At 39.9% G+C, this 63,978-nt stretch overlaps 1 protein-coding gene and 1 pseudogene across 1 annotated transcript; one reads left to right on the top strand and one right to left on the bottom strand.

The window, feature by feature from the left end:
- Positions 1–5,740: 5,740 nt before the first annotated feature.
- Positions 5,741–31,398, bottom strand: PPM1K (protein phosphatase, Mg2+/Mn2+ dependent 1K). The gene is made up of 7 exons (XM_029943280.1): positions 31,198–31,398; positions 24,040–24,558; positions 23,113–23,213; positions 15,289–15,454; positions 14,996–15,140; positions 12,854–12,988; positions 5,741–9,461 (listed from the first exon to the last, which is right to left on the bottom strand). The coding sequence occupies exons 2-7, from the start codon at positions 24,477–24,479 to the stop codon at positions 9,330–9,332; spliced, it is 1,119 nt and encodes a 372-aa protein (XP_029799140.1). The 5' UTR covers positions 24,480–24,558; positions 31,198–31,398; the 3' UTR covers positions 5,741–9,329.
- Positions 31,399–57,647: 26,249 nt separating this feature from the next.
- On the top strand, positions 57,648–58,527 carry LOC115301610 (annotated as a pseudogene).
- Positions 58,528–63,978: the final 5,451 nt, after the last annotated feature.

Genomic DNA, 63,978 nt, shown 5'->3' with positions numbered 1-63,978 from the left:
GGGGGGGGTGGGAGGTGCCGCGAACCCCCGAAGCCGCACCGCCTCCGCGGCCCTCGGAGCCCGGCGCCCGACGGCGTGCGTCTTCGCGCTGCAAAAACTCGTGGAAACCCGGCCTCTGTGCTGCGGAGGCGAAATAGAACACGAAGACAGCGTTTGGGATACAGAGAGACAATTGTTTCTATTTCCTTGGCAGGCAAAGGAGGCTGCAGCAGGCTAATGCCTTCAAAACTGCAGACCTGTCGAGGATAAAAGGTGCGGGGTTTAATAGGAAAATACGGGGGGCGGGGCACCTGAGTGGCCCAGTTGGTTAAGCGTCCAGCTTCAGCCTAGGTCATGATCTCACGGTTCGTGGGTTCGAGCCCCGCGTCGGGCTCTGTGCTCTGGCAGCTAGCCCAGAGCCCAGAGCCTGCTTCGGATTCTGTATCTCCCCCTCCCTCTGAACTCTCGCCTGCTCGCGCTGTCTCTCTCTGTCTCTCAAAAATAAATTTACAAAAACATTTAAAAAAAAGAAAAAAGAAAAAGAAAATGCGGGATCTGGGCAATTTCAATAGGAATCGGGTCCCGGCTGCCAACCATTGTGTCTTCAACGTGGTCTAACGACTAGTGGCCGGCACGGGCCGTCTAAGTCTTATCGCTAAGTGTACATTGAGGTCAGGGAGATGTCAACATTGATACAAAGTTCTTGGAACAAAGGAATCAACAGAAAAACAAGGGAGGGGGCTTCAAAATGTGGAAGAGGTCAAAAAGAGAGTTCAAAGTCAAGCCTTACTGAAGCATTAGTGTGTACATCTTAGTTTCCATCCATTTTTACATTTTTATAGTGGTTTCAAAAGGTTTTAGGAGATTAGTGTGTACATCTTAATTTCCATCCATTCTTACATTTTTATAGTGGTTTCAAAAGGTTTTAGGAGTGCAGTGAATGTGGGAAAGCCTTCCCTGGAAGACTGAACCTCTTTGAGCTTCAGAAAGCCCACACCGGGGGGGGGGGGGGGGGGGGGGGGGGGGGGGGGATGCCTTACAAATGCAACCAGTGTGGAAAATTCTTCACCCACATCTTCATTTTCCTTCCACACCAGAGAATTCACACTAAGGCAAAGCCTTGTAAGTGCAGTAAATATGAGAAATTCTTTGGCCAAACAAAGCTCCAGCCTTGGAGCAAAACATTATGAGAGCATGAGTATATGGGAAACTCTGCGCCGGGAATTGTGACTTCATTCAACACAGAAGACTTCACATGTGAGAAAGGCCTCATGAGTGCAGGGAATGTAGGAAATCCTTTACAGCCCCATTTGCTAAGCACCAAAAACTTCCCATCAGATGGCTTACCAAGTGCAGCAAATCAGGGAGCTTTCAGCTGAAGGTCTGACCTCATGCAGCACCAGAAAGTTCCCCACCACACAGAAAGGCCTCATGTGCACTGCAAATGCAGGAAAGTCTTCAGCCCCTGCTCCGCTCTGATTCGGCACTAGAGAGCTCACAAAGCAGGTAGGCTTTATGAGGGCAGTGAATTTGAGAAAGCCTTCAGCTGAAGGGCTCACTTCGCTGGGGACAGGAAAGTTCACATGAAGCAAAGCCATGGACATGCAAGGAACATGCTATCTTCTGGTTCAGTATAATGACGCTGAAGGAGAACCTTTATGAGGGAGACATGTTCCTGAGGTTGAAACTCATACATCTGAGTATACATAATGGGGAGATCTCTCTGTAAGTTCTAGATACGTGGGAAACTTCCAGCAGTTGTGTTGTACTTCCTAAATTGCCTAGGGCCCTTGCCAAATTGGTCACTGCCAGTTTCTATGACACAGTCAGCTCTACCTGTCAGGTCTTGGTGGTCACTGCCAACCTGTTTAGGAGAGTAGACATCTGTGCTCTCTCTAGAGAATGTAATGAGCAGCCTGAGGCTTTATGGGGACCTGTTCCTTTCTCTCTAATTAGGGCACATGCCTGACCCAGTTGTGTCTTAAAGGACCTTCTCTCAGTTCTGCTGGCCACTTGCAGAGGAGAGTCACTTTCATAGACTATGTTGTTCTCCAATGATGCTCATGATGGATTTTTCCAGCCTCTGTACCGCCAACCTGTCACCTACCTCATGTGGGGGGCCGTCAGAGGAGCTGCCTGAAGACAAGATATATGCCTTGACCAAACATCCGTCACCCACAAGGCAGAACCGCAGTATCGCTCCCAAATTAGGGCCGGAGACAGCCAGTCTGGGATTTCTTATCCGGCCCCTGGGTGCTGGGCTGAAACTGCAGTTTCAGTTCCTCCCCTACCCTAAACCATTTATTATAATAACTTGACCCTGTTTCTTTAGCAACTGACCTACGTCAACCACCTTGTTTTCCGCCTTGAACCCTTTATAAGATGTTCGTGTTCTCTCAATAAAAGAGGCTTGATCAGAGACTTTGTCTTGCCTCCATTCTCTGTGCTCCCTCCCCTACCCCATTCTCACTCCCTCCCTCAGGACCTGCTTCAACTGACCTGTGGGCCAGGTCAACCTCACACCTTGCTTTGGTTTGTGAAATAATAAAGGCCTCATTATTTAAGCCCCAAATCAAACAAAATAAAGCAACTCTAAAGGGGCATCCCAATTTCGGAGCTTCCTTGTGGAGGACCATGGGTCTCTGCATCACAGCCCACCTTCTCCCCGGAGTATTTCCCATCCCTGCCACACATGCTGTTGTCAAGAGAATTCCCTAATAAACTTCTAAACTGATCTATGTCTCACAGCCTGCTTCCCAGGAAACCCAATCTGTAGCAATAATTTAGTCTCACCTTGCAGTATTTTAGAAGGGAATAAGTAAGACAACATAAGTAAAGGTGCCTAGGACAACTCCTGGGCACCTTTATTGAAAGTTAGTCCTTTGGGCTCTCATCAGGAAGAGTTTTCTATCAAGACTTTGTGCTGTCCTAGCTTGTATACATTTTTGTGTGATAGGGTATTCTTCTTGCCTTGCTGATATGCTCCATTCTTTTTTCTGTGCTCTGCAATAACTTGCAAATTTTGCTTTTAGAGTATTTTCACTCGGGTCAGAGCCAGCTTCACGGTGCACATCCTGTGTAGGGGCACAGGACACTGTTCTTAGAAGGGCCCCACACTCGGTTTAGTGTTCTGTAGTTGTTGTCTATGAAATTCTTAATACATTTTGAACAAGGCCTGGCATTTTCATTTTGTACGAAACATATAACTGGTCTGCTTTTGGCCACTTGCCTTCTAAGACATGACATAGATCACCTGGTTCTTGAAAGAACCTACCCTTGACATGTGGCCAGAGGCTTAATGACTTCATTGGTTAGATCTCTTTTGGCTTCAAACATCTTTGCTTTACCTGTGCAGGTGAACACTAGCTTTCTGGTATAACTCACTTCCCTCACTTCTCTGCCTTCTGACAAAGTTCTTCTAGGAAGATAGGCAAGCAACTACGTTCTCCAAGCCCTGCTAGGCTTACCCTGGTGTCATTTACAGATATGTGAAGTAGGTTCTCAGTAAATGCTTGTCATTGGTCAGCTGACTTATTAGATATTCATTAAGTAGTCATCTAAATCCTGTATTGTTAAAGCAGTAATTCTGTTTGTTCCCTCACAGCTACTCCCCAGTTATGCTTACTTGGCTTCAACATAATTTAGCTCTCTACCCTAACTTATCTTTGTGGAATATGCTCAATTACTAACTCTAATATATTCATCCATCCACTAAGTTAGAATTTCTGGATCATTTCTTATAATTCTTTTCATGTCTGCCAGGGAGCCTTCTGTAAATGGATGTTTGATAGAAGTGATGGTTTTGCTTTTGGTAATGTGTAAAAGGAGGTTAGGGTAGAAAAGAAGGAACACAGACATTGAAGTCAAAGAGGTCTGATTTGGACTTTGCCATTACTACCTGTTTAAAGGCTCCATGTCCTCATCTATAAAAAGGAAAATTAGAAAGGCTTCCCTGTGTGATTGTCGTGGAGAATAAGTGACATAATATATTCAAAAGAGACAATTAATATTCTTTTCCCCTTCTCAGTTTTCTAAAAAAAAAAAAGCAAGGTTAGAGTCATTCATGCAGCACTGTTCTTTTAGGATTTTGTTCAGAACAAGACTCTGAACCATATATATACAAATGCATAACTGATCGTTGTCTAAGGAAACACCCAAAGAGGTGAGATATCATTTCTTCACCATTGAATACTGTGTGTCGCTTAATACTTAAGATATCTAAAGACTGTTTCCTCACTAACATAAAATTAATGGAACTATAATCCAGTGCATTACATTAAATTACTCATTCAACAAACATTAATGATCAATGATTCAACAAACATTTTCTTCTCATTGCTAGACCGTTATAGCTAGAGCAGTGCTTGCTGGGAGTCATCTCTGAAGTGAGGCAGGTTTGCTAGGCCTGGCCTCCCACCGTCAGATGGTGACTTGCGTCTACACCCACTCAACCCCCACTCAATTTCTGCTTGAGCACCGAGTTGCCTGGCTGACTGATATCAGGAGTGACTTGCCTTCTTATGCTAAGAATATGTGAATTGTACCTTGTGAAAAAACTTGTTACAGGAGTTTCTTCTTTTGTGATTATAGGAGCAAAGGATACATTTCCTGAGAAAACCTGTTTGGAAAACAGGCTATTGACCCCTGCTCACAAAGACCTAACTCTTGCCTTTGCTCTGCTAAAAGCTTTGCCTTGTATTTGAATGCTAAAGATCCCTTCCTATCCCATATGATAAACATCTAGTCACCTACTTCAGTCTCTATTGGTAAAGGTTATGCATGAGTCTTCCACCAGTCTATGTTCTGGGAAATTTTTACATACCAAAGAATTTGTTATCAGAAATTATTGTCTAAGGCAATTGCCACTTCTGTTTTGTACCCCATACATTTTTTCAATAAATAAAGCTGACTCTCAGGTCAGGGCAGAGATGCCTGCCGGGTGAGCAGAAAGAAGCCAAGGCTCTCTCACTTTCTTTCGCCAACACTGTCCATCCTCAGGGAGCCCTGGACCTCCTGGAGCTGGACTCCAGCAAGTGCCAGGTAAGGAGTTTGAATAAAACAGGACAGACAGATCTCTAATGCCATGGAGTTTACCAAGTTACCTTCAGGGAATACAATCTGGGAGAGATCTTTGTGTCAATGTAGTGCAACTATTCAGTCAACAATAAGACGTTAAAAATTGCTTATGTCGGGGCACCTGGGTGGCTCAGTCGGGTAACTGTCTGACTTCAACTCAGGTCATGATCTCACCGTTCATGAGTTCGTGCCCTACATCAGGCTCTCTGTTGTCAGCACAGAGCCGGCTTCAGATCCTCTGTCCCCCTCTGTTTCTGCCCCTCCCACCCCCCTCTCTCTCAAAATAAATAAATAAACATTTAAAAAAAAAAAGAAAACTGCTTACGTTAAATGCATAATGCTAAGGTCTGCAGTGCCACTGCCAAACACCTATTTCTATTTTTTTAATACATAGAAATGCTACAGTGCAATATACTGCATGCAAAATATTAGAAAATCATCATGACAATTTTCCTCCGATATACCAACAACTATTTGGAAGAAGGAAATAAAAAAGACAAATTTTGTTTCAGATCAAATAACAGATTTGAATAGAAAAATGTGTATACTTTTTTTCAAAGATTCTTCAAGTTAATTTTGCCAGCATCCTCATTTTGTCCAAACCTTCACTGACTCTTGTATATCAGTGTCACAGGAGCACATAGTAAATACTGGAAAGTCTCGATTCCAAATAAACACGCTTGGATTTGAAAAAGGGTTTAATGGATATACTTTATTAATATGGTGTTTTGAACACTGAGATATATGATTTAAGTCTCACAATTACTCTAATATACACATTTACAACAACAGTCAAAGCAGCAATTACGTCAACTCACTGGGAAAAGAACAAAGTCTACCCAAGCAGCACTTTGGTTAAATTATAAAACAAGGTCCTCAAGAGCACTTCAGCAGAAATTAAATTAATTCAGAACACATTCAGCTGCTAAACTTTGTACTGGCATCCAAAGGCAGACGAGTCATTCTTGGAGGGGGAGGCACCCCGTGGTCTCACAGCCTGGAACACCCAGTTGGCCGTCACCGGACCATTTCAACCATCTCACGACCAGTGGGAGCTGCCGGAGTCAGTCAGTCTCATTACAGATGCCAAAAGCAACAGGCAGGTCATCACTATTTGGCTTATAAAGACATAACATTTTATTTCTGCTGAAGTCATCCAGATAAGTGAATCTTGTAAATACAAGAAAATGTAACCCAACCAAAATTCTATGTGCTTTCCACTGACAAGGGTAAGTGAACAACCGAAGTGCCAAATACAAACAAACCCATGTTTGTATTTAACTGTTTGATGTTAAACTGTAACCATTCCTTCTCCTCGCCCTGCTTTGGCTTGTTTTCTTGCTGTCATATTACCATGAAATAAATCCTTGTCCTTTCTTAGAAAGGAAACTAAATGTCCCTTCTGATATTGAGGAGTTCGCAAAGGCCTAATCATTCTCTGCCAGGATTCTTAAAAAAAAAATCAAATTCTATTTAGATTATGTGCTAATAATTCTTTAAAGAAAGTAGTTTTTCTTTTTTGAACTTGAGAAAAGTTCACATCATAGAGTATAGAGATTCTAAACTGATCCCTTCAAAAATTAATTTTTTTCAGAAAAAAATGAGTAAGATTTTGAAGCACTTCAGAAATACAAAAATCTACAACAAACAAACAGTTGATAGAGAGCAGGACTGCATTTACTTTTGAATATACCAGGTACTTAGGAACTTATACTTGTGAAAAATCACAATGATTTTAAGAATATCTTGCCAAATAAATGTTGCCAAATAGTTTGGCAACCCATTGTTACAGATGACTTATACACTACATACAAATGAAAAGGCAAACATAAATTACAATGGATTTAAGTTTAATTACATTAATATAATCTACACTATACCTATAGCCTCATGTTAATAACCACATGGCAAATTCACAGTTATAACTAAAAAACCACATTTAGAACAGTCCTTTTTTTTCACTACTATTTGCATAATTCCTTGTAATAGGCCTAGAAGCCCAATACATGTAAGTTTATTATCTCTTGTGGATTACAATAATCTACAAATGATATTTTAACATTGTGGCTTGAAAAACAAACACCAATATGTTTTTACGCTCAAGCAAAGTTGACTGATTTCTGCTTTTTGAATAAAGCAGAGCAAAGTCCACCCATCCCAGACCACGGCTGACACAACCCTACAAATCCCTCTTGGTTAAACCTGGCAATCCACCTCGGTGAATTAGTGACTTCTGAGCTTGATGACATCACTACTACCCTCAGTTTTTAAAGTAAAAGAGAGGAATACTAATGTGAAGAATTCAAATCAGAAGTGAAACCTACATTTTCAGAACGTCATTTTGTGCTTTAGAGTTTTCGTCTGCTTGTTACTTCATAATTTCTCCATTCTCCTAAATGAAGCTTCAATATTTAGGTTCTGGGACCTAACTCAGCAAGAGCAAGAAAGTTTCCCAGTTGTCTTAGCCTACTTTTGGATCCTCACTTCCCAGACAATGAACAGAAGACAGTTTTCCTTCCTACAATGTTCTTTACTTTCACCAACCTTCCTTGAAAATAATTTAAAAAATTCAAATATTTCTTTGTCACCTTTTTTATCAAATGAAAATTCCTGATTAATGTATGCAGCAAACCTTAAGATTTATTTTCTTCCATTCCCAAAAAGGTGAGAAGGTGTGAACATTTATACTGGGCCCTCTTCCTTCTAACAAACCTTTAAATAAAACATAAAGACAGAAAAAAACTCAACCATAAAAACCCAAAGTGGAAGGAATAGACTAGACCAACTTGACCTTCTCAGTTTCTTTTTTTTGTTGTTGTTGGTTTCTACAATAAAACTTCATGTCATTCCTAACACTCAGCATTTTTCTCACATCCTATTATTTTATTTGCAAATTACCACAGAGCAATGTAGCTTCAACATGCTGGTCTGCTTCAGCGTTTTCTCCATAACTGACCTGCCATAAAATAGTTCCTCTGGCTATTTTCAATCTATTTCTTCACCTGCCAATAACCATTGGTTCTCCACTATAAAGCTGTCCTCTGTCTGTCAAGAGCCCTTGGGATAAACATATTAATAATTTAAAGCTCACTGGTGAAGGAGCTACACAAGATTGTTCCCTTTAATTCTCTATTACTCCATATGTACATACGCACATACCCCCACAAATATAACTTACATTGTCTGCAAAATAAACTGCAGATATAATTTCAAACACTCATGTAGAGATTCACATTTTAACAGCAAACTTACATGCAGATATAGAGAAGTATAGTTTTACATTCCTAAACTACATTAGCAAGCTGAAAATATAGAATGCTTTAATGATTTAGATTCATTCTTTGCTTTAGATCTTAGAAATAAGCAAAAAGAAGACATAAACTTCACGCTGTATCTGTCATATTATCAGACAATGTGATTATTTCTACTGACAAATTATCCAACTTGCTTATTCTATACAAAAGGTGATATAAACACATTACATATAAAACACAAAACACCGAGTTACAGATAACAAGTAGAAACTTTATACAAAATACTTGATACCATCAGTATTGAAGTTTGTATAGCTTTGACCAAAAGATTCGGCCTGTGCGTACTCTTCTGATATAAAGGAGTAGTCTTTATATCTATATAACATTCTTAGCTACAGAAAAAGAGGCTGGGGTCGGGGGATGACCAAGTACACAGTTGACATTCATAACTGCACTGTTGTAAATATGCATACAACTTAGCAGTGCCATATTCTCTGAATTAATGTCTTTTGCCTTGTGAATTTTACCAGTAAGTGGTTCAGAATACACACAGAACTCTGTTTTCACACTTACTCCTTGGTAGAATTATTAAAAATAGATGCACCTAACACATTGCAGAACAGTCAAAATATCTGCTAGTTTTGAAGAATTTGAAGCAAGAATCCGTTCAAATGAATAAAGAACAGAAATGATCAGAAGAAACTCATAGCTGCCTAAGAGTTTTAAAAATTAGAAATTTAACATTCAGCAAGTGTGTCAAAACCACTCTTCATTGGCTCACTCAACTTAAAGATTCACCACAGCTGAATCACACATATATTTACACTATGTACAGCTGAACATAAATATGAGTTATTTATGAAAAACTACTATATAAATGGTTACTTGGTTTACACTAACTTGTGTACTGGTCTAGTGAGTCACAGAATGACCCTGACAGGTGACATGTTTGATCTAGTAAGTTTCTTGACATACTCAGTGGAAAACAGTTTCACAGAAATTCAAAGTCCCAGCAAGCAGTCAGGCCCATCGTCCACTGGAGGCAAAGCTTCTGCTGAATGAGAAATTGATCTCAGAGTTCTTGTATTTCCCCCAGGCACCAAAAGGCACTACTACTGCAGTACTGTTGTCTTCAGTACCAAACTGTATTGCCTGCAAGGTTTGGCAGGAAGGAAGACAAAAACACAGGAAATCAGAGTCTGTGCAAAAGGATATCATTGCTCCTCTACAAGGCTATAAACTCACTCAAAACACAGTTACTGGGGTGCATGGGTGGCTCAGTCAGTTAAGTGTCCAACTTCAGCTCAGGTCATTATCTCACGGTTCGTGAGTTCAAGCCCCACATCAGGCTCTATGCTGTCTGTTTCAGATCCTCTGTGCCCCTCTCTCTCTGCCCCTCCCCTGATGTTTCTCTCTCTCTGTGTTAAATTTTAAAAAATATAGTTTTGAACCCAGATACTTCACCATGGTTTGTCATTCATTCAACATGTATCAAGGTCCACACATTTTATTAGATTGCACATGGAATAAGAGATGACTCTCCCCCCACACCAAACAACCATATTAACTATATCCCACTGAAGCAATTTTGGCAACAGAAATACCAAAGACCAGGACACAAGATATACAGCTCTTGAAGAAGAATATAAAGCATTTAGCACAGGGACTAATACAAGGTAAGAATTCAGTGCTAGTTCTTACCTAGCAATTCTGCATCTAGGAATTTAGCCTAAAAAGTAATACCCTAAGGAAATGGACGTATATAAGACATAATAACAATAAAGTTTATATGATTCCTACGAAATGGAAAAGTGGCATAAACTAAATTTCCTACAGTAGGAGAATTATAAATCGATTTTAGGGACTAATTCAAACAGGAAATGACATAGCATTATAAGAAGTGCTCAGGATTGTATTCAACAGCAACTGTATTTGTTTTTAATTAATTAATTAATTTTTTAAGTCTTTTTTTTAATGTTTATTTATTTTTGAGAGACAGAGCATGAGCAGGGAAGGGCAGAGTGAGAAGAGACACAGACTCCAAAGCAGGATCCAGGCTCCAAGCTGTCAGCAAAGAGCCTGATGCAGGGCTCAAACTCATGAACCACAAGATCATGACCTAAGCCGAAGTTGGCCGCCCAACCGACTGAGCCACCCAGGCGCCCCAGCAAATATATTTTAAAGAAATTTACAGCTTGAAGCCAAAACTGTGAAGGGTTGATAAAAAATATCTGATATAAAAAGCATCAAAATACTAAAAAGTTTTACAAACAAATTGAAAGACAAAAAATATATACTTAACATACAGGAAGTTCTTTGAACAAATGTGAAAAAAGACAAACATACCTATAAAAGAATGGAAAAAAGCTATCCACAGACAAGAAATACAATGGCTAACAAACCTGTGCAAATGTTTAGTTTCACTAACAAAGATGCAAACTGCAAACACTAAAATTTGATTTTTTTTCCTATCAAATTGGCAAAAACCTATGATAAGAATTTGGAGAAACAAACTTTATAAACATACTAGAGAAAAGTGTAAATTGGAGTATCATTTCTAGAGGGCAATTTGGCAAGCTTATTAAAAGCTTTAGATGGGGCACTGCGGTGGCTCAGTCAGTTAAGCATCCAATTCTTTCTTTCTTTCTTTTTTTTTTTTTACTGTTTATCTATTATTGAGACAGAAACAAAGCATGAGCGAGGGAGGGACAGAGATAGAGAGGGAGACACAGAATTCGAAGCAGGCTCCAGGCTCTGAGCCGTCAGTACAGAGTCCAATGCAGGGCTGGGACCCACAAACCGTGAGATCATGAACTAAGCCAAAGTCGGACATTTAACCGACTGAGCCACTCAGGTGCCTCAAGCATCCAATTCTTGATTTCAACTCAGGTCCTGATCTCACAGTTTGTGGGTTCAAGCCGCATGTCAGGCTCTCCACTGATGGCGTGGAGCCTGCTTGGGATTCTTTCTCTCTCATCTCCAGCTCTTTCTGCCCCTACCCCTCTCAAAATAAACAGTATATTCTTTTCACCTAGCAATTTTAAGAACTTTACCTAAGAAAATAATACATGAAGGAAGCATGTATGTACAAAGAGATACAATAAGGTTTACTCAGTGCTCCCCTCCATAAGATAGAAAAGTGAACATAAACTAAATTTGCTGATTAGGGGAACTAGTAAATGAATTATGGTATACAAATATAGTGGAATACCACACAGTCACTAAAATATCAGTGCCTGTGTTAATGAGAACACACGTATCTCAAAACAGGTAGGTGAAATCAGGAAAGAAGTGATCATTCGCGGAAGTGGGTTCATTTCTTAAATCTCATGAACATACATAGTAACCAAGAGAATAATTCATGCTCATCCATCTATTTTCAAGCAAATAAAAGTAAGGTCTTTTAAAGTAAGGTCTCATGTCTTATAAATATTAGCACATAAAGTTTGGGCTAAATATGCCTTCCCGGTTGCAAACGTAAAAATTAGGAAATGTAAAAATAGCTATTAAATTAAAGCATGTCTCTAATGATTAAGCAATGGTTATAACTTAAAAGAGCTATTGACCCAAACAGAATATTAAACAGCACATGGAAATTTTGCATTTTATTCATTGGGTATTACTGGGTATCCCCAGTTTTAGCTCTAATTGACATACTAACACATAACCTATCCATATACCTTTTTAAAGTTGTTTGGGTTTTTTTTACACACCCATTTTTAAAAACCAGAAGTCGCCTATGCTATAGTGTTCCTCTACTGGATACTTATTTGAAACAGTCTAGTTTGGTCCAGTGGTTAAATTCAGAAGCTTAGCTGTCTGGGTTTAAAGCCCAGTTCCACAACTTGATAGTTTTATGATCTTGAACAAGTTACTTAACATCTCAGCCTCTGTGCCTCAGTTTTCCTCATCTGTGATAAGGGATAGTACTAGCTGTAGCCTCAGAAGGTTACTGTGATGATTCCATGAGTTACATACATATGAACAGAAGAATGTCTGACACATACTGATACTATTACTATTAACTATTATCATATTACTGTCTTTTCAAGATGTGTATAAATCCAAAAAATAAACATAGCACATTCCTTGGCACACTAGTTTCACTTAACTACTTGGGAGAATTGTAAAAAAATTTTAAATTGGAAATATTATGAGGCGCCTGGGTGACTCAGTCAGTTGAGCGTCTGACTTCTGCTCAGGTCATGATCTCACAACTTGTGAGTTCAAGCCCCACGTTGGGCTCTGTGCTGACAGCTCAGACCCTGAAGCCTGCTTCGGATTCTGTGTCTTCTTCTCTCTCTGCCCCTCCCCTACTCGCTCTGTCTCTCCCTCTCTCTCAAAAAATAAATAAAATCATTTTAAAAATAAAATAAATTGGAAATATTATGGAGTCAAGTGTAAGTCATTGTAATAGTAAAGCTAAAACACAACATTTCACAGAAATCTCAAGCCTGTGGCAGCCCCTCTAGGCTGGACCCGTTCTCTCCTCCTCTCCCCCACCCGCAGTCGGGACTTTTCTAGCAGAGGCTCTGCTGTGTCACCTGTTCAATCACTGCGTGGGCTGCTTCATTGGGATCATGGCACTGATTGACAAAGTCGCAAATCTCTTGGCTGTTCACCATGAAGTTAATTCCATCCGTAGTGAGGACCAGGAAGCTGTCATCGGCATGATGGAGCTGCAGTCAGAACCAAATGCATAGACTCAGTCTGTGAATAATCTTCAAAGTTCACAAATTTTTTTGTTTGCTGAGTGGTCATCTCTGTTTAAAAGCTTCACAGTACAGGGGCGCCTGGGTGACTCAGTTGGTTAAGCTTCCAACTCTTGGTTGGGGCTCAGGTCATGATCTCACTCATGGGAAGTTTGAACCCCGCATTGGGCTCTGCACCAACAGTGTGGAGCCTGCTTGGGATTCTCTCTCTCCCTCTCTCTGGGTCCCTCCCTTGCTCATGCGCTTTCTCTCTGTCTCAAAAACAAATAGAAAAAAATTTTTTAAATGCTTCATAGTGAAAATGGAAGGCTTATGTTTTGGAAAAAATTAGCAACATTTAGCATCAACCACCAAGGACAAACCTGACATTTACTCGGTATCACCACAAAGGAAGAAGCTAGATAACCAAATGATGAGAGCATGTTCTAACGGTGGACAGCACTTTCTCTGGAGCCAGGCTCCCTGGCTTTGAAATCTGCCTCTACTTTTTGGCTAGGCAAACATAGGTAAGTTCACCTATGCTCTAGATTTGTTTTCTCTATAAAATGGGGGAGTAGTAGCTATTCTGAATAGAGCTTGGCACAGAGTAAACCCTATGTTAAGTATCTGTTCGACAAAATGAATATAAGTGAACTAACTAGAAGACATCATTCAATTAACAATCATTTGCTGCCATTGTTGGAAGCCTACACTATACTGTGGTAGGTACTAGCACATGCAGAGAGGGAAGTGTCAGCTCACAAGTGGGTGTGTGCTGGAGGAAGTACAGTGTAATGAAGGCACTGATTAGTAGCATACAAAAGATGTCAGAGAAACTGGGGCAATTAGTTTGGTGGAAAAGGGAAGTGAGGGTCAAATTCCAAGTGGTAGGGACTGGGTGATCATGTATAGGGATGAAGGGCAGTAGAACCATTCAACCAGGTGAATTCCAGCACCAGGTGAAGTAAAACCAAACCTCATTTCATTGTACAGTAGGCCAGTATCTTATTTTATTTGAAAAGTTCACATCCTTCCATAAACAACTCCTTTCTTTTTTTTAATTTTTATTTATTATTGAGAGACAGAGAGAGAAAGCCTGAACATGGGAGAAATGGAGAGAGGGGGAGACACAGAATCCAAAGCAGGCCCCAGGCTCTGAGCTAGTAGCACAGAGCCCAATGCAGGGCTCAAATCCACAAACCGTGAGATCAAGACCTGAGCCCAAGTCAGACACTTAACCAACTGAGCCACCCAGGTGCCCCACAACATGACTTTTGAAAAGAGTAGTTTAGGGGCACCTGGGTGACTCAGTTGGTTAAGCAGCCGACTTCAGCTCAGGTCATGATCTCACAGTTGACCAGTTCAAGCCTGCGTCGGGCTCTGAGCTGACAGCTTAAAGCCTGGAGCCTGCTTCAGATTCTGTGTCTCCCTCTCTCTCTGTCCCTCCCCCACTTGTGCAAACTCTCTTTCTCTCAAAAATAAATAAATAAACATTAAAAGCACGGTAGCAGAACTTTGAAATGCCAAGTCTGCTTTAGGTCCCCATTGGGCTTTGTGCTGACAGCTTGGAGCCTAGAGCCTACTTCAGATTCTGTGTCTCTGTCTCTGCCCCTCCCCTGCTCGTGCTTTCTTTCTCTCTCTCAAAAATATATAAACATTGAAACAATTTTTTAAAATAATAAAATAATTAAAAAATTAAATATAAAATAAAATAAAAGTCATGTTGGCCAGGGGACATCTGAGTGGCTCAGTCAAGTGTCTGACTCTTGATTTCAGCTCAGGTCATGATCTCATGATTCGTGAATGGAGCCCAAGTCGGGACTCTGTGCCGACAGGACTGGGCCTGCTTAGGATTCTCTTTGCTTCTCTCTCTGCCCCTCCTCCCCACACACACTCGCTCTCTCTCTCTCTAAGTAAATAAATAAATAAACTTAAAAAAAACAAGTCATGTTGGCTGTAATAAGGATTCTAAGACGTCTGCAGGTTCTTCGTTACCTTAATCCTCTTTGTTTCTGGTTCTGCTATCACACCGCTGGTTTTAAGATCCAAATCTCCAAGACTCCTTGTCATTGCAAGTCTGCCATTCACGTGAGGCTGTCCCAAACTATTCCAAGCCACAAAGCCACCACATTTCTTGATCCTGGTCCAAGAAAAAAGAAGATCATGATATGATACCCCAGAAACAAAGTCATAGTTAAACTTAAGATGAAACCAGTTTAAAATTCAAGGTTACATTTCTATCTTGAACTATAAACATGATCTTCATAGAATGATCAGTGGAGTGGTACCTTTCTTTTTCATCTTTTCTTTCTGGAGTATGGTCAATGGTCAGCTTCATGGATTTTCCTTTTCTACACAAAATAGCCCGGCTGTCCCCAACACTGGCTACAACCAGCTCAATACCATCTCTCAACAGGGCTACTGTTGCAGTAGTCCCAGAGGTCAGAAGCGTTGCTGCAAACGTTATGAAAAAGAAGGTAAGTCAGTGACAGTCAAATGACTGGATATGGAATTTTTATTACAAAATAAAACACAGGCATGTTAAACTAACACTGAAATGTATCATTCTAACTTAACTACAGCTATGCAAGTAAAATGAAGATGAACTAGGTAAGTGAGAGCATGCAGAGAAAGAAGTATTTAATTCAGTAACAAGGCTCCATGCACACAGAAAAAGTTGCTAACCTAATTTGGTAAAAAGTGCATCACTGCCTCCAAAATGGCTTCTCTTTATATAAAGTAGAACTGACTTGAACTTATAATAATTATGACAGCCTGTGTCTACATTAGGTGTCAGGATTAAAAGTATTACATTTTAATGAGATTGGCTAATACAGCAGGATGACCTTTAGGTCTATGAGCCCATTCAGGCAAGCTGACTTTTCTGTAATCTATGCACTCAGAAGATTTTCTCTTCCCGTTCTTACTCCTATCCTGTGAAAGTATTATCAGTTAATAAGCTAAGCAAGAATGCCAAGGGCATACCAGCTGCTCTTAAAGTGCTATATTTTATATTCTTTCCTTCTACAATTGTTCTAATTTTATAAATGTTCACCAAAAAACCCCCAAAGGGTTAAAGGTTTGCATTCTTTTCTATTTATCTTTGTCCTCCCTGCACATGAAACAAAGTTACAGCCATCATTATATTAGGAAAGTATGGGAGGGTAGAGAGCCAAGTTCATTCTAGTTTCCCACATGCTTCCTGCAATTCTCATTTAATCTTCCCTGACCAAAATCAAAATGAAATGTCACTTGGCTTGAGGTCGCCATTGTTTCCTTCATCTAATCCAAACTGCATTTTGCATCTTTCTTTGATTCATTCTAAGTGTCTGCCCTAATTTCTTTATCACTTGTTAGCATTTTTGAAGGTGCATTGAGCCTTGCCAAAAGTGAGAATAAGTGAAAAGTGAAATTAAGGGCTAAAAAGTAAAGCAAACTGGAAGAAACTGAAAAAGATAACTTATTTAAAGCAGGTATTATCTTCAATAGCATGGGTAAATCTTTAAAGCACTAACTAAAGTATTCAGGTGGTCACCCAAAGAGTCTTCTACAGAGGTAGGCTTAGGACAAATCACATGCTACTGATTTGACTGAATGAGGTTCAATCTTTCCAATCTTTTTTCCAAAAAGACAATTTTAAAAATTTCATCAGTAATGCATTTTGGAAGGACATATATATTTATATAGATATTTATTCCAATTGGTATATTAAAATGCCTGCTTTAATCAGAAAAGTAAAATGGACAATACATTAATAAACCCTACTTAATCTTTTATATCCATGCTGAATCTAATTTATTGAGAAATAGCATTTATAGTTGCACTATCTTCCCATTTATCTTTTGATTTTGGAACTGTTGTGCAAGGTAATATCTCAGGAATGTTAAAACATATCATATATTTGTCACTGTAAAACATAAATATCTTAGCATAAGTATCAGTGATGTTTATATTATAAAAGTCAACTTTTGAGTTTTCCCAAAACATTATGTGATGGAATCTTCACAGTTTCACTACTGTGGTTTTTTCCAATGATGAGAAGAGCCAGGCAAGAGAACACAGGCATTTACTCAGATGCTACCCGTCCAGGTAACTTAGTACTCCTCTCCTTTGTTGAAATGGTCAGCAGCAGCTTTTTTAAAAAGCGGTTTTTAATTAGTTACACCAGAAGAGTTAAAATTTCAGAAACAAAAACTTCCAAGTTTAGCTGTTTAGGATTCTATTGTAATTCAGGGCTCTGCCCGCTAGGAATTTAAAAGAGCTTGATTTTGGGGGCGCCTGGGTGGCTCAGTTGGTTGAGCATGCTCAGGTCATGATCTCACAGTTCCTGAGTTCGAACTCAGCATCAGGCTGTCTGCACTCAGCGCAGAGCCACCTTCAGATCCTCTGTCCCTATCTCTTTCCATCCCTCCCCCACTCTCTCCCTCTCTCTCACAAATAAAAGAGCTTGAGTTTTAACAACCCATCTTTATACAGTTCCAAAATCCCAGATTTATGGGAAAGTTTTCAAAACTAACTGTTGATTCTGGCTTGCTAAGCATCTAAGAAATAAGTATTAAATAAGCATTTATTTCATTTAACATTTAATACGGAAGTAAAAATTCTCACTTTTTGCCCTAATAACAAAACTATAAAACTAAGACATCTTTCAATAAGGTCTTAACACTCACTGGACATTTCCTACTGCAAGTCATCTCAACTAATGGGACAAAGAGGATGTGGGAACCTTCCAGTAGTCCAGGCTAGGAACCGCTGGACTCCTTCACCTGGGACAAAATTAAGCAGATTTCTCTTTCCACTGAAGCCCCGCATATAGTGTCCACGGGCTCCAGGTCTAGAGCTGCTGACCGGGCACAGTTCTCTGCCACAAATAACACGCACAGAGGCAAATAGGAAATTCACCCAGGAATTGTGCTCAAACATTACAAACCTGCAACACAGGGGAGGGCAGAGAAAGAGCTGCAAAATAAGGGCAAGGGTTTTTATTTTGGTAAAAAGTTCACTAGCAAATTATATAATATCCCAGGAGATGCCAAACCAGCAATTCCGAGACTCGGTTTGCCTAAGTTGATGGTATTTTGTAGTTGAGTGTATTTTTTCATCAGAGTAAACCCTCTTAGTTTTACAGCCTCCCAAGGCAGGAAAAACTATATACAAACACATGTATACAAAACACATATGTGGTACAACTCAGTCACACATCTATATACTCATTCTCTCTGTCTCTCTCTCTCTCTCTCTCTCTCTCTCTTACACACAGTCCTGAAAAGTAAATCAGTAACTTTACTGAGTTGAAAAAAAAAAAAGACCCTGTCAATTTGTTTGGTGCCAATATCAGAACTATCCCAGTAACTAATAGGAAAATTCATGGGAAGAGCAGTGAATAATTTGTATCTGACAAGTCACAGAGGATGTGAACTACAGGATACCACCAAATTGCTGGGATTTAAATGTGTATCAGGAAGGAATCAAAGCACCTCCTATGCCAGATAAAAGAAGTGACATATTTGTTAATGACGCTTGATGCATTTTTTGGAGTAGAATGATTAATTTAAATTAATTATTTATATATAAGCTAGTAAGGCTCTTGAGCGCTAATACATGTTTCTAAGTTTATGTAATTCATAAAATGGGCATTTCTGCAGCTCTCTCTTTTCCCCAGTGTTGCAGGTCGACATATCAAAAGAAAAATGATCAAGATTTTGAATGGCAACATAAGAGTAAAAGCTATACTTTTCAAAGTGTAACCCCTGGCAATTATTAGTTACTGTGCAAACAATAATCTGTATAAACCAATAGGGTTTCAATATTTATTAAACATGGGTGTTCTGGACATGTAGGACTCATGAACACCAAAATCAAAGGAATGAGCTGAAGCAGTAACAGGACAATAAGCATCTTTCCCATGTTGTCCCTATTGTTTTTCCTTCCGGCTGTCCCCGGTGTAAGAAGTGTACTCAAGAACACTGCCTTTCTAACCCTGGTTATTTTGTAGACACCGGATAATGTGAGGAGCATGGAAGTTTCCAGTGGGACTCACGATGCTGGCACCAACATCTCACGCTCTGGTCATCAGAGCAAGTCTTCTCGTTCTGATCCATTTGTCTCTTGGGGAGCTTTGCAACTTTCAAACCTTATGCGATCTAGAAACACTTGGAAGAGTTTCTAGGATATGAAGGATATGATCTCAGTTTTCTACCATCCCATTTAAGTGATAGTTTGTTCATCAACAGTAGAGTAATGGGATATCATTTGAATTTACTGGCTGGTTTCATTGATTGTAATAATATATATAACTGGCATAAATCAAATACAAAAACATTTAATGACGATGATGAAATCAGCTTCATTCATGAATTCCTTATGAGCTTCATTCATAAATAAGGGAAATTTCAAAATGTGTCAATAACAAATCAATAAATATAGCCAGCAATTTTGTAAGGGCGAGATTCTTGCTGTTTCTTGTAGGTGGCACTCTGATTCTATTCTCAAAGCACCCATTTTAAACTGAAATAGTAACTATTTTAAATGCTAATGGGATAATTTGAAGCACTGTATGCAGATGTGACAGCTTTAGACTAAAGTCTTGAAGAGAGGAAAACGTTTTATGTTCATTTTATTTCTTTCACTTCCCCTCAAGAACGCTAATATAGTATAATTGAGGGTTACTCCTCCCATTTATACCCCCAAATTCCACCATTAGTGATTCATTCTTAGGTTTTCACCAGTTTCTTTTAAGGCTTCCTCTACTTAAAATTTAAATCCACTTAGCAGTGATAATTCATTAAAACATATATATTACGCTAATAATCTGGTTAAATTAGCTCCAGGATAATCAAAAAATAAATCATAATAACTTTGGTGAGTGGGACACCTGAGTAGCTCAGTTGGTTAAGCATCCAACTTCTGCTCGTTAAGCATCCAACTTCTGCTCAGGTCATGATCTCATCGTTGGTGAGTTCAAGACCCGCATTGGGTCTGTGCTGACAGCTCAGAGCCTGGAGCCTGTTTCTGATTCCTTGTCTCCCTCTCTCTCTGCCTCTCCCCATCATGTTCTGTCTCTCTCAAAAATATTTTTAAAAAATAACTCTGCTGAGAAAGAGTAGGCATGGAGATCAGTTCAGTCCAAATAATTACTGAGTGCCTTCCAGATTCTATACAGGGTGCTGTATAGAGAGCATTGGAGCATTGGAGATTCAAAATGAATAAGCCACGGTCCCTACCTTTAAGCCACTCACCAGAAGCGTTCAAGGACAGGAAATGGGACTAATACTGATAGAAAAGGAAAGAGAAACTGGAGCAGGCAATCTGCGCTTACTTCCCCATTTTGTTTAACTAGCACTGGGTCCTACCTACAGCTATGCTAAAAGGAATCTTATCCACTCTTATAATACTGGTACGGCTTCAGTTCTTACTAAACACCAAAAAAAAGTGCTTTTACTTTAAAGAATAACTTTGAAGTCTGAAACAGCATATGTTCTTTTAATCCACAAATTGAAAAGTTAAACAGTTTGCAGTTTTCTATCTTCAGTGGTTTTAACATATTTGATAAAACAGGCCCCAAATACCAAAAGGAAATTTTTAACAAGATTGAAAGCCTTGGCAACTTACTAAGAATAAATCTTACAGTTATTTTCAAAATACTTATTTAAAAACACACACACACAGACCAAGTGATCTATAGGAATACATACAAAATGAGATTTGAGAACAACAAGGTCACAGCAGACCCCTTTCTTTTAGCAGCGCACTAGGTATCATTCTGTCGTGCTCCACTATACTTGCAAACAAATAAACGGCCATTAAACAAAATATAAATTTTAGAATATCTTATGAAAGGTCCGAGATCACTAATTCAAAGCATTGAATGGATGAGCTCAATTAAATAAGTACAATTTAAATTTCAAAATTAATTATATTTTTATGATTAATTTGCACAACTATCTGATCATGAGTAAGCCACCTTTAGAAAGTTTCTTTTAAAGTAGGCAAGTTAAACAAATTCTTTTCCTAAGTTCAAAATTCTCTTTAATTATACTAATTATTTAATAAATGAAAGGGCTCCTCTCATATTTTGCACCAAATCTATCAGTTTAAGCATCTTAGTCAATTAGATCCTTTACAGAAGGGCTGAGTGCACCCATAAAGGGTTAATGTTTTGATTGTCAGCCACATGCCCAGGGTAAACTTGTCTTCTTCTGAAACCTTGCCCAGTAAGGGCTACCTGTTTATAGAACGGCCAGGGTGCACACCTGCATCACAGCCAGCAAACACTGTGGTGTGAGATACAGCCACCCTGGTCATGGACGAAACAAGGGCACACCAACATTCAGAGTTACAAAGATAAAACTCTGTTTTATTCTTCTCTTACACACTTTTATCCAGCAGGGACAAGAGCTAATCTTATACCTAAAATTTACCTTCTCTCAACCTCTCTTTTCAAAGGTAAGGAGCCAGCTGGAAGGGAGAAGGTCCAAAGGCATTAAGAAGAGAAAATGGGCCGAATCAATCTATCGACAAGAAAATAAATCCCTGAAGAAAGAGAATGGATTCTCATGCTTCTCCAAGTACAGTGATGGTAAGGCTCTCAAAAAACGGTAGGGAAAATCTCAAAAGATGGCAGATGGAGCCATCCTAGTCACCTTCTGTAATCTTTATCATTAACTATGCCCATGAGAGAGACCACTGTGGGTGCCAGGAAAATCCCAGCCGTCACTCTACAACTGGCCTCATCTGCAAAACGAGGCAAATTTCCATCCCTCTGCTCTCCTACTGAAAACCATGAAATGTTATTTCTGTGATGCTTTAACTTCCTTTAAATAAAAAGATGAACCAAACACAGATTAATATTACATGATTCATGGGGCCTCTGGGTGGCTCAGTCGATTAAGCGTCATACTTTGGCTCAGGTCTGGCTCGGGTCATGAACTTGCTTCTGTGAGTTGGAGCCCAGTGTTGGGCTCTGTGCTGACAGCTCAGAGCCTGGAGCCTGCTTCGGATTCTGTGTCTCCCTCTGTCCCTCTGTCTCTCACCTGCTTGCACTCTGTCTCTATTTTTCTCAAAAATAAATAAAAATTTTTTAAAAACTTTAAAAACATATTGCATGATTCACTTTCAAATCAGTTATGAGGTCTGTATTGTGTACATTTACATGGTTGCTGCAGAAGTTTTCAAGATTACCTTTATGAGCAAAAGATTTTGGGCCAGCTAACTAGAAAACACTAGGTACATTTTTCTGAAAGCTTTTGATAAATTTAGTCAAAATAAGAAATCTTTTACTTTCCAAATTTAAGGAATTTGGAAATTTTTAAATTGAGCTGACATGTCCTTGTGTTTAACAAATAAAAACAAAAATATCACCAGTACCACAAAGCTGCAAAAGCGGGCTTTTTTAGAAGTGAGAGAAGGGCACCTGGGTGGCTCAGTCAGCTAAGCGTCCGACTTCGGCTTGGTCAGTTCATGAGTTCGAGCCCCACATCAGGCTCTGTGCTGACAGCTCAGAGCCTGGAGCCTGCTTTGGATTCTGTGTCTCCTTCTCTTTCTGCCCCACCCGAATCACGCTCGCTCTCTCTCCCTCTCTCAAAAAATGAATAAGCATTAAAAAAAAAAAGTGGGAGAAAACAGATCTTCCTTCTAATTAAAGCAATGCATATTAGTCATTGTCTTTTCTTATTTAGGACCAGTTAGCAATTTTTTTCTTGTCTTCTATCTGGCTAAACAAGATTACCCAATAGTATATTTCAGTACTTGCTCACCAGATTCAACTAAAAAACCAAAACAGTAAACCCTCTCGTAGTATGGTCCTTTTGTCCATGAAAATAGCAATCAAATTTTTTAAATTTCAAATCTTTTTAAAATTTAAATTCAATATCAGAACCATTTTAGAGCTTCAATTTTTGAAAATGTCTCCAATATACTTCATTTAAACGTGAGGTACTAATATTACCCTGGATTCCAAACAGCATTTAAATTTATTCCTTATATAAAATCACTTTCAACATAAGCATCCTTACAAATAAATTAACATTAAAATGCCCACCCCTAAAGGGCTGAAATGGTTTCCTCTGTACCAGACATTCCCCAGCCCCCAGGAACGGGACTGTTTTACTTACCATCAGCAGACAGGTGGGCATGCTTTGCAAAGGCTTTATCTATTTCTAGAAAAGCCAAGGTCAAAACAGTTTCCAAGTTCTTCTCCTTAGGAAGCAAATCCCTTTGAGGGGAGAAAAAAAAGAGTCCCAAAGAATCATTTTATAATAGGTTTCTCTGCTTCCTCTAGCTAGCTGGCTAGCTGTTACTCCATATAATGGACTTTCACGGTTTGCCTTTCAGATGGATGCTTAAAATCCACAGATTAACAAATCAAATTAGGAAATAGCTAAACACAGAGATAAGCCTTTAAGAACAATAAAACTAAAGTCCAAGTCTCTATCCTTAAAAGATTAATCTAATCCTCTCTATCCACAACCCTGAGAGGTCAAGAGTTCCTTCATATTAAATTAAGCCCAGGGGGGCGCCTGGGTGCCTCAGAGTTAAACAGCTGAACTCGCTTGGGTCATGATCTCACGGTTTGTGGGTTGGAGCCCCACATCGGGCTCTGTGCTGACGCTAACTCAGAGCCTGCAGCCTGCTTCAGATTCTGTGTCTCCCTCTCTTTCTGTCCCTTTCCCACTCTCACTCTGTGCCTCTATGTCTCAAAAATAAACAAATATTGGGGAGACTAGATGGCTCAGTCGTTTAAGCGTCTGACTTCAGCCCAGGTCATGGTCTCACTGTTCAAGCCCCGCAACGGGCTCTCTGCTGTCAGTGGAGAGGCTGCCCCTGTTCCTCCTCTACCCTCCCCCACAAAAAAATAAATAAAAAAAGAAACATACATTGTGTAATAACCATCAACTATCAGTAATAAATGACATGCTTAAGCTACTGCTTGTTCCTAAAACAACAGTATGGAGTCACTCAAATAACTAGGCTAACCTAATGTCTCAGCAAAAAGCTTAACGTTAAACATGAACAGTGAAGAAGTGAGTCATTGTACGTACATGATGCATTTCTCCATGTGGGTGTGACAGAAATCGGCGGCTGCAGGTCCTCCGTGTCCATCATACACAGCAAAGTACAGGACCTCATCTGTCAGCTGAGCGCTGTCATACCTGTCCTCATTCTCTTTTCGTTTGCCAATATGCGAGGCGCAGCCTACGTTTTCCAAGCTGATTTTGGGAATCGGCTTGCCATACTTAATGCTGGGCGGTAGCAGAATCGGCTCGTCAATGCGGTTATCCCAGATCCCAAAATTGTCCCAGGTGGCTGGCCGCCCACTCCCATCTGGGTCGAACCGCGAACACCTAGGCTCCGAAGTGGAGCTGTGGCACGTGGGCGTCACGCGCCGGTCGTCCTGCAGAAGGCGGGAGCTCAGCAGCACCCTCCTTCTCACCTGGTTCCCGCCGCTTCTGACCAAAGTAATTAAGGCAGCTGTTGACATAACTCAACTCCAAAGGCCTCGGGAACGAGGGAAAGGTCAGTAGAACAATAATGGCACGTCTTCAAGAAAAATGATGCAACTGAGGACAGAGAGAGATGCAACAGAGAAAGAGAGAGAGACTGTCAGTAATTTTATATGTAACTGATGTATCATTGGACATTACCAACATGTAAGGCCATAAAGAATATGGCACCTAACACCCTGCTCCTACCAATAGCAGATCAGAAATGAATTGATTTGCCTACCCCTTTCACATTGTTTAAATTCTATTAAAATGTCACAATGTATATATATCATATAGAGCAAGTGTTTCTCAAACTTTAACCTATAGTCACCTGGGGGAATTGTTCAAATGCAGATTCTGGGGGCGGCTGGGTGGCTCAGTTAGTTGAGTCAGACTGTTGACTTTAGCTATGGTCATGATCTCACTGTTGGGGTGTTTGAGCCGAACATCAGGTTCTGCACTGACCAACCGTGTGGAGTCTGCTCAGGATTCTCTCTTTCTCCCTCTAGTTCTCTGCCCCTCCCCCACTTGTGCACAGACACACAGACACTCTCTCTCAAAATAAATAAGTAAACAAACAAAAAACAAATAAAATGCAGATTCTGATTTAATCTGTCCAGCGTGGAGCCTGAATTCTGCATTTCAAGACAGCAAACTGCTGACCCAGCAGGCCTATACTTTGAGTAGCAAGAATATAGAACATGGGTGTAAGTAAATAGTCTTCCTTCATGAACTCCATGGCTCTGAAAAAAAGGCAGGGGCAAATGTTAACAATAACAAAGTGTGTAAAGAAGGAAAGAAGTAAGAAAAGTAACTGGTTAATAGAATAGTTATGACTGTTCTGTACTAAAAGTGCCCAAGTTTTAGCAAAGACACAATCTAGGCTCTAAGTTCTATTTTCTTTGAAGATTTGTCAACTTAAATTTGAAGATTTGTAAACTTCACATACTTCATTATTATGGTTAACGTAGATTGGTTCATGCAAACATTCCCATAGGCTCCGGGATAAGCCATTTCTGATGTGTGGGATTGAAGGGCACTCGTTTGTGACTTAAAAACAATGGATCTATGGGAGCCTGGGTGGCTCAGTCGGTTAAGCATTGGATTTCTGCTCAGGTCGTGATCTCACAGTTTGTGAGTTCGAGGCCCGCGTTGGGCTCTGTTCTGACAGCTCAGAGCCTGGAGCCTCCTTCCAATTCAGTGTCTCCCTCTCCTCTGCCCTTCTCCCACACGTGGTCTCTCTCTCAAAAATAAATAAACATTAAAACATTTTTTTAAAAAAAGAAGCAACTGATCTATGCATTTATCCTAACAGCTGCAGGTCTCCTCTGGACAAGCCCAGCAGCCCAGCCCTTCTACGTCCTACCTGCCGACCACTGCAGCAGGAACAGCGCCTGATACTAGACTAGCTGTCTTTGAAACTATTACTCTCTACCCCATGTCTGGACTCTGTCCCGAAGCCGAATCCAAAGGCCTCCCTTGGGTATTGTCAGGGGGAATTCCTACATCCCTGCAGGAAGAGCTGTGTTTTTGGCAGTTTTCCACACAAATACGGTCCTAAGCAAGAATTCAACTCCACAGTACTTTCTTCTGTTCCTTTATGTATTAGAAACCAACTTGAAAATATTTGCTGGTGCAGGGTATGCAGGTATTATATTAGGCTCAATCATATGTTTGAATTATTTCCTAATAAAAGGTGAACTTGAAAAACTATGTCTCAGCAAAAAGCACAAACATACACACATACAAAAAGCCCAACTTGAGTGAGCCCAGAAGTAAATGCATTAGAGATTTCAAACAATCACTGTCAAATATATTTTTGGAAAACAGTCTAGCTCTGTATCAGCCATTACTCCTTTCAGTAAACAAAACAGTAGAAGGAAAGGATGAGGTTCCAAAGAGCACCCTTAGATATCTAGGGCATAAGGACAACATATGAGCCCTGTCTTCACAGAATTTACAATAAATATGGCCTCCCAAAGAACGAATGTATCATGGAAGAGTTAGGAGGCCATTCCTTCTTGGCCTTTTAGTTAATATCATGTATAAAATGCCAGAACTCACCATTTTATGACAATATTAGGGGTGAAGGAGACATACTATCTCTGGTTATTAAGTATCAAAGAGAAGCAACACATTAAATTACAAAAAAAAAAAAGGTGTTTATAAAGGTAATGACTTGTGAAGAAATTTCAGGCCATAATACAATCTATGCTAGAGAACTAAGTCCTAATTATTGATAGAGATAATTCACAAAGCAGCTTTATGCCATAGAGAAAAAAACAAAAGTTTTAAGATACATTTCTTAGAAACCATTTATATTTGAAGAATACACCAGCAATTAGTGAAGCACTATACTTTTTTTTAAACTAAGGATAACTGACAATACATTATATTAGTTTCAGGTGCACAAACAATATAATGAGTATTTTTCTACAAGCAAAGCACTATTCTTTTGGCTTCAGTCTGAAATCATGTGTGCCATATTTGGCCTTGGGCTATTTTGCAGTTGCTTACCTACTATAAACAAGAGTTCTAGATTTAAAAACAAATATTGAATAAAAAAATTTTTACAGCTTTTCTAGGTTACTCTTGTCTTTCTTCTCCCTTTCTCTCTCTCTCTCTCTCTCTCTCCTCCAAAACTCAAAAAATAAAACAGAGCTGCATTTTAGCAGGAAACAAATATCAACTGAAAACAAGAGTGAAATAAAATGCAAGTTGGGCAGTTTCTTTAACCCTGCATGGACTAAAATTAATCATCAACCTGGCCTTCTTTGTCATTTATTATTTGCACAATCATCTCAAAAGTAAGCAGAATAGTCATAGGAAAACATTTATTTTATAACGGATTCTACTGGCATGGATGAAATGTGAGCTAGATATATAGCTAGCTTACAAAACTAGATCAGCACCGTTCATGCAAGCAGGTGACACTGTGTATTTCCAATACCATAAAACTAAATCATATTAATCGCTATATTCCTGGGGAAACAATTCAAAGAGGACCTCTGTTCTCAAGCTAAATAACAACTTTGAGTTAAACCAGCACATCAAGAAAACTTTCCTCCAGAAATTCAAAAACGTATCAGCCATTCGCTGCCCCCAGTTCTCCAGATGCCCATGGAAATGACTACACACTGACCAGTAGACAAGAAAGTATAATTTATGATGTGAAAAAACCCCAAAACCTGCAAAAAAAAGTACCAGTGTTCTTCATAACAAAAAGAATGGAGACCTGACAAACAACTAAGAGTTATGTTTATTATTTGTCAGCTCAGCAATTCTAAATTGGCATGCATTTATCGTTCTGCAAACTAAAAAAGTTATTCAGGAATCTTTTATGTCAATCTCTCAATCAGAAATCAATACTTGCTTATATTTTTATTAACCATTTTAAAATTTATATTTAAGCTTTTTTATATTTTTTATTGTTTATTTTGAGAGAGAGAGAGAGAGACAGCATGAGCTGGGGAGGGGGCAGAGAGAGAGAGAAACACAGAATCTGAAGCAGGCTCCAGGCTCTGAGCTGTCAGCACAGAGCCCGATGTGAGGCTTGAACTCACGAACTGCACAGTCATGACCTGAGCTGAAGTTGGATGTTAAACTGACTGAGGCACCCAGGTGCCCTTATATTTAAGCTTTGAAAGTACAAGTCATCCAAAAGAGTCAAAGGGCAGAAGTAATTCTGCTTGAAATCCATCTAAAGAGGAAAATGCCAAGGCAAAAGTTAAAGAGCACAAGAACACATTACCCACACATCATATTCTACTAGCAAAAATAAAATATAAAAACTATGCTAAGCAAGAAAATAGAGAATTTGATTGGAATCCTAGTGACAGAACAGGTTATACATATCAGCAACCTGAACTATATTGATAGTCATATATCAAAAGGAAAAAGAAAATGGATCATCTTCCTTCTAGACCAAACTTTTCCATAATTCCTTTTTATTTCCAAACAAAACAAATATGCATGAACCATAAACTTACTTTAATCACATAATTTTTTTAAATGTGAGTACACATACATATATATATATACACAGAAACCCAATATAGTCTACATATTGTCAATAAAGAAATGCCAAAACCATGTTCTGTTTTCATCATTTTCACATTGATTTTTGTGACCAAGACTTCTCCATCTTCCTCTTTAATGCTTTAACAGTTTAATCTGATACTTTAAAGTCCTGACATAGGGGACACCTGGGTGGCTCAATCAGTTAAGCATCCGACTTCAGCTCAGGTCATGATCTCACAGTTCGTGGGTTTGAGCCCCGCGTCAGGCTCTGTGCTGACCGCTAGCTCAGAGCCTGGAGCCTGCTTCAGATTCTGTGTCTCCCTGTCTCTCTGCCCATCCCCCACTCATGCTGTCTTTCTGCCTCTCAAAAACAAATAAACATTAAAAAAAAAAAACTTTTTTAGGTGCTAGCATAGAATTCTTGCCCAGTGAAAAATGCTGGTGCTTGGTTTAACAACTCTCACTGGCAGGAGGGATTCTCAGCAAAGAGAGTAAAATTGGAAATGCAGTGTGAGACCATGAGAGTAGACGGAGATTCTGCATGAGGGCGCTGCTGAAAACCCACATCCTGAGAGCAGGAAATCTCAGGTGAAATGCATCAGGAATGAAAAAAATGCATTTGGTTTGTAGTAAACTTTTGAAGTACATATTTGATTTAAAAATAAAAGGTGGTGAAGAAAAGCCACATATACGGCTATGAGATTGCTATGCCAATTTTACATTTTCATCTCACTACCATTTTGTAATCCCTCAATAGTTTAAACACCTCAGGGCTGTCCAAATTTATTTTTGGAAAAGAGAGGCACTCACTGTCTCTGGCAGGAGGGTGCACTTGGGAGTTGAGTTAAACTGTTGACTGTTGAAAGCAAGTCAAAAGGGAGATTTATGGTTGTAACTTTGAACACATGCCAAAATTATTCAGGTGTTGTAAGGTTCAGTTTACAGAAAGCTGATAGGTCTATCCCTCCAGCAAAAATATTCAAGAAAGTATTCATATTTATCCAATATAAAGCAGCACTCAGGTATCTTTACATCAGTAACTTACGCAAATGAAACCCAAGGTCATTTTAATATTCTCAAAGCCAATATTTCTTTTATCTACTTTTTTAAAGACAACCACTGCAACTCAATACATTCAAATGGTATGGAAACCTCCAGAAAGTATTTCAGGAATGTGGACTCCAATCTCTTCTTTATCAGTACTCTGCTAGGAGAAAGCAAAAGAAATTGTAATCTACATAAGGGAAACAACGACCAAAAAACCCCAAAGGATTCCCCTTAGGTTTGATGTGAACATGTTTGGATGTGTGAATAGAGGAAAGAATGTGGAAGCAGTGAAAAGTACTCAATGTTCTAATTCCATAGATATCTTTTAAAACATCTTAGTTAATGTAGGCACAGAAGGCACAGACCACATTCCAAACCTGTACCTTGATACTTTAAGAATTTTCCTTTATATTCTATACTACATCAACAGGCCTTTTCTTTCCTCTTCTCTAAGATTCCAGTCAAGAGAGGTGACTGTGCTGATTGTCAATAGAAAGTGACTAAGGTTGAAAAAAAAAATCAATACAACTCAAAAATTATAACTATTTTATTACCTAGTGGTGTATCCGTTCTTCTCTAATACCACAAAACCACTACTCTTTTTTCACGGCCATTATAATCTGTCCCTTTAGTCACTCCTACTGAAACCGACAATCTATCTCATTCCTTGCTCCGCACTGGAGGAGAGGGGTGCAAAAAGCTGAAGAGGCCTTGCTGTTCATTTTCAGCCTGAAGCTCAGAAAGGCCGGTGAAGCTTTAGAGACTCCAAATTCCCCGGCTATTTTCATCGGAGTCTCGTCTTTGTCGCCTCCTATGAAATCTACAATAAAGCGGCTGCTAAGAAAAAAAAAAAAAAAAGGCATCACCAGCCACAAGGACTCTCCTGGCAAAGCAAAACCCACATCCTCAGATCGACAGCAATCAGGTCTCTGCATCCTGCTCTGTTTTGATCCCCTGACATGCTCACCCTTGGACAGTTCAGAAGCCTGGGCTCACCAGTAGCCCGTGTGACACACCGTAGGAAGCACACCTCCCGCCCGCGCAGCGCTGCAGATGGTTGGGCTCCCCCCAGCACCTTCCGCCACCGGGTCTCGGCCTCCCAATCACCATCTCTCCGAACAGATCCTGGGTGTCGCCACGTCTCCCTCACTCCGGCCGCGTGTGCGGCGACGACGCGGCGCTGACCCTTGTAGCATCCTAGAATCAGGGTTTCCAGCAGGGCGACCCGGAGCTTCGCTACCGCGAAACGCAAACGCGCAGCCTCCGCCCTTTCCACCACCCAGTCCACGGTCTCTCCTTCCTTCCAACCTTGTCCTACTTCACTCGCTTGGGTGGCGCCTGCAGCTTACAGTTAAGTTCAAGGCCGAGCATGGGTTTCTCAGCAGGAATCGCCTGCTGCCCGCCGCGCAGCCCGGGTGGGCCCAGCCGGGACATGCTATTCATAACCTCCAAAGGGAAGAACCTGGTGCACAGAGAACCCAGACACTGTCGGACTGGGGAATTTAAACCTACATTTCCGCTCCCCTCCCTGACGAACCCTCCGTTTACTCTCCATTCCACGGACCCGGTGCGGTGGGATGTGACCCTGCCTATAAATAACATCATAACCTGTTAGAAATAAATGAAGTGCATTCTCTAGGCTCTTACCTCCCGATGGCTATGTCTCTGGAAATTTTCTAATTAGTTAATGGAGGGCAGGGAAGGGGCTTTCCTGGTGGGAAAATAAGATTGCCTTCCCCGATGTTTCTGATTTCTGGAGCAAGCAGCTAGAACAGCCAGCCACTGGCTCTCCTGCTGGAAAATCTCGAGAATTTTTCTCCTGCAGTGAGCCACAGGGAGAGGGGGAAGCCTGTTCGCGCTGACTGACTGAAGCTCTGGCCAATCCGGGCTCGGAAAAGGCGGTGCGCCGGCCACGGGTCCTTGATCTCAACCAATCATAGATTCCAACGGGACCAAGCCTCTCCGCAACTACAATTTGGCTTGGCTGACTTTTAGCAGCGCTCGGTAGAGCGACGTCGACTTGGGCCAGTAGCGGCTCGCAGTGAGATCCCGCCCTCCCGAAGACCTTGGCATTCCGGCCAATGAGGGGGGCGCCTGGGCATTGGGTGGGAACCGGAGGTCGGGTAGGTCAGTCCTCTGGTCTAGGAGTTGTGTGTGTCCCTTGTGGCAAAGGGGAGGTAGCTGTGACAACTAGGAAAGCGAGAACGAATGCCAACAGTTTGCCTGGGCAAAGAGGCCTGAAAGACATCTGGTTATATTGCTATTCTCTGGAAAACTCACAGAGCAATGTTCTTCGTGACTGAACAAGCGTCTTGTGATCCCTTGGGAATGTCGATTCATTCATTTGACAAAGGTTTATGGAGGACCTTTGTTTGCCAAGCACTGTGCTAAGCATTGGCACTACAATCCTGACACAAATAGACAAGATTTCTGCCTTCACAGAACTTACAGTCTAATGAGGAAAAGGAAACACACACACACACACACACACACACACACACACACAAGTAAATAAAGCAAATAAAACAATAATTACGTCAAGGACGGAAATAGACAAAATGTGGATATAGAGAATAATAGGAGGTTGACATTAGATAGGGTTGTTATAGGAGAACTTTATAAGAAGCCATCTAAACTGACACTTGAAGGGTGAGAAGGAAATCAATCAACCAAGGAACCTAAAAAGTGATGATTGTTCTGGGCAGAGAGGATGGTGGCACAAAGGTGGGAAGTCCTACAGTTTGACATTTTGGAAGAACAGAAAGAAGGCCAGTGTGGCTCTAGCACAGAGGGAGGGGGAGATCAACATGACATGAGTTGGGTGATACAGACAGAGGCCAGACCATACACCCACCTCTTGGAGTTGTCATTACATTTTCAATTTATTGGGACTCTATTGAGGCATGTTAAGCAAGAAGTAAAAGGATCTAGTTTAGACTTTACATCACTTTACACCTTAATGTGTAGAGAACACGTAGAATAGACTACTGGCAAACTGGTTAGGAGACCATCTCAGATGAGATTCATCTGGCTTAAACTACGGTGATGTCACTAAAGGTAGAGAAAAGCAGAGAGATTGCAGATTTTAAAGGGTAAACTATTAGCTTGTCTTGACATATCAGGTATCCTGCTCCTGGGTAATTGTTCTGAATCCAGTTCATTGAATACTTTGTTTAGAGGGTGATTCATTGATGGCCCACAAATTCTAGTAATGACATTGAGGATTATTACATTGGGCTGAAATTCTATTTTCAAGGGCTTCCTGGAATTTTCTTTCTTTTGTTAACTTTTGAACAGAAAAGTACATGCATTCCAAGCTGTGTATACAATTCTATGAATTTTCACAATCTGACCACAACTTGGTTTGCTATTCAACAAAGATAAAAGAAGAGAACATTATTAACATGCAGGGACCCTATTATACTGCCTTCCAGTCATTGTCTATCCTGACTGTCAACAACACAGACTTAGTTTAGCCTGTCTTTGTACTTGACATATAAAATCATAAAGTTTGCATTTTCTTGTGTTTGGCTTCTTTATTCAACTTTATATTTATTAGATTCTTCCATATTATTGCATGTAGTTGTAGATTATTCATTTTATTCCATTCTGTGAATATACATGAATTCATCCTTTTGACAGATGTTAGGGTAGTTCCCAGTTTGGCTATTACAGATAGTGCTACTATGTACATTCTAGTGCATGTCTTTTGATGATGGACTTTTATGGAGCATTTTGCTGGCTAAGATTTAATTTTTTAATGTTTATTTTTGAGAGAGAGAGCATGGGCAAGCGCGGGGTGGGGGGCAAAGAGAGAGGGGGACAGAGGATTCAAAGCAGGCTCTACTCTGACAACAGTGAGCCCAATGCAAGGCTCAAACTCACGAATGGTGAGATCATGACCTGAGCCAAAGTCTGCCACTTGACTGATTGAGCCTCCCAGGTGCCCCAGTAGTGGCTGAGGTTTAAATACAATGAAGTTATTTTTGACTGTTCAGCAATAAATGTGGTATTGTGTATTGCAATATCTCAAATGTTTGGACCAGATAATGAAAGACTTCACGTTCAAAAATGTGAACACTTTTGGCAACAACAAGAACTGTTGACTCGGGAAATTTTAAGTTTGGAAGTCTAAAACGTTTTGAATTATGCTTGGCTTCTTGACCTCCTTTTTAAGCTCTTTGCAAACTGCATGCCCAACATTTGAGAATATCATGACTTTGCTATATCGTTTTTCCTCCAATCCACAGTCATGTGATAAACAAGATCAGTTAGGCTGCCCTGAAGAATATGCATGTGTTTGATGTTATTGCAGTCCTTGGAGTTACCTTTGAAAACCATACCATTTCATATCTTACCACAGTTGGTAACAAATAAAGCCAATAATTTACTACTTTGAATTATATACGTCTGCTGTTTGAATCTCCAAAACACGGCTAAATGTAGCATAAATGCACATGTACTCAGCTTGAGGGATCATTTCATAATGTCCAAAAGAATCAAGTTGAGCTCCTTTGTAATTCACTTTATATTTTAAAGAAGTGAACTGGTTGATAGTAGCGACTATCAAGAAATTAGACCCAAGATGGGTCCATGAGGCTTGGGTAAGTGGGTGGCATGGGAGTTTATAAAATATTAAGTGAGGATCTATGAGTCTTGAGTAAGCCTTTTGAGATTTGGGCTAATGAACTACCGACATGGAACTGTTAAAAGGTAAATTGATACATATTAGGCATTTTAAGAGTTTATTTGGGCAAAAATCCATTGGAATTGGGCAGCTCCAAACCAGAAGTGGTTAGGCATGCTCCAGCAACAGGAGCAAGAGGCAAGACTTTATAGATAAGAGAGGAAAGCAAAGCAAGAAAATTATTTGGCTCTAGCTTAAGCAACTACTTGGGGGAGTTTAATTTGCTGTTTGTGATTGATTGTCCTTAGGTTTTTATTTCTTAGCCTTCAGGCAGTACAGACTTAGGTTTTGATTTGCTAGAGTTATAAGGAATTAAAACCACCTCAATCAGAAAAAAAATAAAAATTAAAAAAAGGGGTTTTTTTCTTGTAATTTGTCTTTTGTCAGTTTAATTTTTAGGTCCCCAGCCAGAGAACCTAGGACGGTGGAGGGAAAACATTTTCTTCTCCTACTTTAAAATCAGCAACTTTCCAGGTAAGTATCTGTATGCTACTTTTGGCCTCATGCCTAAACAGAAGGACTGGGATGTATTTTTCCACAGTTCAGCCTGTTCGATCCAGAATTGCTAGCCCAGATACCCCTTCTGTGTGTCACCGGAATAATATCCAAAACACTGACACAAAGCATTTTTAAGTTTTGTCTTTGGACCCAGTTAAAACTTGCAGCAATGATATTATTTTGGAATAAAATACGTTGCTTTTTTTCCCCCTTGTGTAATCTACCTCCACAAATGTGGAATAAATAAGCTTCATCTAGTACCACTTATATAGAGGGGTGCCTGGGTGGTTCAGTCAGGTAAGCATCCAACTTTGGCCCAGGTCATGATCTTGTGTTTCGTGACTGATCTTGTATTTCATGAGTTCCAGCACCGCGTCCGGCTCTGTGCTAATAGCTCAGGGCCTGGAGCCTGCTTCAGATTCTGTGTCTCCCTCCTTCTCTGCCCCTCTCATGCTCACACTTTGTCTCTCTCTCTCTCTCTCTCTCTCTCTCTCTCTCTCTCTCAAAAATAGGTAAACATTTTAAAAAATAAAAATAAACAACACCAGCGGTATAGAGATTTGAATTATGCTTCTATTTCCACCTCTGACTTTTCTATTTGACCTTATTTAAGTATTTAATTTCACCATGCCTCATTCTCATAGAGGGCTGTTATGAGGAAAAGAATATTTTATAAATGTAGGAAAGCTTATAAGCAAAATTGTACCTTATTACTTCAATCACAAAAGCTCAGATTCAAGGAAATGAAATCTGGTATCATTAGCACCATTTGCCAAGTTTTTCTTGCTCTCCACCACCCAGGCAGCTTCTGGCCCCTATGTGGATGAGGCTGCGGGAAGCCGGGGTAACGGTTACTAGTCCAGGTCAGTGAATATGTAAGTGGAGGTAGTGGTGATTCTTAGCTGGAACATTCAGTGTTCCTCTGCAAAACCATCCAGGGCCACTTCTGTCTGTCTTTGCCACCAACACTGTTCTAGATCATGTCTGCTCTTTCAACCTGGATCCCTGAGTGACATGAAGAGCATAGTTCTGCTCCACGATGGCCAAATAGCATAGGCACAAAGCAAACCTTCATCATTTTAAGCCGCATTATTGTTTGTTACTGCATCTTGAGCTAAGGTAACCTATTAGCCTATCCCAACTGATACAAAGAGTAGCTCCAACTTAAAATCATTTGGTTCAGTTTTTCTTGGGGCAATTTTTCGTGTTAATTTTTTCAATAACTTGTTGTGAAATTCATGCTGTACATCAGGTACCATGTATGTTATGTTTATACCAATAACTGAACAATATAAACGTGATCTCTGCTCTTATGAAAATTGGGAGGTGGGACAGTAGACAGTACACATGTACCTAAGTATAATGAATGCTGTAATTAGAAAGTATGGTGCTCTCTAAATATTATCTTAGGACTCTTGCGGCTCACATTCTCCTTTCTGCCTCTGTCTCTCTTTTAGGTTAGGGATTATTCAGTTGCTGAATGTTATACAAGGCTACCTAGAAAGAATAAGAAAGAAAAAACAAATTTCTGACTCTTGAGAAGTGTCTTGGAATCAAAGAAACTGTACCTTGTTCGGGTCTGGAGCCTAGACTCCAATACAACATTGCTTTTGACCAATGTGTGACCTCAGATAAGTCGCTGACTTCACTGTGCCTCTGTTTCATCAGATATAAAATAGCACCAAATATATCCTTTCCTGGCCAACCTACATAATTGCTACAAGAATTAAACTAGGTAGAGAATGTAAGTGTCCCATAATAATAAACACTATTATTACTCTGAAGATTTTACAGTGCATTGGAGGAGTCTATAAACAGCCAGTCTAAAATAATAATGATAATAATGAAAACCTTTGGTCCACCTATTAAGCAACATATAAACAAAGTAATATGACACCCTTCTTGCTCTGGGAAAAGGTACAGAATAACTCAGTGAAAATTATAACTTCAAGAATCTAAAATTCAGTGTTTATTGCTAAGAAATATCTTCTAATGTACTGTTATTCAGATATATCTGAAACAGGTCAAAAATTCCCTTGTAATCTTCATAAAGAATATTCAATACATTTCTTGTCAGTGGCATGAAGTGAATGTGCAAATAACTAGCTTCATACAAGTGGATAAAAAGAAAAATGCACAGTATTAAGAAAAACTGCCATTGTCTTCAAAATCTGTAATCAGAAGTGTGTATGCTTATAACCTATAGAAATGATATCTAATTTTCTAAGCTCATTCCTCTTTTCTGAGTCTCATTTAGATTAAAGTTCAGAATCTCAAAGTAACATTGTAAGAGATGACGAAAGACACACTTATTACTGGTTGTCAGGCAACCAAAAGCAGGAGTTATTGGCACGAACAAATACACCTCCTTACTTGGTACAGAGTGGGCGTAGATGCTGACTTCCTCTTCTATTGGTCAATTTCTCTACCAATAGCAGAAAAGAAAGTATTCTTTTTTCAGCTCATTAGCATACCCTGGGAAAGTACCCAACTGTGTTTCTTTCCCCAGCAGTGTTAAATATAGACGTTAAAATCAGGGTTAGCATTTAGGACTTAAAAAGTTACTTTGGCTTTGGGTGATCTAGATTTTATATAAAAAGAGCCTCCAAAAAAGGTTTTTAAAACTTAAACTAATAGCATATAATGGTTCTGCTATAGAAAGAAAGCAAAAGACATTTGTTTCTTGAAGATGCTTTAATATAAAGAAAACAGGAGTTGACATTCCAGCTCCCAGGTTGAAACCAGGAAAGATCTCTCCAGGTCACAAATGCCAACAAAAATGAGGTTCCCTTTCCCTACCTTTACACAGACCAGGGACAGTCAGGAAGATCAGACCTGAGAGGAGAGCAGAGTTACAGCAAAGGATAAAAAGGAAGGGAATCAGGAGAGGGACATCAGCCTGCTCACATGAGGGACTACCATAAGGCTGAAAACGTGACCCAATGAAAACAGTAAGGAAACGGATGCTTCATGTTCTTTGGTGATAAGCTGTACACAACTGCATAATGCAAGGTTACATAATATTTTCTATTTTTGAGAAAGAAAGAGACAGCGTGTGAGCAGGGGAGGGACACAGGGAGAGGGAGACACAGAATCTGGAGCAGACTCCAGGCCCTGAGCTATCAGCAAAGAGCCCGATGTGGGGCTCGAACCTACAAAATGCAAGTTCATGACCTGAGCCAAAGTCAGCCACCTAGCCCACTGAGCCTCCCAGGAACCCCAGCCAAAGTTTGTTCTTAACTGCTGTGGGATTTACCTCTCAAGAAAAAGAAAGTGAAAGCTGAACACATTGGTGCCTATCTGTTCTTCCCACTGCCCCCATAAACATCTTTGTTTTCCTACCATTAACACCTGTTTAATGTCAGCTTTCTCCGGGACTCTTAGGTATGTCTACACAACAGCCCTTTGATGTAGGTAATATTGTCCCTGCTTTACAGATGAGTAAAATTCAAGGCACCATGAGTCAAATGATTGCCCAAGTCACACAATATTGAGTGGAACAGCTGGAATTTGAACCCTCAGTCTTCAAATCGTATCCCTTCCCACATTGTCTGTATGTAGTTCATCCATATGTTGAAAATGTTCCTACTCAGCTCTGTTTTGAAAATTTTAAATTGTTTTACCAAAAATTGGCTTTGCAATTTACATAACAAAAATTCGTTTTCTGTTTTGGTGTTCTCCACAAGTGAAATACACTGTACCTATGAACATAAATTTCTGACTACTTCATGCACCAGGAAAGAATGTAGATTACAGCTAAAGCAAATGGAAAGAAAAGGGGGGAAAAAAGACATTTTTGATTCACCAGGTAGAGATTATTTAGTATCATCTCTTGGGGTCCTTCTGTGTATAGAGAAAGTACAAAGGAGAGAACACATGACTTTGCGGCACTGAAGTGGAGGAAAATGAGCAGAGTAGAATATAAATTGAATCGGAAGGGTGAGTTTACCTGACTAGCCAGCTGGCAAGGACTTTGACTGGGAAGGAAAATGTAAAACAGAAATCACCATTTTGCATTGCTGGCTTGCCTCCCTGGAATTAGGTAAATTTATTTTCCATCTGCTCTTAAGTTACTGATGTAGAAGGTTCTGTTCCAAAAGGAGGTTGCTTGCCTAACAGGACACATGAGAAGGCAGAGCACCCTGCAGATTTACTCGAGATAAGGATCGTCACAGAGTGGTGTTGCCACCAGGGACCTTTCACCTTTGGATTTGGTTTTTGTCTTTTTTTTTTTTTTAAAGTAGGCTTCATTGGGAGCATGAGTGGCTCAGTCGGGAAAGCATTTGACTTTGGCTTAAGTCATGATCTCGCAGTTTCTGAGTTCAAGCCCTGCATTGGGCTCCAGAGCCTGGAGCCTGCTTCGGATTCTGTGTCTCCCTCTCTTTCTGTCCCTCTCCCACTCATGCTCTGTCTGTCTCTCTCTCTCTCTCGAAAATAAAAAACATTAAAAGAAATTATAAAGGAGGCTTCACACCCAGCGTGGAGCCCAATGCAGGGCTCAAGAGATCAAGACCTGGGGTGCCTGGGTGGCTCAGTTAGTTAAGCGTCTGTCTTTTGATTTCAGCTCAGGTCATGATCTCATGGTTCATGGGAACAAGCCCTGTGTCAGAGACCCGTCTGGGGGTTTTCTCTCTCCCTGTCACTCCGCCCCCCACCCCCTGGCTCACTCTCTCCCCCACCTCTTTCTCCAAATAAATAAATGAACTTTAAGAAAAAGAGAGTGAAAGATTGCGACAGGAATGCTTAACCAACTGAGCTACCAAGGCACTCCTCACCTCTTTCTTAACTCACTGACTAAAGAGATAAAAAGGCCCAGAAATCTTTTTACCAGAAGTCACTGTGATCAAAGGATTTTACAGCTGAGAGGTGTCATTGAATTTATTTCCTCCTCTTCCTCTCTCCTTCATTTTTCGGAGAATTAAATGCAAGCACTGAGAGGTGATGGGATTTTCTCAAGCCCACAGAGCTGGTACAACTACAGACTGAGAGTAATTATAGGCCAAATTTTCAGCATCCCTGTCAAGTGCTAATTGCATCTCTTCATATCATATGCAATCATCACTCTTAAGAACAGGCAACAAAGCCAGAGATTCTAGAAAGGACGTGCCAATTGGTAGAAAAGGTTTGCAAAGTTAGATGTATTTCTTCTGCAATACCTGTAGGAAAGACACCAAGACTGTAGGTAGGATTAACTCTGGACAAGAAAATGTAAATTCAGTGACCTCCTACTTGCCTCATCTGAGAGGCTGTGTAATATAGTGGTAGAGAATATGATTGTGGAGATACCCAGCCTGTTTGAATTCTGGCCCTACCATTTATGAACTGTGACCTTATGCTACTTTCTTAACCTTCCCATGCTTAGTTTCCTCACGTGTAAATGGAGATGGTAGTATTCCTCAAATCATTCTTTTGGGGGGGATTAAACAAACTAACATGTGCAAAATATCTAGACTCATTCTTGACTTTTAATTTTTTTTAATGTTTATTAAATGTTTCAAGTGAGAGAGAGAACAAGAGCAGGAAAGGGGCAGAGCGAGAGGAAGACAGAATCTGAACCACACTCCAGGCTCTGAGCTGCCCCAAACAGAGCCTGACATGAGGCTCAAACTCATGAACCACAAGATCATGACCTGAGCCAATTTAACCAACTGAGCCACCCAGGCACCCCTATTCTTGGCTTTAGATAACCTAGTAAATGTTAGGAATTTTTATTATTCTCTGTCATTTCCCAAAACACCCTATCTTGTTCTGGGCTTGCTTGTCTCTGGCCTTGTCCCCTGCTCCCAGAATGTCCCTGTTCTTCCTCCTCTTCTCTGTTAAAACTCTCCATATTTGTTCAATAAATGGCTGTTCACTCATTCAAATAATACTTGTGTAGTGCATCCCTCTACATACCAGAAACTGTTCTGATAGCAGAAGATAGCACAGTGAACCAAACAGAGAATTTCTGTCTTCATAGAACATACACTCTAGAAAAAGGAACATAAGAGAAAAATAGATAATAGATATGTCAAAGCCCAAAGTCGAGACAGAAGTACACTCTGCATCACACAAGTGTGTGCATGACTATAGTGTATATTACCTGAATTTAAATGTAGGTTTACTTTAAATTATTAAATGTAGGTTGCTCTTTAGTTGTTCATGGCTTCTGATATTTTACATCTGTTTTCTAGTTCGCAACCAATTCTCTATCATAGCTTATCTCCAGTTCTTCTCTTCCGGTACTCACATGCTCTACCAAGAGTAGAGTATATTTCTGCACACCCTTGAATCTGGGCCGGCCTGTGACTGCTTTGACCAATAAAATCAAGGAAGCAACCCTGTCTCAGTGCCCAGCCCTTTAGAGGACAGGCAGCTTGTATGTCCTGCCTCTTAGAAACCTGCCATTTGATAAAGAAATACATCCACCAGAGACTACTCCGCTGCCAGAAAACAGGATTTTGGTATATCTTGCAGACTACTGATCACTTCCATATGTTTTGTAAAGTTCATATGTATTTTCATTTTTTTAAAATAGTAGATACAAGATTTTGTTTGTCCTTTCATCAGCTGATGGACATTTCGGTTGTTTCCACTTTGGGGCTATTATAAAGAATGCTGCTATATAAAAAAATTTTTTAAAAGGGGTGTGGGGTGCCTGTGTAGCTCAGTCGGTTAAGCGTCCGACTTCAGCTCAGGTCACAATCTCACGTGGGTTCGAGCCCCATGTCGGGCTCTCTGCTGACAGCTCGGAGCCTGGAGCCTGCTTCAGATTCTGTGTCTCCTCTGCCCCTCCCCCACTCATGCTCTGTTTTTGTCTCAATAATAAACGTAAAAATTAAAAAAAATGCTGCTATGAGCATTTACATACAAGTTTTTATGTGGATTCGTGTTTTCATTATTTTGAGTATAAACCTACAAGTCAATGTGCCAGGCTATATTATATGGTAGCTACTGCACATCTTTGAATCTCTTTTCCCAAGAGAATAATTTTTTTTTTGAAACCCGAATCTGGAGCACAAAATTTAGAGGACTAGGTTTCCTTGGAAAATGAAAGTCATCTTTTCAAAATACAGCACGTTGAAGGATTTCCAAACACAGCATTTCATGACTGAAAAGCTCAAACCTATCATATAAAGTATTTTTTTTAAAAAAACAGAAAGGAAACTAGGAATAGAAACTGTAGGTCCACCTCTCTGTCGTGGAAGCAGAAAAGAAAACAGCACTAAAAATTACCTAAACGCTTAGGTTCTCGCTTTGCGGCGCGGTTTCTGTTGCCTGCATCCGCAGCTCTCCGGCCTGTTACACCCTCAGCGTTCGCTGTTCTAGATTCCACTTCACACATTGTGCGGCACACGTGGTGGGGCTGACGTAAAAATCTCAGACCTACTGAAGCCTTTTAAGTGTTGGTGCAGAAAGAGCTCAGCCTGATTAGCCCTAGGGAAGGACTTTTAAAAACTCCAAACTCCTAGGGCCGGTAACCACAGGCTTTCCTCTCCAGGATTTCTTTATTTTACCATGGGTCTCCTTGATCGGTTCTTAAAGTCTTTCTTCTTATCTCCCTTCCTTTCCTTCACATTTATCTTTTCTTGTTACATCTTCTGTCCCAGTAGAAACCCAAGGACTAATGCAGACAGCCGTAGCAGGAGATGTCTGGACTTTTGTGTCACTTTCTATCTTCTGCCATACGTTTTAGTTATGATCTTATCTCAGTTCAGTTACACTGAGCAAATGTTTGTGGAGCAACTCCTGTGCCGGACGCTTGCTGGAGCCTGGAGTCACTGAAATGAATACTTTCTGCGTCTAGTCTTTCGCAGGTTTGGCAGTCTTCGTTCCATTCCTTTGTAGGGACTCGAAGCTGCTTGAAGTTTCTCTACACACTTAGAATAGTTTGCACACAGATAGTGGTTATTAGTGTGGGAAATGAACTGAATTGATAATCAACCTGGAATCTGTTTTCTTCCTTCCACTCCTCTTCAATCCAATCTATGTCTGCGATACAATAAGAAATATATATTTGGTCTTTGTCCCTGGGTCCTGACACAGAGCGCCTAAATCCCTTGGAGTTTGCTGAGTGATAGGAGTCACTTTGTCTAGTGAAATGACTTTTGGTGGGCCCCTTAGATAGATAGCATCAGGCCAAGACTTGATTCGAGGATTGGAACTTTCAGTGAAACATCTAACCTCCAAGGAGGGGGCTGGGATTGAGATAATCACCAATAACCAATGATCTAATCAACCATGCCTAGATAATGAACCCTCTATAAAACCCCAAAATGTTGGAGTTTGGAGAGTTTCCAGGTTTTTGAACACATGGAGATTCAAGAAGAGTGGTATGCTCCATTAGGAATTGGAAGCTTCATGCTTTCTTCATACTCTGCCCTGTGGATCCCTTCCATCTTGCTGTTCCTGAGTTATTTCCTATTATAATAAACCAGTGATCTAGTAAGTAAAATGTTTCTTTGGGTTCTGTGAGCTGCCCTAGCAAATTCACTGAGCTTGAGGAAGGGGTCATTGGAACCTCCCATCTATAGCTGATTAGTCAGAAGTACAAGTGACGAGCTAAAGTAGGGGCAGACTTGTTGGACTGAGTCCTTAACCTGTGGGGTCAGTGCTAACTCTGGGTGGTTTGTGTCAGAATTGAACTGAATAGTAGACACCTACTTAGTGTCTAGAGAGTTGGAGAATTGGATATGGGGAAGAAAACTACACATTTGGTGTCAGAGTGTTGTGAACAAAGACTCCAGATTACTCCAGAAATGTGTGATTAGTGATAGCAGCTATTACATTTGTAATATTGAGACTAAGCTAATAGGAAATTAGCCCCCCCAAAGTATTTTAAATCACCTATCTCGTAAGAGACTTGTAGTCAATGTCTATAAAGAATTCTTGTAACTCAATTATTTTATTATTAAAATTAATTAATAATTATTAATCATTAAATAATTATTGTTATTAAAATTATAAACATTATAGACATCCCCCCAAAGAAAATATACAAATCACCCATGAAAATCTATCCCGAAAAGATACCCAACAGCATTAGTCATGAGGAAAACTCAAATCAAAATCACCAGAAGATACCACTGCACACCCACTAATGGCTATAACAAACAAAATGGACAATAAGAAGTGTTGACAAGAATGGGAAGAGATCGGAACCTTAGTACATTGCTGGTGAGAACACAAATTGTGCAGCCCCTCTGGAACACAGTTTGACAGTTGCTCAAAATATTAAACATAGAGTTACCTTTCTTAGCAGTTCTTAGGTATACACCCAAGGGAAATTGAAACATGTCCATATAAAAGCATGTACATGAATGTGGAGTGCCTGCATGGCTCAACTGGTTAAGTGGCTGACTTCAGCTCAGGTCACGAGCTCTCGGTTTGTGGGATTGAGCCCTGCGTCAGGCTCTGTGCTGACAGCTCGGAGTCTGGAGCCTGCTTCACATGCTGTGTCTCCCTCTCTCTCTGACTCTCCCCTACTCGTGCTCTGTCTTTCTCTCTCAAAAATAAATAAACATTAAAAAAATTTTAGATAAATAAATAAAGCATGTACATGAATGTACATTGTAGCATTCTTTACAACAGTCAAAAAGTGGGAACAACCCCAAATCCAACAATAAGAAACTGGGACACCCATACAATGAAGTATTATTCAGCAATAAGAAAGAATGAAGTACTGATATGCTGCTACATGGATGAACCTTGAAAACAATTTCAAGTGAAAGAATCTAGTCTCTAACGACCACATATTGTGTGATTCCATTTATATGAAATGTCTAGAATAGGCAAATCTGCAGAGACAGAAAGTAGATTCATGGTTTCCTAGGGCTGTGGGGGAATTTGGGGATAATTGGGGAATAAATGCAAGTGGGTGCAGTGTTTCTTTCTTTGGGGATAAAAATGTTCTAAAATTGTGGTGATGGTTGCTCAACTATGTGAATATGCTAAAACCATTGGAGTGTGCACCTTATGTGGGTGAATTATATGGTATGCAAATTATATCTCCATAAAGCTGTTTAAAAATTTATACTGGGCATGCCTGGGTGGCTCAGTTGGTTGAGATCAGTTGGTTGACTATTGATTTTGGCTTGGGTCATGATCTCAGGGTCATGGGATTGAGCCTGAAGTCAGGTTCTGCGCTGACAACACTGACCATGCTTGGGATTCTCTCCCTCTCTTTCTAATCAAACAAACAAGATACTGGCCTAACCCAGGGATCAGAACAAGGTGTGCAAGAGAAAGCTGAAACAAGGTCAGCCTGACCCTTCTCAGCAGATCAATTTCACTATTGGCTAGTCAGTTATATAAGCATGAATCACTAAAAATCAGAGCAATGCAAACTAACACATTCACAAAGATATCACCTTACACCTCCCAGGCTCACAAAAACCCAGAAATTTGGATCTTGCCACGGGTTGGAAGAGATGTGGGAGAAAGGGAACATACTGTTCTCCACTGCTGTTGGGCATTTACCTGGTGCAGCCATTCTGGAGGGTGATCTGGCATAATTTAGTTTAATGAAAACATGTATTCTGTGACACAGCAATTCCGCTCCTAGTAAATGTCCCAAAGAAATTTTCACATGGATCTGTTTGGGAACATGGACAAAGTAGTTTTGTCTGTCATAGCCAAAGGTGGAAGGGAATTAACTCCACATGGGTGTTCATTCCTGTGAGAGGAGACAGGGACTCCACACACTGGAGTCTAAAACCTCTGTGAGTAGCATCAAGTTACATGTAGGCAAAGCCTCATGGACAACTCTTAAATACATAGAGCTGAGTGGAAAAAGATAAACACCAGAAGGATATATATGATGCAATACTGCTTCCAAAAATTAAAAATTTGCACACAGAGGCACCTGGGTGGCTCAGTCAATTAAGCGGCTGACTCTTGATCTCGGCTCAGGTTGTAATCTCACAGTTGGTGAGATCAGGCCACTGTGCTGACAGTGCAAAGCCTACTTGGGATTCTCTCTCTCCCTCCATCTCTCTGTCCCTTTCTCTCTTCCTCTCCCCCACCCTCACCCTCTCTTTCTCTCTCTCCCCTCCCATGCTCCCACACTTGCACATGCTCTCGCTCTCTCTCTCAAAATAAATAAACAAAAAACTGCACATGAAAACAATATATTTTGCAATAGTACATTTAAAAAGATAGCCCACTCAAATAAAAGTAGCCATTAGTCCTACGCCTGCAGTCTTCTCCTAGAAGTTATAAAAGGTCAGAATTTATTGAGCCAGAAAAGATTTTAAAATATCCATTAGTAAGGCTGTAGGAGAGATTCCTGCCTTGTATAGGAGATCTTATCAGATGACCTAAAGCTCCATCACCCCAAACAATTCTTTCAGTAGAATAACAGAGGTTGCAACATTATGGCCACATCCCCAGATGACCTACTTCCTTTACTATTTTAAGGATTTCTCCAAGACAGGATTGGTACTTTGGTTCTCTGAAATTCAAAATGTTTGGTTTTGCTCTAAACTGAGGTTGAACCATCATTCCACAAGCGCAGCAATGTACCATAGCCCAGTTCCTTAAAATGAATGTACCTCACCCCACACCCTCAGTTTTTGCATCTTTCTGCCAGTGGCTCCTACCATTCCCTCACAGACCTTTTCTGCCTAATGTTAAAGTGGTCTCAGCCAGGTTCCATGCCAGACCAATTTGGTTTCATCTCCTGGCTTCATCGTTTATAGCTGATTGTTCGTGGCTAAGTCATTTAACGTCTTCGGAGCGTCTGTTTTCCCACATGAATTAGGAATAGTAATAAAACAAGTCAGCTATCCTTTCTAAGTATTTTCTGTGCAACTACAAACACACATATTACAACTCAAATCATATCCTAGTTACTATGTATTCTTCTGTTAATTTTCTTTTTACTCAAAATATATTATAGATAGCTTTCAATGTCAATAGAGATAAGTAATAGCTGTCGGGCATGTGTGGGGATACAGGATATACAGGAAATCTATACTTCCTACTCAATTCTGTGGTACCCAGAAATCTGCTCAAAAATAATCTTTTTAAAAAAATGAAAGTTGATTTAACAATATGATTGAGTAATTTAAAACACATATTAAAGAGTTACACAGTATAATTATTGAATCTAGGATTGTACTGTTAGATTATATTACCAACATATTATTTTCGTATTTAAATAGTGTACTCAATGAGAGAAATCATCTTACTATGAACATTTAATAACTAATTTTATTTATTTTTGGACTGGATCAATTTTATTTTATTGATTTTTTTTTTTAGTAATCTGTACACACAACATGGAGCTTGAACTCATGTCCCCAAGATCAAGAGTTGCACACTCTTTTGATTGTGCCAATTTTAGACAATTGCTATTCATGTCAGTATATCCTTTAAAAAGTAGACATTACTTTTGAGAGTACTTTTAGGCTCACAGCAAAATTGCATGTAATGTACAAAGAGTTCTTGTATACATCATGCCCACCTTACATGTGAACGAGTCTCCCCCACTACCGACCTCTCAAGTGGCATGTTTGTTACCATCAGTGAACTCATATTGACACACAACAGTCAGAGTCCACGGTTTTACCTTAGGGTTGACTCTTGGTGTTGTCCATTATGTGTTTTTACAAATACATACTTCTGCTTTTAGTATAGTTGACACACAATGTCACATTCATTTCAGGTGTACAACATAGCGATTTGTCAGATTTATACATTATGCTATACTCACAGCACTATTACAACATCATTGACTATATTCCTTTTGCTGTGCCTTTGATTACTGTGACTTATTCATTCCATAAACAGAAACCTATATCTCCAACTCTGCTTCACCCATTCTGCCCATCTCCCACCCCTCCCCTCTGACAACCATCAGCTTCTTCTCTGTACTTATAGGTCTGGTTCTGCTTTCTGTTTTTGTTTATTCATTTGTTTCTTAAAATTCCACATGAGTGAAGTCATATGGTATTTTTCTTTTCTAACTTATTTCACATAGTATAATACCCTCTAGGTTCATCCATGCTGTCTGAAATGACACAGTCTCATTCTTTTTTATAGCTATGTCACATTCCATTATATAGATGTATATATATGTATGTGTGTGTGTATACACACACACACACATATATACACACCGTTTCTTCCTTATCCATTTGTCTATTGATGGACACTTGGGTTGCTTTCATATCTTGGCTATTGTAAACAGTTCTGCAATAAACATAGGGGTGCATATATCTATTTGAATTGTTTTTGTTTTCTTTGGGTACATACTCAGTAGTAGAATTACTGGATCATTTGCAAAAATGTCTATTCAAGTCCTCTGCTCATTTTTAACTGGATTTTTTTGTGTTGAGTTGTGTAAGTTTATATATATATATTACATATTTAAGAGTTTATATATATATGTGTGTGTGTGTGTGTGTTTGTATAATTTGTTGTTGTCAAATACAACAACATTGTATTTGGCTAAAATACAGTGTGTAAAGTGTGCTTGTGTTTTGGGGGGTAAATTCCTGTGGTTCATCACTTATAACAATACCCAAGGCTCATCCCAACAAATTCCCTCCTCAATGCCCATTGCCATCAACCCTCAGTTTGTTCTCTGTATTTAAGAGTCTCTAATGGCTTGCCTCCCTCCCTCTCTGTTTGTAACTATTTTCACCCTTCCCTTCCCCCATGGTCTTCTGTTAGGTTTCTCAAGATCCACATGAGTGAAAACACATGGTATCTGTCTTTCTCTGACTGACTTATTTCACTTAGCATAATACTTTCCAGTTCTATCTACGTTGCTGCAGTTTTTATATATTTTGGGCATAAATTCTTATCAGATATATCATTTACAAATATCTTTGCCCGTTTACTAGGTTGTCTTTTTGGTTTTTGAGAGTTTCCTTCGCTGTGCAAAAACTTTTTATTTTGATGTAATCCTAGTAGTTTATTTTTGCTTTTGTTTCCCTTGGCTTACCTATGAGACATCTAGAAAAATGTTATAGCTGATGTCAAAGAAATTACTGCCTGCGTTCTCTCCTAGGATTTTTATGGTTTCAGGTCTCACATTCAGGATTTAATCCACTTTGAGTTTATTTTTGTGTATGGTGTTAGAAAATGGTCCAGTTTCATTCTTCTGCATGTCGCTATCCATCCAGTTTCCCAGCACCATTTATTGAAAAGACTCTCTTCTTCCCCATTGTATATTCTTTCCTCCTTTCCCATAGATTAATTGACCATATAAGAATGGGTTTGGGGCGCCTAGGTGGCTCAGTTGGTTAAGCGTCAGCTTCGGCTCAGGACATGAACTCAAGGTCTGTGGGTTTGAGCCCCGCGTTGGGCTCTATACTGACAGCTAGCTCAGAGCCTGGAGCCTGCTTTAGATTCTGATTCTCCCTCTTTCTCTCTCTGACCCTCCCCTGCTCATGCTGTCTCTCTCTCTAAAATAAATTAAAACAGTAAAAAAAATTTTTAAAGATTAAAAAAAAATGGGTTTATATCTGGGCTCTTTATTCTGTTCCATTGATCTATATGTTTAATTTGCTTTGATACTGCTTTGATTACTACTTTGTATTCTATCTGGTAGTATATACCTTATAGCATATTTTGTAATCTAGAACTGTGATATCTCTAGCTTTGTTTTTCTTTCTCAAGACTGTGTTGGCTATTCTGGGTCTTTTGTGGTTCCATACATATTTTAGTGTTATTCTAGTTTTGTAAAAAAATGATGCTGGTATTTTGATAGGGTTTGCACTGAATCTGTGGACTTCTTTGGGTAGTGATAAATATATACTTTTTCATAGCAGCATGGAGTATCATGTTATGGATTTTCCATGAATACTTTAAACAATTGTTTGAAAATAAAGTTCATTTTCAATTTTTTACCATTGTATACCATACAGATGATGCAATATTTGTTAAAACTCTTTCTATCTTATCAATCAACATGAAAATAAGGTTGATGCATAGAAAAATGAACAGAGGAATGAATAGACAATTTATAGAAGATGAGACATAAATGGCCATTATGAGATGAGAAGTTGCTCAATCTTATTAATAATCAAAGAAATAGGAATTAGAACAAGACATAATTTTCAAGAGACATAGATTGGTGAAGATGAAAAAGATTGATAATATCAGGACTGTAAATTGGGGGTGGGAGGATTAATTATTACACCCTCATAGGAGAGCAATTTAGCAATAGGTTGCAATAGTCAAAATGTCTAAGTAGTAGAGATCATTTTTAATTTTTTAAAATTTGTGGTAATATTATTGTTATGTTAAATGGTCCTTATCTTTTAGAGATCAATGTCAAAATATTATGAATTAAATTTTATGATTACTTGGATTACTTCAAAGTAGTCTGGTGAGGGGCTGGGGCAACCTTGTGAGGCTGAGCTCTTAACCTGTGAGGTCTATGCTAAGTCCAGGTGGCTAGTGTCAAAACTGAGTTAAATTGTAGCACACTCACTTGGTGTCAGAAGTGTTGTGAGAGGGTTGCCTGGCTGGCCCAGTTTGTGAAGCAGGGGGTTTGAATCTTGGGGTCATGAGTTTGACGACCCCAAGGTGTAGAGATTACTTAAAACGAAGAAATGTTGTCTGAAAACAGTTCAGGCTCGATGCTGGATGATGGGTACATTGAAGTTCACTCTACTATTTTTCTTTTACTCCTGTATTTTGAAAAAGTTTTTCAAAATTAAAAAGTTCAGAAAAAAATTTAAAAATGTGTCCTTAAATCTTTTCTTAAAATTAAAAAAAATTTTTTTTATTTGAGAGAGAGGGGGACAGGGTATCTGTGCTGAAAGCACAAACCACAAGATCATGACCTGAACTGAAGTCAGATGCTTAACTGACTGAGCCAGCCAGGTGCCCCTGGTGTGGTTAAGTCTTAACATAGCATTTATATTTGAGGAAAATTATTCTAAGGAAATAATAAAAACAAGTAGGCAAAGGACGCAGCTTCAAAAATATTCAATATAACTTTCTAATGGAAACCTCAATCTGGCCATTGAACTTTTGTCTTATCTCAGCAAAGAACTAGTTTGATAGTATCCTGAAAGGTGAGAAAACTAGTAATTCTTGCTCAGGAGAAGAAAGCATTTCACCCAATTACTTTCTGGTAAATGATATCCAGCAAATGATATTGAGCTTAGCTGTCTAATAAGCTAAAACTCAAGTGATTGTTAAAGAAACAGTGTTCAGAGTGAATACAGTGAACAAACACAATTTCATACAGTGAAATTATGGAGCTAAGTACATAAAATTGGCTCAGTTCTACTGTGTGAGTATACTCAATGGTCATCATGTGTACTGTGACTGCTCAGTCCTGAATCTTCTCTTTATGATGCACAGTTGTAGCTCATAGTGAATTGGTTGCAAATCACTCCCAAAGCTATTACTAATGTAGGCCTTTAATGGGTCAGGAAAATATACAGATATTATACTGTAGGAAAGCTCAAAATAATGGCACATATCCTAGCAATTTGGGGACAGAACATGAACCGCTTTTATCTGTAAGATTTCAGTGAAGATACAATGAATAATGCATAGCGGTTAGTGAGGGTTAACTGATTATGCTGATACATTACTGTCTTAGTCAGGGTTCTCTATATATGTATACAGAGATTTATTATAAGGCATTGGCTCATGTAATTGGAGACTGAGACATCCCACAAATCTGCCTTCTGCAAGCTGGACACCCCTGGGGAAGCCAGGGATATCGTTTGAAGGTCCGAGAGCCAGAGAGCCAATGTGTAGATTCTAGCCCAGGTCTGAGAGCCTGAGAACCAGGAGTGCTGAGGGCCGGGGAGGATTGTTGTCTCAGTTCAAGTAGTGAAGGCTTCCTCTGCCTTTTTGTTCTATTTAGGTCTCAACAGATTGGATGATGCCCACTCACAGTAGCAAGACTCACCAATTCAAAGGCTAATCTCTTCGAGAAACACTCTCACACAAACACCCAGAAGTAATGTTTCCCCAGCTATCTGGGCATCCCATGTCCCAGTCAAATTGACACCTAAACTAACAATCACAATTAGTTATCTATTGCTACACAGCAAATTACTCCAAAACTCTGTTGTGTGAAGAACACTAAACATTTATTAGTTCACAGAATTCTGAGAGTCAGGAATTTGGGAGCAGCTTAGCTGGGCAGTTCTGTTTGGAGTCTCTCATGAGGGTACAGTCAAGATGTTGGCCAGAGTTGCAGTCATATGAAGGCTTGACTGGGGCTGGGAGTCCTCTTCTACGATGGTTCTCTCGTGCTGGTAAGTGGTTGCTACAGGAGGCTTCAGCTCCACACCACATGCACCATGTGATTATCCTCATGACCTGACAGCTAGTATCCTCCAGAATAAGTGATCCAAGGCAGAAGGCAGAAACCTCAATGTGAACCAGCCTTAGGAGCATCATTTCTGCAACAGAAATATCAAGAGGCAAGAACCATTTAGGGGTAGTTTGGAGGAGGCTACCACAGTTAATGACAGAATGAATGTAAAAAGAGTGCCAATGGGGGTGCCTTGGTGGCTCAGTTGGTTAAACATCCAGCTCTTGATCTCAGCCCAGGCCTTGCTCTCAAGGCCATGAGTTCAAGCCCTGCATTGGTCTCCATGCCCAGAGTGGAGTCTACAGAAAAAAAGGGCGGTGGTGCCAATAAAAGGGATTTTATTCTATTCCTTTCCTTGCAGTTTAATTTTAATGTTCTTACTTTTTTATCATCTGTTTGTCCCTCCAAGTCTACTCTTCACCCTTCCCTGTCCCAGGAGGCTCACCTGTATGAACCACACCAACGATTGTGGCCATCTAGCCTCATAGGAAGGAAGAGAACAGGAGCATTAATTCTCTTTGTTCCCTTCCTCAGACTATGTCTCTTGCCCAAATGTCAGAGTTCTTTTCAAGGTGGCCCTTGCATTCCTTTCAATAACCACTCTGTCCCCTCATCCCTTCAGGCCTAGGGGTGTTAACCACCCTGCTGCTACTGACTCCTAGTTACATTATTCTCTTGTGATTATGCTATACCCTACAACTTTGTAGACAGTCCACTTGCAAAAAAAAAAATTCTTTCCTCAAATGATCTAACTTGAGTGAAACCCAGTTTTCTGTTGAGATTCTGACTGATACAGCACTAAAGAGGCAAATGGCAAATTTATGTACAGCTGTTACACCCACATAGCCTCCAAAAACAGTGTCTCTGATGTTTTGGGTTATTTCTGCTGCTTCTTAGAATTTTGCTTCCTTTCTTCCTCCTTCCTTCTCCAGCTCACAGCCAACATTCCTTGACTGTTTGCTTGCCTGGTGGCTCAGATTGGTCTTTAGTAGCCAGTCTTGGAGGGTTTAAAGAAAAAGAAGGATAAGATTCCTATATAGAGTAAGATGCCCCTGGCCCTACAGCGGTTTACTTACTACCTTCCATCCTTTGGGTAATCCCAGGAAAATCTGTGGTTAGGTATTGTCCACCACTTGGATACCTAGGTGATTTTAAGGTTGGTATTCATGTGCTAGGTTGGTGAGGCAGAAAGGATAGAAAATGCCTGGCTCTCTCATGACTGTGGAGCCTCCACATAGGCACTGCCTACCTCCAGACTTCTTTGATGCACAAGAGAAATGAACTTCTCTCCTGAATAAGCCACTATCATTTCAGGCTTTCTGTTATATGCAGGTGAACTTAATGCATATCAATAGAATGTCCTTCGGATGAAATACCTTGGGTAGAAAAGATCTGTCTACTCTCATCACTGCAACAAATCCACAAAACGATTACACTCAATCTGCATATGCACCTTTTTAAAAGTCCTCCATAGACTGTATGTGTCAGGGACAGGCAAAGCTGTAAGACTTCATTCTGTCCTCCAGTGGCTTATAGAGAAGAGAGACTTTAGTCAGAACACAAGGTGGTGACTAGAAAAGGGAAGTAGGCAAGTTCATCTTATGTTATAGAATAAAAGAAAGGTGGTAAAAACCTCAGACAGAGAGAATCCTGGGGGTTATACCACCATCGTTCCAAACCCCAGAGCACTTCATCTCCAACCTGAAACCATCAACTCCCTGCTTCTTCTTTCTTTTAACTCCAGCCTGCTCAAAGCATCCCGCACTGCTGCTAGGAATTCCTAATACCACTGCCCAGCAATAGAGACTTGAGGGAGAACAAGTCCTGAGGTAGGAACAGTTCATGGAATCAAAGGGATGTAACTGTGGGGGTGAAGGGAAGATGTGGCTCTGGCTCTCTATTTTGAATAGATGAATGCATTCCTCATAAAAACATTCCTGCCCTTGTTCACCAGGCTTTCATGGTTACACTGCAGGTTGTTTGGAAAGATATGTCTGAACAGAGAACTACCTACAATAATTTCTAATATCACTTTGATATTAGATTAGTTATAAACAACTAATTAACAAAAATCTTTCTTAAAACACAACCATTCATTCATTCAACAACTATTCCTTAAGAGCCTACTAGTTGTAAGCACTGTTATGGGTGCTAGTAATGCAGCAGTGAAGAAAAGAAAAGAAAATCCTTCCTCTTAAGAAACATTATTGGGGTGCCTGGCTGACTCAATCAGTAGAGTATGGGACTCTCAATCTCAGGTCATGAGTTCAGGCTCCATGTTGGGCATGAAGCCTACTTGGAAATAAAGCAAAAACAAGGGTAGCAGTTCCTTTCAATGTCATGGGAGGCCATTGTTTATCAGGCTCACCCAATGATTATTTAATAATCTAGATGGAATGCACTTTGTTCAAATCACTGTTCATTTCTGATTAAAGGTCCAGTCTTAGTGAAGTTACATGGTTTTTCCCCCTATAAAGATGCAAATAATTTCTGTCCAGTAGAAAAGATAATTACAAAGGTTACAATTAATTGCCTTGAAGAACATGAACCAGTTTTGTATCTAACCTAGCAATGTTACTCTAACATTCCTATATTAAACTGGAACCAACTTTAACATCTTGCTGGGTCCCTCATAATTAATTAGTTGAATAAAATCTTTGATGTCTATTCATTATATATTTGTTAGTCAACCATATTTTTAACTTTTTGAAAATTATACTTCAATAATTTCTTCATGGAGTTTATCATACAGTTACATAGCTTCTCTCTTTGCTTTCTTTTTCTATAGTTTGGAGTTCAAACTAGTGGAATGCCATGTCATAATGCTTCTGATTCAATTTTCTTTTTCCTTGGGGTTTTTTGGATAGTAAATGGAGGAGACTAGAATATGTCACCCCCAAAGATTCCTCTTTAACATAAAAATTGTTTTGAGCTTAAGGCAATGAAGAAGCACCAAACTCTTTTCTCTACTTGCCCTCTTTCTACCTACAGGCTGGATGTAAATTTTCCTTTTTCTGGAAACAGATGTATCAGCTCAAGAGCAATGAAAAAGAGATCTACAAACAAACCTTACTCCATTAGCTTCCTCCCACATATTTACCTTCCCTCAGTTTGCCACCTTGGAAGCGTGGAAACACTTTCCTTTGTCCTGTCGTTTCTCTATAAGTTTATTGTTCTTTGTTGAAGATGCTACACAAGCCAGAGTTCTAAGCCACTAATTTGAGTTACTCTATAAGTTTCTCCCATGTGATGTGTACTGCACACATTAAATTGTTTGCTTTTCTCTCATTAATCTGTCTTTTGTTAAAAAGCCTAGCTAAAAACCTAAGATGGGAAGACATAAAATTTTGCCACCCCTACATAAAGAAACAGATCACTTGCTGAATGTTTGTGTCTCCAGGGCACCTGGGGGGCTCAGTTGAGCATCCAACTCTTGGTTTCCACCTCAGGTCATGATCTCAAAGTCATGGAATTGACCCCTGCCAAGAGCTCTGCACTGAGGGTGGAGATGCTTGGAATTCTCTCTCTACCTCTGCCCCTCTCCCCTGCTTGTACTATCTCTCTTTCATAATTAATTAATTAATTTAAAAAAGAATGTTTGTGGCTCCACTCCCCTAATTCATATGCTAAAACTCTAATCACAATGTGATGGTATCTGGAGCTGGGGGCTTTGGGAGGTAATTAAGTCATGAGGGTGGAACCTTCATGATAAGATTAATGCCCACATAAGAAGAGACCAGAAGAGCTGCCTCTCTTCTTCTGCCATGTAAGGATACAAAAAGTCAACAATCTGCAGCCTGGAAGAGGACCTTCACTGGAACCCAACCCTGCTAGAACCCTGATCTCATATACCCAGCCTTCAGAACTGTGAGAAATGTGTCTCCATTGTTGATGCATGGCCCAGTCAATGGTAATTTATTATAGTGGCCTGAACTAAGACATCCCCCTTACAAGTCTCATTTTGATTCTCTCCTTTCAAAGCAGATGACAAACAATTGTTGAAGCCACCATCATCTAGTCTGGTTGCAAGTAAACATGCAAGTATTTAAGGTTTGATTTTTACAGATCAAGCTGGGGATCAGAAAAGGTGGTTTCAGCAGCAGGTCATAAGTCCATAGGCTATAAAAGAAAAAACAGGGTTTCCTGGCTCTTAATGTATTATTAAATCACTCCTTGTATATAACATCCCTTTTCCCCCTCACTGTCTTTAGAGAGAACACTGTGATTGATAGGTGGGCAAAGTCAAAGTTCTTATAAGGGTGAAATGAAAGATTAGGAAACTCCAAGTGCAGTTTGTCATGCATCCCAGTAGTGAGGACTCGAGGTGTCTTGGCAATATCTTTGTACTTTGTGCCAAATGCACCCTTATTTACCCTTTGTAGGGTTTTTTTTGGCACTCTCTTCTCTTTTGTTCTCTTTATTATTTTCATCATCATCAAGTGTATTCATTTATTCTGAGAAAGACAGAGACAGTGCAAGTAGGGGAGAGGCAGAGAGAGATAGAGAGACAGAGAATCCCAAGCAAGCTCTGCACTGTCAGTATGGAGCCCAGAGCCCAATGCAGAGCTTGAACTCATGACACCATGAGTTCATGATCTAAGCCAAAACCAAGAGTTGGGTACTTGAGTGACTGAGCCACTCAGGCAGTCCTTACTATTATTTTTTAAATGTTTATTTATTTTTGAGAGAGTGGGAGGAGCAGAGAGAGGGAGACAGAGGATCTGAAGAGAACTCTGTGAGACTGATTCTCTTATTTATTATTTTCATATTTATTTAAGAAATCTTTATTGAGGCCTTATTCTATATGAACCACTGTGGCAGTTAGGAATTAAAAGTTAAGTCAAAATGTAATCGCTACCTCTCTTGGAGTTTACAGGGATTCTCCATGAACAATACGACAACAATAACTAATATGCATTGAATGGTATGTGCATTCTTCTAAGAACTTTAAATTTACTGTTAATTCACACAACTAGAAAGGTACCGTTATCACCATTTTACAGATGATGAAACCAAGGCACAGAAAGTAATAAATTTGCCCAAAGTCACATGGGTACATGGTGGAGCTGTATCCTACTTGCCACCCTTTTATTGTCTTTACCAATGCAGATGTCACCTAAGGTGTTTATTTATTAATTTATCCACTCTTCACCCTGTTGTTAAACATCTTTGATGTGCTAGGAATGTGGCCATGGTTTCCAGCAAACAGGGAATTAGAAGTAGCCCTTGTCATTGAGTAGATCAGTTTCCTGAGAGGGAAAGATTCACAAACACATAATTCCAGCACAACCTGTTAGGTAAAAAGGCAAGGCTTTGTACCAAGTGAAATGTAAACAAATGTAAAAGCAGCAGAAGTGACTAACCTTTGTCTGGGGTTGTTGAAAAAGACTTCACAGAAGAGAAAATTTTTATTAGTGTCTTAAGGCTAAATAGCAACTCATTAGTTAAAAATAATAAGGAGATGAATCCAGAGAAAGGAGAGAGCACAAGGAAAGGCCTGGATTCGTGCCAGGGCCAGGTGTGTGGGCGATGATTGGTGGGAAGCAGTACCTAAAGATCAGAAGTCGAGTTAGGGTTTGTGCTGTGGCCCTGCAGGTAGCTACCGCCCAGCCTGACGCCACTGCCCCTGAGCCAGAGATGGCTGTACCTCCCACGGGTGCTCATCTTGGCAAATCTGCCAGAGATGTCTTCACCAAGAGCTATGGATTTGGCTTAATAAAATCTGATTTGAAAACAAAATCTGAGAATGGACTGCAATGTACAAGGTTAGGTTCAGCCAACACTGAGACCAACCACTAAAGTGAGCGTCAGCCTAGAAACCCAGTATGGATGCCCTGAGCATGGTCTGACGTCTTCAGAGAAATATAACACTGACAACACTCTAGGCATGGAGATATTTGTGGAAGATCAGCTTGCATGTGGACTGAAGCTGACCTTTGATTCATTCTCTCACTAAGCATGGTGCAGAGAGGGGGCGGGGGAATAGTTTAAAATCAAGACAGGGTATAAGCAAGAGGCATCAACCTTAGATCTGGATTTCCACATGGAATGGCCTTCAGTCCGGGGTGCTCAGGTGCCCTGTCAAAGCGGCTGGTTGGCTGGCTCCCAGATAAATTCTGAGACCACAAAGTCTGGAGGGATGCAGAGCAACTCTGTGGTTGGCTACAAGCCTCATGAATTGCAGCTTCACACTAATGTAAATGACAGGATAGAGGGTAGTGGCTCCTGTTATCAGAAGGTGAACAGGAAATTGGAGACCGATGTTAATCTTGCCTAGACAACAGGAACTAGTAACATTGGCTTTGCAATAGCAGTGAAGTATCAGATCTGACCCTGACGCCTGTTTCTCCACCAAAGTGAATAGCTCCAGCCTGACAGGTTTAGGACATATTCAGATCCTAACACCAGCTGTCAGACTGATGGTGTCAGACTGATACTGTCAGTTCCGCTGGATGACAAGAGTGTCACTGCTGGTGGCCACAAGCTTGGTCTATGACTGGAAGGCAAGCATAATTGAGTGCTGTACAATCATTTCATTTTAAACTACTTTGCAGCATAGCTACCTTGAGAATTTAGTGTACCTTTTAATGTTTGCTGGGATGCAATAATGCTAAATATCTTGTTGGATCTCCAGATTAGAGATGATTCCACTCTAAAATGTTACTTTTTCAGAGGTACAGAAGAAACCCAACTCCAAACAAGACCCTCTCAGATGTAGACTCGAAGGAACTTGGTGGCCTCTAGGGATGTCAGATTTCTTTTTTATCTAGAAATGACTGCTAGTGGAAGTTGATAATTTACAAATTGTCATTCAGTAAATGAATGAAATTGTGACTTCCTGAGAAGTGAACTTTAGTTTCCTACCTTATGAAGGAGAGGCTTGTTGTTTGATGGTGTACAAGTTCATCTGAAAGGGACTTGAGACAGATTTTCATGACCTGTTTCCACCCCAGACCATCACCTCTTTTACACGGAAAATAGTCTGCAGTACATGGTAGCTGGTTTGTTGCTGCTGTTGGTGTGTGTGTGTGTGTGTGTGTCTGTATATGTGTTTGTGTGGGCACGCACGCACGCCCCATCTGGGGATAGAGAAGGTGGATGTGTTGAAGCTAGTAATTCAGGACTTTATCTCCTTTCATGTTGTGTTTTTTTGCCCTTGCACCGGATGAAACCGCTTCGAAGAGTTCTAGCTGCAAGCAGAGTCTCTGACTGTAATCACACGGTGACATCATTCAGAATCTAAATTGGACTTCTGTTATATTCTTGCCACTCAGTTTATTTTTTAGCAGTTTAATGGATAATTTTGGAGTCTTCCATTTTGTGTGGCATAAAGATCCTCCTTTAAAATGCTATAATTAACATCACTTAAAGTAAAACTTGAATAAAATATTAGGACCTCAAAAAAAGAAGTTGAGTTGGAAACAAAGAGTGATTATGGACGATACTCAAAGGGGTTTAAGCTGGGGATTAATGCATACAGATCTGTATTGTAGAGACTCCCTGGCACCCTTTTGAAGAACATTAATGCTAGAATATCCTGAGGAAAGGAAGAACAAATGGTAGCTATTACAGCCATCTAAACATTATTTCAGTTATAGGACAGGATTAATTCAAGATTAAGTCAATTTTTTCACACAACCCCCATAAAGTAGGCATGACCATATGCCATTTTACAGATGAAGAAATCAGTAAATAGAGAGGTACACTGACTTGACAAATGGCGTACAGCCAGTCAGTGGAGACAGGTTTCAAACCTAGGCAGTCTGTCTTAATAGTGCATTTTTAGAGGCTTTGAGAATAGGGGTGGAGCACTGTACTGGAGGTGGGGTTCGGGGACACAGCACTTATCACACATCACGGGGGCAACTTTCTTACAAACTCCCTGTAAACATCTCTCTCTCTTCTCTGAGCTTACACTCCCTCTCGCTGCTAATCCCTCTGCTCTAAGGGCTATTGCTGTCACACTGCTTTTCTTGAGAATTTCCTCCTTCTCCTGTCTGGCTGTTGGTATTCCACTTAGCTCTGAGAATGTGAGGCGCCCCGCCCCCCGCCTAAGTACCCTCCTAGGCTGAGTGAGATCTCCAGATTTTACCTTTTTTTTTCTGGAAAGAATCAAACCCTGCTTTCAATTCTGGGAAAGGTGGCTAGGAGGAGAAGTTTGCAAACTCCAAGGCATTACGAAGTTGGATTTGATTTGGAGTTTGTTTTTGTGGTGTCCCAGAGATATTCAAGTAGAGATGAGAAAAGAAACCACAAGGCGAGAAGCCAGAGGTTTGAAGTTTTTCTTTTGCAAATACTTATTAAGTTTTGGTTGCAGACACTTAACAGGAATTTTCAGACACCATCTTCCTGGCCCTTGCCTTTAGTATTTTGGACAGCAGGCCTCGTACAGCTAGATATTTTTTCTAAATAACTTCGAAAAGAAAACTAAACCAGTGAGTCAGTGGACAAGTTCTTACAGTCTATTTTTTTAATATAGGATTTTTTCTGAAGATAGTTTATAATACATGTTCTGAAATTTGCAATTTCCTCAAGTTTAAGGACCCACATAGGGACATATGTCATAATACTTGTACAAAAAAAATTGATAAATACATGTATGTAAAGGTTATAATTTTTATCTTTAATGTTCCCATTAAAGAAGAGCTGCATGTTGACTAAAAGGAGTATAGAATACAGAAGTTAAAAATTTTATCTTACCATCATATATAGCTTTATGAACGTCTGTATACATTCCCTTCCATTTTACTTTCTTCTTTTTCTTTCATTTTGATTACTGCATTTCTTTTATAATTTCAGTGATTCTGGTGTTCCGTTTCAAACATAGCCATTTCTTCCTCATAGTATATAAATTACTACTTAAAAAATATGTAACTGTCAGGGCACCTGGCTGGCTCAGTCAATGGAAAACATGACTCTTGATCTGAAGATTGTAGGTTCAAGGCCCACATTGGGTGTAGAAATTACTTAAAAGTAAAATCTTGGGCTGCCTAGGTGGCTCCTTCAGTTGGGTGTTTGACTCCTGGTTTCAGTTCAGGTCATAATTTCATGGTTTGCAGGTTTCAAGCACCTGCATTGGTCTCTGTGCTGATAGTGTGGGATCTGCTTGGGATTCTCTTTCTCCCTTTTCTCTTTGCCTCTCCCCTGCTCCCGCAGGTGCCTGTGCTCTCTTTCTCAAAAAAAATAAACATTTATAAATAGATGAATAAATAAATAAATATTTTTAGAATATATATACAGGGACGCCTGGGTCTCTCAGTCAGTTAAGCGCCCAACTCTTGGCTTCGGCTCAAGTCATGATCTCATGTTTCCTGGGTTTGAGACCCTGCATCGGGCTCTGCGCTGATAGCACGGAGCTGCTTGGGATTCTCTCTCTCTCTCCCTCTCTTTTCCCTTCCCATGCTCATGCTCTCGTTCTCTCTCTCAAAATAAATAAATAAACTTAAAATATATATATGCTTTAAAAATTATAAAGATGATACTTTCTCATTATTTTTTAAAAAGTCATGGAATACAAAAGTACATAAAGTCCAAATCATATGTTGTCCTGCCTTTTCCCAGACCTGATGGTTTGATTAAATAGTCAAGATTTTACAAAAGCAATTCTTGGGGTTAATTTTTCCCCTCATATCTCTAATCTAAATTTATATAAATATATTTTCTCTAAAGTGTTGTTAATGATTTATTTTCTGACTTATTTTAGATTACTTTTTTGTGTTATGTTCTTAATAATCATGTATGATGAAATGTTGCTAAAACACTGACATGTCAGTTCACCCTGCTGTGAATGAAATTTTATACCAAGGGTATTATTGGAATATAGCCATTCTTTGAATACAGGCTAATTATGGCTTAGATTCTCTTCTTTCTTCACCTTTCTGAAAAATAAATGTTTTATTATGGGATAATTTTAGGTCTACAGAAAGATACAAAGATATAGTACAGATGGTTGCTATATACACTTCACCCAGCTTTCCCTAATGTGACTTTTCTAACCACGGTACATTTGCCAAAGCTAAGAAATTAACATTGGCAACAACACTATTAACTACAGACTCCATTTGGATTTTATTAATTTTTTCCACTAATATCCTATTTCTATTCTAGGATCCAATTCAGGATCCCTCACTGCATTTAATTACTTCATTTTTAATCCCATTGGGTCATTGTTCTCCAAGAAAGCTTATGGGAAGGGAAAGGGTTTGAGACAGCACATACTGGCACATTTGAGATCATGCTGCTGAAATGAGGCTGTGATCATCGGGGTTTTGAGATTCGTGGTGGATGTTATTTTACTTAGTCATCCTGCCTCCTTCAGGCAAAAGTATTGAAGCTGTACCAAATGTCATCCATGGGTGGAAGTCTTTAGGGCATCATTTGAGAGATGATGTCAGACATGACTCCATTCTCAAAAATGTCTCCTACCCCCCCAACCTTCTCATGGGAATTACAGCAACAGGATTTGATTACCACTCTGGCCCACAGATACCTCCATATATCTTTATAAAGACTGGAAATCCTCTGGGGCACCTGGTTGGCTCAGTCAGTGGAGCGTGTGACTCTTGATCTCAGGGCTGTGAGTTCTAGCCCCCCACTGGATATAGAATTACTTAAAGAAAAAAAATCTTTTTAAAAAGTGCATATCATCTTCCTATTAATTCATCTGATCAGTTTCTTTGGTGGGTTGTCAGGTAAGCTGATGTAAGCAAACAAGCTTGGGTAAGTATGTAAAGGAGATGCTGGAAAACTGGTTTGTCTACTAGAGAAGAAGGCGGAACACACTTGGGTTATGGCGTCAAAAGAAATCAGATTATACTTGTGGGCACTGAGAGCCAAGAGGTGTGTATATGGGGGTAGTTGGAAGGCAGGAAGCTTGGAGAGAAGGAAAAGTGAAACCTTAGCGGAGGAAATAAATTTCCTCCTGATGTGTGAGAAACTTTAGAGGAGGAAATAAATTTCCTCCTAATGTGTGAGATGTGATAGGAAAAGACAAATCTAGCCTTCTTTATACCTTTCCTGCAGCTGAATCGGTACTACACAGAACATAATACAGGGAACACCTGTATTAGAAATCATCTGCTTTAAAACAATGGTGATTCTCAGACCCCGGTACCAAAAATTCATTTAATAAGTCTGGAAGAGGGCCCAGAATTGCATTTTAAACAAGTTCCTAAAGGGATCTTATGCATACTAAAGCTTGAAAGCTAAGTTCTAGGCAATTTCTCCTAAAGGGTAAGTGCTATATCTGGCTTATTTTAGCATCTTTTGTAACACCTAATGCTCAATACTCAGCAAACCTTGAATTGAACAGCTCAAGTGACTGTATACCAAAAATGTGAATGTATTTTCTCTTAATCTCCATGATTTGGACAACTTTGCTTTTGGGTCTTTGCTTTTGCATGGCCAGTGTCTAGTCCTACTTCTGCTAAAAAGCCTCTTTTCTTTGCTTCCCTAAAGAAACTACTTCCTTCCAAGTGTTACATTATGTAGTTCAGACAGAGTTAAATCGAATCCACAGTTCCAGAAGTGGGAATGCTATCAAAGTATAACGAATTCTCCTGGCCACAATTATTGGCTCAGAGGTATGCACACAACCGAAGCTGAGACAGGGAGTCAATCTTAGCACTATGGTAAACTCTTTCTTCTGGGATTGTTTAACCACAATTATGTGTCTTGAAGACAACACAGAGCTAGCTGCCTGAGAATGAAGGCACCAAAGAAGAAAATCGAGCCAGGGATGCCAGGGTGGCTCAGTTAGTTAAGCATCTCTTGATTTTGACTCTGGTCATGATCTCACAATTAGTGAGTTGAGCTCTGTGTCGGACTCCCTTGCTGACAGCATGGAGCCTGCTTGGGATACTTTCTCTCCTCTCTCTTTGCTTCTCCACCTCTCTCTCTCTCTCTCTCTCTCTCTCTCTCTCTCTTAAAATACATAAACTTTAAAAAAGAAAAAGAAAGAAAATGGAAC

The sequence above is a fragment of the Suricata suricatta genome, chromosome 1, assembly GCF_006229205.1.
Source record: "Suricata suricatta isolate VVHF042 chromosome 1, meerkat_22Aug2017_6uvM2_HiC, whole genome shotgun sequence".
Lineage (NCBI taxonomy): Eukaryota > Metazoa > Chordata > Mammalia > Carnivora > Herpestidae > Suricata > Suricata suricatta.
Note: the sequence above shows the minus strand (reverse complement) of the source record. Positions and strands in the feature narration are given on the sequence as shown.

Coding starts and splice junctions, on each gene's coding strand:
- PPM1K (XM_029943280.1), bottom strand. CDS start 24,479: ATGTCAACAGCTGCCTTAATTACTTTGGTCAGAAGCGGCGGGAACCAG. Junction 15,455..23,112: donor TGCCCACCTGTCTGCTGATG/GTAAGTAAAACA, acceptor TAACGTTTGCAG/CAACGCTTCTGACCTCTGGG. Junction 15,141..15,288: donor AGAAAAGATGAAAAAGAAAG/GTACCACTCCAC, acceptor TTCTTGGACCAG/GATCAAGAAATGTGGTGGCT.